The 67,198-nt window shown below is 48.8% G+C and overlaps 20 protein-coding genes across 20 annotated transcripts; 12 read left to right on the plus strand and 8 right to left on the minus strand.

Annotated features, from left to right (window-relative positions):
* Positions 1-653: 653 nt before the first annotated feature.
* MYCFIDRAFT_46219 (uncharacterized protein) lies at positions 654-7,180 on the plus strand (the record flags this gene model as incomplete). The annotated part of the gene is made up of 3 exons (XM_007921798.1): positions 654-1,140; positions 1,254-1,462; positions 1,520-7,180. Coding segments are annotated over 3 exons (6,357 nt in total), but the record flags the coding sequence as incomplete, so codon positions are not given.
* Positions 7,181-9,636: 2,456 nt separating this feature from the next.
* Positions 9,637-11,053, minus strand: MYCFIDRAFT_85024 (uncharacterized protein; the record flags this gene model as incomplete). The annotated part of the gene is made up of 3 exons (XM_007922402.1): positions 9,637-10,276; positions 10,333-10,800; positions 10,851-11,053. The coding sequence occupies 3 exons, from the start codon at positions 11,051-11,053 to the stop codon at positions 9,637-9,639; spliced, it is 1,311 nt and encodes a 436-aa protein (XP_007920593.1).
* Positions 11,054-11,738: 685 nt separating this feature from the next.
* Positions 11,739-12,576, plus strand: MYCFIDRAFT_54228 (uncharacterized protein). The gene is made up of 2 exons (XM_007921895.1): positions 11,739-12,120; positions 12,192-12,576. Exons 1-2 carry the CDS (start codon positions 11,822-11,824, stop codon positions 12,418-12,420), a joined length of 528 nt encoding a protein of 175 aa, XP_007920086.1. The 5' UTR covers positions 11,739-11,821; the 3' UTR covers positions 12,421-12,576.
* A 232-nt stretch (positions 12,577-12,808) lies between these two features.
* Positions 12,809-13,645, minus strand: MYCFIDRAFT_159791 (uncharacterized protein). Its single transcript, XM_007923368.1, has one exon. The coding sequence runs from the start codon at positions 13,595-13,597 to the stop codon at positions 12,938-12,940; it is 660 nt and encodes a 219-aa protein (XP_007921559.1). The 5' UTR covers positions 13,598-13,645; the 3' UTR covers positions 12,809-12,937.
* Positions 13,646-16,051: 2,406 nt separating this feature from the next.
* MYCFIDRAFT_94638 (uncharacterized protein) lies at positions 16,052-18,963 on the plus strand (the record flags this gene model as incomplete). The annotated part of the gene is made up of 4 exons (XM_007923369.2): positions 16,052-16,088; positions 16,145-17,494; positions 17,540-18,742; positions 18,794-18,963. Coding segments are annotated over 4 exons (2,760 nt in total), but the record flags the coding sequence as incomplete, so codon positions are not given.
* A 372-nt stretch (positions 18,964-19,335) lies between these two features.
* MYCFIDRAFT_85030 (uncharacterized protein) lies at positions 19,336-20,075 on the plus strand (the record flags this gene model as incomplete). Its single annotated transcript, XM_007922403.1, has 3 exons — positions 19,336-19,517; positions 19,677-19,738; positions 19,837-20,075. The coding sequence occupies 3 exons, from the start codon at positions 19,336-19,338 to the stop codon at positions 20,073-20,075; spliced, it is 483 nt and encodes a 160-aa protein (XP_007920594.1).
* A 168-nt stretch (positions 20,076-20,243) lies between these two features.
* On the minus strand, positions 20,244-22,763 carry MYCFIDRAFT_85031 (uncharacterized protein; the record flags this gene model as incomplete). The annotated part of the gene is made up of 7 exons (XM_007922404.1): positions 20,244-20,479; positions 20,636-21,684; positions 21,791-21,875; positions 22,070-22,089; positions 22,213-22,264; positions 22,504-22,546; positions 22,677-22,763. The coding sequence occupies 7 exons, from the start codon at positions 22,761-22,763 to the stop codon at positions 20,244-20,246; spliced, it is 1,572 nt and encodes a 523-aa protein (XP_007920595.1).
* Positions 22,764-23,472: 709 nt separating this feature from the next.
* Positions 23,473-24,730, plus strand: MYCFIDRAFT_90682 (uncharacterized protein; the record flags this gene model as incomplete). The annotated part of the gene is made up of 4 exons (XM_007923370.1): positions 23,473-23,524; positions 23,634-23,701; positions 23,860-24,117; positions 24,172-24,730. Coding segments are annotated over 4 exons (937 nt in total), but the record flags the coding sequence as incomplete, so codon positions are not given.
* A 764-nt stretch (positions 24,731-25,494) lies between these two features.
* On the plus strand, positions 25,495-26,110 carry MYCFIDRAFT_209849 (uncharacterized protein; the record flags this gene model as incomplete). The annotated part of the gene is made up of 1 exon (XM_007923371.1): positions 25,495-26,110. Exon 1 carries the CDS (start codon positions 25,938-25,940, stop codon positions 26,106-26,108), a length of 171 nt encoding a protein of 56 aa, XP_007921562.1. The 5' UTR covers positions 25,495-25,937.
* A 510-nt stretch (positions 26,111-26,620) lies between these two features.
* MYCFIDRAFT_123664 (uncharacterized protein) lies at positions 26,621-26,916 on the plus strand (the record flags this gene model as incomplete). Its single annotated transcript, XM_007923372.1, has 2 exons — positions 26,621-26,688; positions 26,748-26,916. Coding segments are annotated over 2 exons (237 nt in total), but the record flags the coding sequence as incomplete, so codon positions are not given.
* A 612-nt stretch (positions 26,917-27,528) lies between these two features.
* On the minus strand, positions 27,529-28,092 carry MYCFIDRAFT_192721 (uncharacterized protein; the record flags this gene model as incomplete). Its single annotated transcript, XM_007923373.1, has 1 exon — positions 27,529-28,092. One exon carries the CDS (start codon positions 28,090-28,092, stop codon positions 27,529-27,531), a length of 564 nt encoding a protein of 187 aa, XP_007921564.1.
* A 1,580-nt stretch (positions 28,093-29,672) lies between these two features.
* MYCFIDRAFT_61078 (uncharacterized protein) lies at positions 29,673-31,435 on the minus strand. The gene is made up of 3 exons (XM_007922037.1): positions 31,108-31,435; positions 30,473-30,947; positions 29,673-30,413 (listed from the first exon to the last, which is right to left on the minus strand). Exons 1-3 carry the CDS (start codon positions 31,350-31,352, stop codon positions 30,006-30,008), a joined length of 1,128 nt encoding a protein of 375 aa, XP_007920228.1. The 5' UTR covers positions 31,353-31,435; the 3' UTR covers positions 29,673-30,005.
* A 152-nt stretch (positions 31,436-31,587) lies between these two features.
* MYCFIDRAFT_181299 (uncharacterized protein) lies at positions 31,588-32,226 on the plus strand. Its single transcript, XM_007923374.1, has one exon. It carries the CDS (start codon positions 31,966-31,968, stop codon positions 32,152-32,154), a length of 189 nt encoding a protein of 62 aa, XP_007921565.1. The 5' UTR covers positions 31,588-31,965; the 3' UTR covers positions 32,155-32,226.
* Positions 32,227-33,323: 1,097 nt separating this feature from the next.
* On the plus strand, positions 33,324-35,277 carry MYCFIDRAFT_209852 (uncharacterized protein). The gene has a single exon (XM_007923375.1). The coding sequence runs from the start codon at positions 33,535-33,537 to the stop codon at positions 35,176-35,178; it is 1,644 nt and encodes a 547-aa protein (XP_007921566.1). The 5' UTR covers positions 33,324-33,534; the 3' UTR covers positions 35,179-35,277.
* Positions 35,278-35,327: 50 nt separating this feature from the next.
* MYCFIDRAFT_85039 (uncharacterized protein) lies at positions 35,328-35,843 on the minus strand (the record flags this gene model as incomplete). The annotated part of the gene is made up of 1 exon (XM_007922405.1): positions 35,328-35,843. One exon carries the CDS (start codon positions 35,841-35,843, stop codon positions 35,328-35,330), a length of 516 nt encoding a protein of 171 aa, XP_007920596.1.
* A 685-nt stretch (positions 35,844-36,528) lies between these two features.
* MYCFIDRAFT_213345 (uncharacterized protein) lies at positions 36,529-37,608 on the minus strand (the record flags this gene model as incomplete). Its single annotated transcript, XM_007923376.1, has 1 exon — positions 36,529-37,608. The coding sequence occupies exon 1, from the start codon at positions 37,249-37,251 to the stop codon at positions 36,529-36,531; it is 723 nt and encodes a 240-aa protein (XP_007921567.1). The 5' UTR covers positions 37,252-37,608.
* A 1,165-nt stretch (positions 37,609-38,773) lies between these two features.
* On the minus strand, positions 38,774-40,989 carry MYCFIDRAFT_192725 (uncharacterized protein; the record flags this gene model as incomplete). Its single annotated transcript, XM_007923377.1, has 3 exons — positions 38,774-39,828; positions 40,486-40,818; positions 40,875-40,989. The coding sequence occupies 3 exons, from the start codon at positions 40,987-40,989 to the stop codon at positions 38,774-38,776; spliced, it is 1,503 nt and encodes a 500-aa protein (XP_007921568.1).
* A 3,001-nt stretch (positions 40,990-43,990) lies between these two features.
* On the plus strand, positions 43,991-46,039 carry MYCFIDRAFT_213346 (uncharacterized protein). Its single transcript, XM_007923378.1, has one exon. The coding sequence runs from the start codon at positions 44,360-44,362 to the stop codon at positions 45,674-45,676; it is 1,317 nt and encodes a 438-aa protein (XP_007921569.1). The 5' UTR covers positions 43,991-44,359; the 3' UTR covers positions 45,677-46,039.
* Positions 46,040-46,124: 85 nt separating this feature from the next.
* On the plus strand, positions 46,125-49,698 carry MYCFIDRAFT_170181 (uncharacterized protein; the record flags this gene model as incomplete). The annotated part of the gene is made up of 3 exons (XM_007923379.1): positions 46,125-46,228; positions 49,269-49,294; positions 49,322-49,698. 3 exons carry the CDS (start codon positions 46,125-46,127, stop codon positions 49,696-49,698), a joined length of 507 nt encoding a protein of 168 aa, XP_007921570.1.
* A 24-nt stretch (positions 49,699-49,722) lies between these two features.
* On the plus strand, positions 49,723-50,323 carry MYCFIDRAFT_170182 (uncharacterized protein; the record flags this gene model as incomplete). The annotated part of the gene is made up of 3 exons (XM_007923380.1): positions 49,723-49,844; positions 49,875-49,892; positions 49,921-50,323. 3 exons carry the CDS (start codon positions 49,723-49,725, stop codon positions 50,321-50,323), a joined length of 543 nt encoding a protein of 180 aa, XP_007921571.1.
* Positions 50,324-67,198: the final 16,875 nt, after the last annotated feature.

Raw genomic sequence — 67,198 nt, forward strand, 5'->3', positions numbered from 1 at the left:
TTGGATGCACGCCTGACAACGCTTCTCACGACTCGCCCATCTCCAGCACACATTCATCTCTATCGCGCAATCACATTCCCAATGCCTCTGTGGTATCGATGAGCGACCGGCCTTCCAACCTCCCGAAGCAGCAGCAGATTTCCCCTCTAGACGTGCGGCAGTCGAGGTCGAAGTCGAGGTCGAGGTCCAGGGCCAGAAATCAGACAGCCAGGAACAGCTCAGAGCGACATCAGCAGCCAGGGTCAGGGTTTGTGTCTGCATCTGGCACTGGTCGCAAGCCGACGCCCATCCTCACAAGCCCCAGCGCCTGTGCGACGTCGAGTACAGCAAATCCACCATCGCTGGTCCACAGCCAGAGCCCTTCGCGGACGGCATTTGCCTTCTCACCGACCACCACCACCACCGCCGCCAGCGTCAACACATCCTCCTCAAACACCTCATACGTATCGTCCTCACGCGCGACCGCGACCGCGACCCCAGCTTTCCAACAAGCCCACCGCCAACGCAACGTCGCGAGCTCGAGCTCGAGCTTGGGCAGTCCGCGCCTCGCATCGTCCATTGCCAGCTTGAACACGCTGAGCGGTGCGAGTGTCGCGGGAGGCATATCTCGTCTCGCGCGCCATTCGTCCTCCCGATCGCTGTCAACCACTGCGGGCTCACCCGTCTCGTCCACTGCACCGCACACCGCGAGCTCGTCGGGCCAGCTCAGCAGTCTGGTGCTCACGCAGTTGAATATTTTGCTGAGCACCATCAATCACGACACTGACCAGGCCAAGTGGGAAGCACAGGCGGAGAAGATCAGAAAACTGATCGATGAGAGCGGCATGGAGCTATTCACCACATATTTCCGCAGACTGCTCCAGAGCAATGTCGGCACCATCTTCACGCCCACAGCACGTGCGCCGACGGGCGCTGAGGCCGCTGGAAACTATCAATTGCTGCTGGAGGAGATGCACAAGATTCTCAAAGATCCGCAGCAAGCAGACAAGATCGCCCAGTCGCTAGACACCACCGAGACCGAGCTCTACCGCGACTTCGACCTCAATGCATTTGTCGACCATTTTCCGCTAGACCCGCTAGCAAAAGTTGCATTGGTCCTTCCGTGTCGCGCCGTCAACAAGATGGACCTGCGAGCAAAAGGTGTGTATTGTGCTTGATCACTTGCGCACTGCGCTTTCCCGCCGCCGCCGCCGCGCACATGTCTCGCGTTTACCTGCAGCACGTTGCCAAGACATACTAACATTGAGCTTTAGCCGACGCCATCCTCTCCCAGACCTTCCAAAGCTTCCTTTCCACACTCGCGACCCCACAACCCACCGACCCCGACAACGAGCTGTCGCCATCCGTGCTTGCCGCCATCGTCGACCGACTGCTTCAGGAACCACCACGAAACTGGGGTGAAGAGCAGCGCGAAAACCTCTTCTATGCTATACGCGTGAGATATAGCAGGCTCAATACGAGAGTCCCGCCCGAGGTGGAATCTGCCATGTTGCTCGATGCACTGCTGGCATCACCGCAGGACTCGCGTCTGGCCAAGCGCATACAACAAGCGGGCCCGCGCGTGACCTCCAGCCTAGACGCCTGCAAAGACATCTTAAGCGGAGTAGAGACACGCGACATCTCATATCCTCAGATCGCGAATGTGCTACTCTTCATGGTCATCACTCAAAATGGCGACGCATACGACCCGGGCATCTTCATCGAGGCCGTGCGGCAACATAAGGCAGGCGCACGCTTGGACTGGACAGATGTGGTATCGGGCTTCGACAAGGAGCATCTGAGGGTGACGAAAAAGCAGTTCTTGGCTCTCTACAATGCATTGGTGCCCTTGGCAAATGAGTACGCCAATTTCGATATCCAGAGCCTGTGGGGACCAGGACCAGGTGGTCAGCCGTGGCAGTATCCGGAGACACAACTGAGCTTTGTGGTTGCGTTCTTGTCCACGACGCCTGAGGAGTTGGACGTGATGACCATACCGAATCTTCAGCAGGCATTTGACCTGAGACAGTTTGCGACTGCGTCAGAGAAGGTGAAGGCGTACGCGGAGCAGGCCATCAAGCATCCGCTCGTCTCCATGCAAGCCACTCGAACTCTGTTTGAGATGATCTTCAGGACGCAGGAGAGCTACAATATGGCCCAGGTGCTTGGCATTCCCGAGAACATCATCAACCGAAACATGACAGTGTTCGTCTGCGCTGCGTCCGCAGTGCCGAAACCCTGGCAACCACTGCAGGAGCAAGCCCTCAAACAGCTGTTCTACCCGTTCCTCCTCAAACAACATGACAACTACGAGTTTGTCATGCATGCATTATGGCAGCACGACAAGTCGTGGGTTGCAACGAGGATGGTCGAGTTCTACAACCAGGACCAGAATCTCCTGATACTAATCTATCAACATGCGGATGAGCATGGCTGGCTAGAGCAGCTCTTCACCCTCACGACTGTCTTTGCTGTCGATTTAGCCACCTACGCCCACGGTAAAGGAAAGTGTGACTTGGAAGAATGGGCGCAACAGCATGTCGCTCAGCTCGGACCAATCCCATTCGCCAGAGCTGTAGCCGAATTCCTGAACACGAAGATCGAGGATGAGTCTCAAATCCAGCGCGACCACGCACCGCCCAAAACGGTGCCGATGAAGGCGAAAACGGTACATGCCCTGCTCTCGCTCATCCAGGATGCAATGCCACCCGAGTACGAGCTCGGTGGCCTTTTCCGAAGATGCCTGCAAAGCTACCCGCGCTTGTTCAATTATGGCCAGGACGAAAAGCTGGATGCCATTATCGAGGCTAACGGCGAACAGAGCAATGTGCTTTCGGACTCTGCCACCAAAGACATGGAAGAAAAGTACAAGGAAATGTATGGTGGCCAGACTAACCCAGACACGCTCGTCAACGACCTCAATCGTCTCAAGGTCTCGGAAGAGCCCGCCGACCAAGAGCTGTTTGCAGCAATGCTATTCGGCCTGTTTGAAGAGTATAATTGCTTTGGTGAGTATCCAAACGAGGCACTCGCAACCACGGCCGTGCTATTCGGTGGACTGGTATCCTACCATGTTCTCTCGGGCGTAGCAGAGCAAGCTGCAATCTTCATGATCTTCGAGGCCGTCACGGAGTACGGTCCCGAAGACCCTATGTATCGTTTCGGATTGCAAGCACTCCTGCATGTTCTTCCCAGACTCAAGGAGTGGCCACACCTGGCGGACAGGATTCTGCAGACCCCAAGTCTCAGAGGAACACCAGCAGTACCAGCAGCCGAAAATGTCCTCAAAGAGTTGCACGAGTCAAATGCCGCACTTAGCGGGGAGGTCGCGAATGGGATCACCAATGGAATCGTCGAGGAAGAATTTGGCGAGGTCGCTGCACCTACGTTCAGCGCTATCCAAGTCGATCCTCCTCTGCGCGAAAACTTCTACGAAGATCCTGATGAGGACGTCTCGGACAAGATCATGTTCGTCCTGAACAACGTCTCTAAGAGAAACCTCGACGAGAAGTTCAAGGAGATTGAAGGCGCGGTGGAAGAGAAGTACCATCAATGGTTCGCCCATTATCTGGTTGAGGAGCTGGCCAAGTCGCAGCCAAATTTCCAGAGTCTCTATCTGCAGATCTTGGACAATTTCAATCAGAAGATGCTGTGGGCCGAAGTATTGCGGGAGACTTACATGAGCTGTCAGAAGATGCTCAACGCGCAGTCGACAATGGACAATCCTCAGGAGCGAACTACGATGAAGAATCTGGCTGGCTGGCTTGGCTCCATTACCCTTGCACGCAATCAGCCGATCCTTCATCGCAATCTATCTTTCAAGGATCTGCTTTTGGAAGGCCAAGACAATGGACGTCTGCTGGTCGCGATCCCGTTCACATGCAAGACCTTGGTCCAAGCAGCTCAATCCAAGGTGTTCCGACCGCCCAATCCATGGATCGCTGAGTTGCTCGGCTTGCTGAGTGAGTTATATCACTGCATGGACCTCAAGCTCAACATGAAGTTTGAGATCGAGATGCTGTGTAGAGAATTCGGTCTCGATATCAAATCGATTGATCCGCTGGATACTATTCGCTCGCGGCCTGTCATTGACCAAGGAATGCTCCAGAACTATCTCCCCGATGGTCCTGATGCGTTTGGTGACATGGCGTTGATGGGGCTCGCCAAGCGTGGTCCGAACGAGCGCTTTTCGCCAGAAGCTGTCATCTCTGCTGTGCCGGATCTCGGAAATCTGCTACAGATTCCTCAGCCAGTCGGTTCCATCACTCAGCAGCAGATGCGTAACATCTTCGTCAACGCCTCTCAGCAAGCAATCTACGAGATCATCGCCCCGGTCGTTGAGCGCTCCGTAACCATTGCAAGCATCAGCACTGCAGAGTTGATCCAGAAGGACTTCATTACAGAAGGCGATGTCGACAAGATGCGCAACTCGGCCCACACCGTCGTGAAGGCCCTCTCTGGTAGTCTGGCCTTGGTCACTTGCAAGGAGCCTCTGCGCATGAGCATTACCAACAACATTCGCATCATGGCTTCTCGAGGTCTCCCTGATCAGCTCCCCGAGGGCCAGATCTTGATGTTCGTCAACGACAACATTGACATAGTATGCAGTCTGGTTGAACAAGCGGCAGAGAACCATTCATTGAACGAGATTGATCTCCAGCTTCAGCGGGCATTAGACGAACGCCGCCAACACGCCCAGGAGAGACCAGACGAGCCCTTTGCGCAGACACCTGTCAGCCGCTGGGCAACTCTTATCCCAGATCCGTATCGCCAAGACCAGAATGGCCTCAATCGCCAACAGCTTTCGATCTACGAAGAGTTTGGTCGACAAGCACGCATTCCGGCGCAGGCCCATGGCAACCAAGGCTCGCAAGATGGTCAAGGACGCCCCGCACAGGACGTACTTTCTGACATCTACATGCCACAGCTCACTCCAGCTGAGACGCCGGCGATGCCTCGCAACACGCAGAATCATCGCTTGCAAGGACACGGAGCGCAGCAGGTCAATGGCTTTATCGATCCAGCAACTGTCATCCCACGCGTCTTTGAAGTGATTCAGGAGATCCAGCAAGCGACTCGGGAGGCCACGGAGGACCACGCTGGTGAGCTGAGCGACTCCAGCCCCGTCCGTCATCTGTACAGCCAGATTCTTGGATTCTTGGATGCGGTCCAGCAGTATGAGCTTTACGTCCCGGTCCTGGCTGATCGCGTGCTCAACATCATCTTCACCGAATCCTCAAAGAAGCTGGAAACAGAAATCCTCGCCAGACTCCTACAGACATTTCAGCGGGCTCATAATCCCGTCAGTCGCCAAGTCATCACCGCCATCATTAATACTGAGAGCGATATCATTTTTAATGCGTCTGCGATCACCGCGCTTAGCTCGCTGGAGTTGCTCGAGCCTCTACACATTGATGCCTTCATGTCCAAGGCGTTCAAGCAGCGCCGAATGGTCGCGCTCGCGTGTTTCCGCGACGTCTTGGATGAGATGCTGTTGAGAGAAAGCGCGCTGGCACTGCGCGCTGAGATGGTGTTATCATACGAAGCGCTCGGCCAGTGGCTCGTAGAAGAGCCCCACAATGATCTTGCTCGCGAAGTCGTTTCGAAGCTGCAGCGACCTGCCAACCAAGTCAATGGTATGCCCAGTCCAGAATCGGAGACGAGCAAAGGAAACTTGCAAGAATACATTTTCGAGGAGTGGGTGTCGCTGCAGCGAAGAGGCGTGCCTGTGCGATCTCACCTGGCATTTGTTCAACAATTGCACGAGAAGAACATCATCACTGGACCAGAAGACGCATTAGGATTCGTTCGACACAGCCTCGAGTACTCGATCATGCAGTTCAATGCCGAGAGCGGCATTCCATATGCATCTCAGGACAAGGCATACGTCGCTATTGATGCATTCGCCAGGCTGATAATGCTCATCGTCATGTATCAAGCGCCATCTAGCGGCGAACCAATTAACAAGCCAAAGTCTTTGGAGGCCATGATCCGCCTGATCGTTCTGGTTATGGCCGACCACCACAACAAGCAGCGCGAGCACTGGAATGGAAGAGTCTACTTCAGGCTCTTCTCAAGTCTGCTCGTCGAGTTGAATGACCATCGCGAGCAGCTCACAGCAGAGCAGAACCAAGATGCTTTCAAAGTGTTCGCGACTACCTTGCAGGTGCTTCAGCCACGATATTTCTCTGGCTTCCTCTATCACTGGCTCGCACTGTTGAGCCACCGCCTCCTGGTCCCAGCCTTCATCAGTCCAGCGGGTCGCGCTAATGGCGGCTGGAACACCTATGTGAAGCTGCTGACAGTCCTCTTCGACAACCTCGGTGAGCTTCTCTTGGTACCAGAGGTTTCGCCTGTTTCCGTCGACTTCTATCGCGGCATTTTCCGATTCATGATAAGCATTGAGCACGACTTCCCAGAGTTTCTGGTGGAGAATCACATGCAGCTCAATGCGAGCATCCCTCTACAGTGCTTGCAGCTACGCAACATCATCAACAACGCCTGTCCACGCGCTCTCGCGGTCGACCAACCAGACCCATTCACCAGTGGACTCAAGATTAATAGGCTTGAACAGGTTCGGCAGGCACCAACCGTGCACTGCGACACCAGCAAGGTACTTGATGAGGCCACTATCAAGCCTATCGTTGACAAGGTTATCGCCATGCTTGAGCTGAGCGATGAAGAATTCGAAGCTGTGCTGGCTGTCGTTGACAGAGAGGACGGACACATCAGTAGCATCCTTATCAATGCTCTTGTCCTGCACATCGGAATTCACGCTACATCCGCATCGTCGGTATTCTCCTCGGCGGCACCCCCGGCTAAGCTTCTCGAACGACTCATTAAGGAGAGCCGTGCAGAGGCGCGCTACCACATTCTTTCAGCGATGGCTAACCAAGTCCGCTTCGTCAACTCGCATACGCACTATTTCTCGACTGCTTTGCAGCACATCTTTGGTACAAGCGGCCAGGAAGTGCAGGAGCAGATCTTGCGCATTCTGTGCGAGCGCGTGCTCGTTCCAAGACCACATCCATGGGGCATTATAGTAATGCTGCTCGAGATGATGAAGAACCCCAACTATGGTCTTTGGGATCTACCATGGATTAAGGCATCGCCAAGCATCGAGAGCCTGCTCGTCAATCTCGCTCAGGGACAGGAGCAGCGAGCGCAATTCGGAGGCAGAAGTCCACTCGCTGGATTCTAAGCTTGCCAGTGACACGGAGCGGAGCGGAGGGCCGCAGGAAACGGATGAGAAAATATCATTTTGACATGACAAGAAGCATTTGGGTGTAAAGGAAAAGAACGCCCTGCGTGGGGCGTAGCTTCATCAGAGACCATTTGTCTTGGGCCCTTCATTTTGGCAAGGAGGGAATTTAATGACAGTCAATCATGAGGTTATGCGCCATGTGGCATCTATTGTGTAATCAGAGCGAGACACGGAAACCGGTTCAAAAAGCAGAGATGAGATGAAGAAGAAGACTTATGTGTACTGTGCAGAAAAACTGTAGTATTAGTCATGATGAGACAGACACTCTTTAAACGATATGCATTAGGATTGAACTCGAGGATAGAAGTCTTTCGTGCGAAACCGCCTTCTTGGTTGGTCTCGTCTTTTTCTGACTTCCAATGCCTACTCGCTAGGCTGAAGATGTTCTTGTCGTAAAGATATACGGTATCTTGCGCATTTGTGAGCCGTCAAAGGGGGAGAGATCAATCTTTGACAAACACCTGAAGAACTTAAACCCCCGTACAGAGACGAGATGGACGGGATATCCCAATGGCTTTTTCGACACGGCGCGCATTCAAGCGCTCTGGCCGCACGTCGATCGGTACTGCGAGAGTTGATTACAAAATATATTTTGGGAAGATCGCATTATCTAGCGCTGTGCTGGGAGATGGTAGGCTACGCAATACGCTTGACCTACTCACAACTACGACAGCCGCAATATGGCCTCATTCTGCCTCAAGCATCCTCAGGGCTCTGCTTATACCCTCCTCCCGATACTATCCCTCGTCCTCGGCCACTGGCCCAACTCTCTGGAACTCATCTGCCACCAAGAAAAATGCCCCATCAGGCTGCAGTAGGGCAAGTGGTCGCTTCGGAAATCCCCAGCCCCCATAAACGCGCGTAGGCACCTTCTCCTTGGTGTCCGCTCGTTGCCAACCTTTCATTTTTCGGTCGAACGAAACACTCCGCTGCGAGAGAGAACAAATTGCGTACAAGAATCTCATGTATCTTCGGAAAGACCCGGTGCAGAATCGAGCGAGATCCAGGAGCGGCGAGGTTGACAAGAGTTTGAGCGTCGATGCGATGTTACGATCTCAACGGTTTGGAGGCCAAACAAGGTCGAGCGGAACGCGGAGATAGATGGTCGAGAGAATCTCTGCAGGTATGGTGAAATGGGAGACGGACTTGAATTCGAGGACCTCTTCGTAAGGCGTCCAGAGAAAGAGTTGGGCGGTGCTCGAGTCGATTTTGATATGCGAAATGAACTGCAGCTTTGGACCGAGAATCCCCATGGCGTACTGGAGTCGAAGATCTAGACTGTCGATCAGGACGCCTCTCATGTCTAGAGTCGTTTTGGCGTAGAATAGCGGACTTGCTTCGTTGTGAAATTGGCGGTTGACGAGGAGTATAGTCAAGTCAGGTGATGAAGTCTTGATCGATCCTTGGCCACAGTGGCCAATACGGAAGCATCTGAGCGCCACGGCAGAATTGGGATCGTGATGTTGTGGTTGGGTATGAGCTCCTCATAGATGCGATTGCGCAGTTCTGCTGGGAGGTCGGGGAAAGTCGTTGCGACTCGAGTGGCTGACTGCATGATGTCGGTGATTGTTACGTTGCACCCAGCAATCTGTGTTCGGGGCCGTGAGGGTGGGGCATATTCTAACGAGCACTCTGCCCTTGACTTCCGACTCAGCCCAGGCTGTATCGAGCACACGCTGTACCCCAGCCCGTGACATTTGGAAAGAAGCTCAGATCAATCCTCATTTGATCTTTCGTTTTCCAAGCCCTGCCCAGCAAACTCTGGACCCATTGTCGAGTTCGCCAGACCAGGATCTGACCGAGGCCAGCACACGGTATCGTGTGCCAACTCGAGCGATCACGTATAGTTGATGACGCTGGCCCATCGCGTTTCCGTCGTGGCCAGCTATACATGAGAAGAGTGCAGAAGAAGAGAATGTGAGTTGTAGGTTTGGCTCGTTCTATGTTCAGCGGTGTTTGGTGTGGCCCACTGTCTTACCAGGATAGCTGCGGACTGCCGGCGGGCATGTTTCATGCCCCTATCACAAGTCAATCAAGAAAGATGAAGAAGACGAAGAAGGAAGGACTCATTCATCGGAGGATGCGAATGCTCTCTCCCAAATGCCGGGATTTGGTCTAGCCCTGAGATTGACAACAACCCAAAAATGGAATGTTTTGAGGTGGCCAATGTTCTAAGATCAGCATCGGATATCATTCATGGAGGGAACTCTGTTAGTGTTTCTCCAATGACCTTCGGCTTTGATGGGTTTCCAATTCAATTCTCGAAATTTCTCATGACTACTCCCTTCCGAGGTTCTCCTTCGTTCCGTCCGGTAGGTCCTTTCTAGATGTACACAGACCAATTGCAGCAAATTTTCCAAAAGCCCCAAACCCCGTTGCTCTTCGCGTCGACCTTAGTCCAACCCTAGCTTTCCAGCCATGCCGTTCTCGATGAGATGCTCAAAGACAGCTCTCCTGAGATCTTTGCTCTCTTCCAGGATTCTCTGCAAAGATGAGCCTTGCTCTTTCGCGATCTTGTAGAAGTAGTCCGTGATATGCTCAATAACAAAGCTGGCCAGCTCCTGTTCGGTGTCGTTCTCTGGCAGGCCCATACAGGAGATGGTACACGCGATCGTGCATATGCCAGGACTGTCAAGCGGATAGAGGGTCTTCAATTTGTCATAGATGACCTTTTGCATTTCTTCGAATTGGACTTTGCTCGCAGCAACAAAGGCACAAACGAGCTGCTCAGCCCATTTGGTCTTCTGCTCCGGCGTGCTGTCTTCTTTGGAGATTCGCGGGTTGTCGCCTCGTGCGTTGATGTACTTTGGACCAACGTCTCTGGTCTTCATGAAGCGGACGATCCGGTCGAAGTCCTTCGGAGAAAGCTTCCTCGCGATAGCACGTTCGTTGGTGGTCAGATCGATGAGTGAGCCGCCCGAAAGACCGTTCTTCTCCCGCAAATCGAGCAGGTAGTCGCAGCCCCGAAGGTGTTTCTTGTGCAGGACATAGGACATCTTGGCCTGCCCGACTAGGATGTGGCAGCTGTCTTTGCTATCTAAAGTCAGTATTTGAGTTGCGACGAAAGTTGATCTGTTCAAATAACTCACCCCGAAAAAGACTCGTCTGAAGACATATTGTCGTCAGAGTCGGTGTGATCATCGATCTCGATCACGTCTTTCGTCTTCTCGCCTTTTGCACGCTTTGCATGCTGTGCTGGAGGCGGCGAGGAATCTGGAGTCAGCCAGGTGTCATGTCCATCACGCTCGGACCCGTCAAGTTCGATGATAGACGAGGAGCTATCAGTAGTGCTGGCGTTTCTTCGCTTGCTCTTCTTCCTCGTCATTATCTTCCTCTCGAGTTTGCGAGCTGCTGCTTGCTGTCGTATGAAATTGTGCCAATACTGATCGTGTCTCATCTCAGGAGCATCACAACGGAATGCGATGTCACGAAACTTCTCCGTCTTCGTTTGATCATCGTCGTGTGGCTGCAGTTCTTCCACAGAGAATTTGGGTGCTCCATTTAGGTAGCCATAACTCGGTTCGTACTCATCTAGCAGATCATCGATGACCCAGATGCTTGGAGTCATTAGCAGAAATCGCAGCACAGATTTGCAATCGACACTCACTACTTATGTATTCCCAGCAGGATGGCAGGCCGTACGCCATTGTGTTTTGGGCGTGTCTTGATGAACGCCTCGGGGGGGCCATTTTCACTGCAGAGCACGACTGGCCATCTTTGCTGTTCGTAGCGAGCTATCCACGTGCTACCGACGGCCTTGTGGTTCTGCTGAGGCGGCTCAATGCTCGGTATTGGAGTGTCTGCGTCCATGTTGACGATGGATTCTTGCAGATGTCGTTTGGCCAGAGTGGTCGCGAGGTGAGACATCAGAGTCGCTTGAAAAGTGGAATAAAATTGTGTTCGTAAAGTGAAGTGCGTGCAGAAGTGAGCTGAGCTGCAGAAGTGAGCTAAGACGCAGCCTGCAATATCATATGCCAAGAGCGCTTTGCCTCCTGACGTCCCCAAGCAATACAAGTAGATGAGCGGAGTTGGGTATGGGAAATATGCAGAACGCGGTGCACGTAGATGGCGTCTGTTCGAGTGCGCGGAAAGGTGGATTTGCTCGCGTAGGTCTTCAGTAGGATAAGAAAAGAATATCAGCGGACTTGGAGAGAAAACAGCACTTCACTTTGGGTCTGCTTGTCCAGATAGCTCGAGATGGAAGTGAGCTGGCTCCGTCCATTCTGGCTGGCAGAGCGCTTCGAGAAAGATCCATCATCACTGAGTCGCGCATTACGCTTGCTTGGAGAACGCGTTGCAATGCGCATACCATAGAAAGGAGACGGCGTCGATGTATTCGAGAGTGGAAGATGTTGAAGAGAAGTCAAGAGTTCACAGGGGTGAGTTGAAGCCTGAATTATTCTAAGTTCAGGCAAGTCCAGCCGAGTGGACAGTGGACACCTCTCGCGTTCACAAGCGTTGGCTTCACCTGCACCTCAAGCTGTCCCCATACCACCAATCACTCTCGCGACAATCCACACTCACTTGGTCGAACCAACACCATCCCTCTCCCTCCAACGACTCATTCCTACCGCCAAAATGCTCGGCTCCCTCTCCAACATGCAACCGCGCCAACTCGCCGCCCAAGTCCTAAACTTCGCCCTCGTCCTGAGCACAGCTTTCATGCTCTGGAAAGGCCTCTCCGTCATCACAAACTCCTCCTCACCAATCGTAGTCGTATTGTCCGGAAGCATGGAACCGGCATTCCAGCGCGGAGATCTGCTATTCCTATGGAATCGAGGAGTCGAGACGCAAGTCGGGGAAGTAGTGGTGTATAGTGTGAAAGGGAAAGATATTCCGATTGTGCATCGGGTGATCAGGAGGTTTGGGGGTGGAGGGTGAGTATATGGAGACGTGGTGAGGGGGAAAAACTTGCAGTCAGTGGCTGATATGGATGGTTCTTTTTTAGGGATGCGCCGTTGCAACTTTTGACGAAAGGTGATAATAATGCTGCTGATGATACGGAACTTTACGCTCGAGGACAGTCGTATCTCGATCGCTCCAAGGATGTGATTGGGAGCGTGTTCGCGTACGTGCCGTTTGTGGGATACGTGACGATTCTGCTTAGCGAATACCCGTGGTTGAAGACTGTTATGCTGGTGTTCATGGCTGCGACTGTGGTGTTGCAGAGGGAATAGCGATACTGAGGATGGCGATGCGAATGTTCTGAGAGAACTTGGGAGTGCGACCCAGGGAATTAGAGCTTTCCTTGCGTTCAAGCGACGGCGTTTGGGGCTGCAAATCAAAACAACATGTTCTTAAATGAAAAGGAATCAGGATTTAAGTCTTCTTACATCTGTGGCACTCCGATGAGCGTATTAGCGTTTGCTCCCAGATGCGATGCGCTCCTCGTTTAGCATCTGGCTGCACCTTTGCATGCCGGCATCCTAATGACCGCCTCCTCCTTCCTCAACCGCTACCTAACATTCATCAAAGCTGTTCCCAATCTTATCTGCCGTAATATGCGAGACGGAGAGCCAGTTTAGCTCACTAGTTTTCGGTGTGAGTGACACATGGATCGGGCTTGTACCAGACTTGGCCTGTATTTGTGCTATTTGCTTCCAGCTCACTGTCGGTATCTTAAGCCCAGCCATCACAAAAAGAGCAAAAGAGCGCAATCTAAACCCAACATCAATTACACAACCCTTTCTCCGCTCAAGCATGCACATTAAAAGGCCATGCGACGTCCAAATTCTTACTGTGGAATTTACACCACTCCTCATGCGCCGTATTCCCCACCTCCTTAATCTCACGATGACTAGCAAGGCATTCCCAACAAAACTCATGTTTGCAGCTACGACAAGTCATATGGTCGCATCCATCAATTTTCTGAATTCTCCATCCACACGCCTTGCCTTTCGGACCGGGGCAGGATTTGCTCACCGTGTCCAGCATAGCTTCCGTCGCGGCGTCTTCGTCCTTGGATTTCTGCCCCGAAGTGCGATACGTGTACTGATCACACGTTTCGCCGACGTGCCAGGGACATTTATGAGTGAGACATTGTTTGTAGTGGCAGGAGACACAGTCCATGAAATTTGCGTTTTCCGCGTTCAGTTGACCGGAGGTACAGCCTGAGGCGAGACACCAGGAGAATTCTGGGAGACTGGACAGAGCGTTTCGGGTGAGGATTTTTTCATACTTCTCGAAAGTCTCCTCGCTGGCGAGACGTTGCATGTCCTCGTAGCTGACTTGTGATGGGCATTCGGGGCATTTGATGGATTCTGCTCCCTTGCTGTCGAATTCTGATGAAAGCCAGGATTGCATGCATTCTTTGCACGTGAGACTATCGTGCTCGCAACTTTCGGTGGCGGGCATGGAGCTGAAATCGTTCGGGTGCTTGGAGTCTCCGCAACAGACGCATTCGCGTGTACGGGCGAGCTCGGCTGCGATTCGCTCTTCTTCGGCTTGGAGTTCTGCGGCACGGATGCGTTCTTCTTCGGCTTGGATCTCGAGAGCTCGTCGACGATCCTCCTCTTCTTGTCGCTGTCGCTCGAGAAGGGCCTCCTTCTGTGCTTCGAGGGCAGAAAGCGCACCCGCCCACTGTTTCTGTAGTCTCTCCATCTCTGCACATAACGCAGCTTCTTTCGCAAGGACCTGATCCATGTTACCCCAGTTTTCGTGACATTTATTTTGTATTGTCTGCGTGGACGAAGGGCCTGCTTCGCCGTCAGCGTGAACAGCAACGTTTGTCAATGCCAGAGTCTCGTAGTTCGGTCGAACTCGTGTATCTATCTCTGATTCGCCCATGCCAATGCTGCTATCGACGGGAGCGAGGCTACTTGAACTGTTCTCACGTGCTCGTGCCTCATAAAGCATGTTCACATCCTTGTCTGAGAAGCGTGGCCGGGGTTTCACTGGCTGCTTTCCCTTTCCTCCGGAGCTTTTCACGAGTGTGGGATATGCTGCCCAACTGTGCCGTACACTGATTGCATCTTCATACGGGTCAGCCTCGGCCTCCGCAAGCTTCTGTGATGATCCAGGATTGTCTTCATCCGGAGCCTCGTTCGCAGTATGGTAGCTGGCGCCATCTGATGTCCCTGCTATCTTGTCTTTCGACTGATCCCACATGGTGAAGTTGTCAACCGGTCTGACCGCGTGTTTTTTCTTCAAAGCTCCAAACATGGATTGCTTCTTGGCGGGCTCTTTATTCTCTGCATTTCCAGCTGCAGCTGGTTTCACAGCCGGCTTTGTGATGCTCGACTTTCGAACTTCTCGAAACCCATACATGCCATAAGGCACCCGAACCATTTCGACCTTTGCCCGAGAATCAGCTGATGAGGAGACTGCCGAGTCTACTCGCTTGGCAGGACGAATCACGGGCGGTTCCATTGCAAAATCCAACTCTCCTTCAAAGTTCCGGTGCTTGGCAGACGACCTTTCCTTCACGACTCTGTGTAATTCTGCGACTGATATCTTCGAGGATACTAAACGATCGACGGCACGGTATTGCAAGGGTGGTTCAACATGGTCCTCGACGGCCGATTTTGGCTTGCCGCTGAACGGCGACTTCAGCTTCTTCATGGCGGTCGTGACCTCTCGGGATATCGGCGGCTGTCTGGAAGCAGCCGGCTTGGGACGAATCCGACTATGTCTTGCATGCACAGGAAATTCATGAGAGAGGAAAGAGTGGTCCATGTATGTAAGTCTCGAGTGACAAGGGCAGTGACAGGGCTGGCGAGGTTGTATAGCCCTCCCGCATAGTGGGCGGCCGTCACTGCAAGCGAAGAAGGAAGACATCTGACCTGAGGCCAATGTTGGGAGAAGAAGGTCGATAGGATTGCGGTCCAAAGCTTAGTGGCGGAGTAAGGCTGTGTGGGATAGGCCACAGACTATCATGTGGAGGCAGAAGGAGTTGCGCCCCGCGTGACGCCGGCGGAAGGCATGACTGGTACCAATGAACGGTGTCGCTGCGCCAGATAGATAGCTCGTGAAAGGTAAGCAAGCAGGTGGTCCAGATAGGAGATGTCTTGGCAGGATTTGTGCCATGGTGGCCAGCAAGACCACGTGTTTGCGAGGAAGACGACCATGCTTCGTCTCCATCTGCGTAGCGAGTGAGTCGCACACGCGGGCCAGCAACCTGCACCGCATTGCAGTAGCGTGGAAAGTTGAACATGGCTGCGCCCTCCACGATCGGAGGCTCAGCGCGCCTGAGGCCGCCAGCAGGCAGATATGCTGTATGTAGCAAGACAATACCGTATCTGAGCCTCAGGTGCAGGGCAGTGCCATTGTTACCGGGTGTAGGTGGCCATCGCCATCGCCATCGCCATCGCCTCAGGCTTGTCGGTAGCGGGAACAATCTCGTCGTATCAGGCGCAGGACTTCGTTTTCGATGGCTCTTGCTTGGACCACGCCGCTAGCGAAGGCAACCTGGCGCGCATAATTTCATCATATGGCTCCGGGGATCGTCGACGGGCATATAACGAACGCTTCTCCAGCATGTACGGTACGGACGAATCGAGCAGCAAACATTGTGGGAGGAGGTGGTGTCGTCTGGCCGTGGGGAGAGGCGGGGCATAGATTCGCGCGCCAATTCACTGGTTGCTCCTCGCAACCGGCATGTCGGCTGATGACGCCTTTGTTGCTCTGCGCCTCCGCTCTCCCCAGACCACCAGCAACAATAATCAGAGCCTCTACCACCGTAATCAGACTGTTGCATTGCCGTACAGCATCATCGCGTCCGCATCGCTTTCGTTCCCATATCATCGTACAAATCCTTCATTCCATATCGAAGCACGCCTCGTCAAGATGCCCGGCAGGGCGAACGGCTCAGGCTCAGGCTCAGATGGGCCATCCGTCTCACTTTCATGTATGCTGCAGACAATGCACGTGCAGCTGTGAGGATGTGCTAACGAACGACGACAGTCGCGAACAATTTCTGGGGCAAAGATGACGCTGGCGTCGGCCCTCTGCTGGACCGAATGCACGGCGCCAAAGTCACGGGCAACGAGCTGAAAGACTTCTACCACGCGCGCGCCGCGCTCGAAGACGACTATGCGAAGAAACTATTGGCACTGGCCCGGAAGCCCCTGGGCTCGTCAGAATCCGGAACATTGCGAATGTCTCTAGATGTCGTGAGGGGCGAAGTCGAGTCGATGGGAAAGGCACACCAGCACATTGCGCATCAGATGCGAGGAGAATTGGAGGAGCCGCTGACTGCATTTACTGGCGGAATCAATGAGCGAAGAAAGATCGTACAGAACGGCATCGAAAAGCTTTTGAAGACCAAGAATCAGCAAACCGCGCAAGTCAACAAGACGCGCGATCGATTTGAACAAGACTGCCTCAAAATCAAGGGCTACCTCGCGCAAGGGCACATGGTCATGGGTCAGGAGGAGCGGAAGAACAAGGCCAAGCTGGAGAAGACACAGATCCAAATGTCGAGCAATAGCAGCGAGTACGAAGCGGCCGTCAAGATTCTGGAAGAGACCACAGGCAGGTGGAATCGGGAATGGAAAGCCGCCTGCGACAAATTCCAGGATCTTGAAGAAGAGCGGCTAGACTACTTCAAGAGCAGTCTTTGGAGCTTTGCCAACATCGCATCTACCGTCTGCGTTAGTGATGATCAGTCGTGCGAGAAGTTAAGACTTTCACTGGAAGACTGCGAGGTCGAGAAAGACATCAGCACTTTCATCAAGGATTCCGGCACTGGACAAGAGATACCAGACCCACCCAAATACATCAACTTCTGCCGAGGAGACATTGATGATGTCGTGTCAAACCACGAGTCTGACGATGGAGCCTACTCCGTCGCGCAATTCCAAAGAACTCTAAACCCGACGTATAGGACTTCTTCACCTCAGCCAAGCACTTTCGAATCCCACCATGATCCGGACTCAAGCCTGCGTGAAGAAATGGGTATCCCAAAGAATCGCACAACTTCCATCCAAGCGGACGACTCTTTCACCTCTCAAGCTCGCAGCTCACATGGAAGTGCCGTTGCTGCCATGCCGCCGCCGCTGGCAGGAAGCGCAGTCTCATCCGCCCCGTCGAATCCGTACTCAGATGCGCCGCAAATTCCACACAATCCATACCCAGCAGATGGCATGACTCAATTCTGCAGGATTGGTCCACCATCTGAGCGCAGCTCTATACCATCACCTGTCAGACCAGGCAGTCGTGACAGTCTGGAACACAGCGACTACTCGGCGCCGACTTCATTCTCCAGCATGGAGCCAACCAGTGGTGCTGCATCCCCGATCAAGGGTTATAATGGTTCTAACATCTCCGGTGTCTCGAGCATGTCGGGTATCTCTTCAGGTCCGGATGAGAAGACGATCCAAAAGAAGAAGAGTGGCTTCTTCAACAGTCCCTTCAAGCGTCGCGCAAGTACCAAACGCAAAGAGGAGCCTCAATCTGCTACTGCTACCCCAACTGGCAGGAACACCTGGACTCCAGCAACTATGCGCAAGGCAGAGAGCGCCAGCACCAGTCCTATCAAGCCATTTGGAACAGCCGGCCGGGCGAGTACCTGGAACAAGCAGCCATCTGTGAGCCCAGATCCTGACGTAGACCCAAGAGCAGACTACCAGCTAGGCATCGGCAACAGCACATTCGAAGTCACACATCCATCCAAGAAGCAGACCTCTAGGAGTCTAGCTGACGACGAATTGGACCCAATCGCGCAAGCTCTTGCTGAGTTGAAGGGAGTGACAAAGCAGGCGTCGACTCGAGAATCTGCTGATCGCCATTACGGCATGTCAACACCGGCACCAGGAGGGTCAACAGGACGGTCCACGCCAGCTGGTGCCGTACCTACTCCGTTTGCAGGCACTGCCAATAGAGGGACTCCCCCACCTGCGTACGATCCTCCGGTGAGCAGACTCGGTGCCCCTCCGCCAGCTCATACGAAGCGTGAAATGCAGAAGACTGCCGAAAAGTATGTTTCACAAAAGCGGAATATGTTCAACAACACAGGCGGACCAGCCCGGCCTGGCAGCTCTATGGGCAGGCAAGAACCACCGCGTGCTGCCTCTCCACAACCTCCACGAGCGACGAGCCCACGACCTCTTCTCAATGGTACCCAACCTGCATACCGAGCCGCGTCACCTAACCCATACGGCAGTACCCCTTCTGCTGCAGCGAGACCTCGTGCACAATCGTCAAGTCCGATAAAGCCGCAGCCGAATTATGGCGGATATGCGCCTCGAGGAGGCTCATCAGGGTATCAAGTCCCACGGGCAACTTCTCCGAATCCAGCATACAGTCGACCTGCGACGAGTGGAGGCATGGCCAACAGTAGGCCGCCAAGCAGCCGTGGCTCAGACACTGCGGGCGGCGCGATGGTCCTGGCTCCTGCTGGTGGTGACCCATATGGCTCTCAGCGTGGTGGCAGGCCTCAAAGTCAGTACTATCCAGAGGGTAGTGGGTACGGCAGTAATGAGGTGTCTGCCAGAGTACGAAGCCAAAGCCAAGGGACACAAAGACAAGTGACCAAAGACGGCCGTCCGATATTGCATTATGGTAAGCCAATTGCATCAACATCTCTCTCGATAATTGCTGACGATTCTTTAGCCCGCGCGATGTACATGTACCAAGCTGCGATTCCAGAAGAATTGTCTTTCGCGAAAGGCGACATTCTTGCTGTAACCCGTCATCAGGACGATGGATGGTGGGAAGCTGAAGTCACAGGGAAACCTGGTGTTTTAGGTCTCGTGCCGAGCAATTATCTGAAGGCGTGTTAGGAGCTTCGAAGGAAACCTCTTGGACATGGACAGATTTGTGGTGATGACGGCAACAGAGCTGCGGGGCTGAGGCGATCTCTCACGTTGCGATGACGAACGAACTTGAGATTGGACCTTGATGAACTGGAACTGCAAGGGAAGTTGGGATAGGGATAGGGTGTGCATATTCTGATGTTGTTTCATTCATTCTTTTTTTCCACGAAGGAACATAGGCCGCACGGCGTTTACTGTACAGCGAAAGTATATCGTTCTTACAAGTTCCTCCCCGCTCCCATCCATCATCGATTCACAGCTACACAACTACAAGTTGCAGAGCATTGACACCACTCTTATCAACGTCCTTCACTTGCTTCCCTCACCCAAAGAATAAACATGCCACAACCCTCCACCTCCACCTCACAACCTCCAATCTACTTCTGGCGCGAATTCACCGAACCCCACGGCTTCATGTCCCAATGGTACCTACCCTCTCCCTTTACCGTTCAAGGAATCACATACCAGACAGCAGAAATGTGGATGATGATTGAAAAAAATCCAGACTTTTTGGAGACGAGGTGAGGTTGAAATCAAATAAAATCACACACATTCGAGTTTTTTTTAAAACACATATTCATGAAGAAGAAGAAGAAAAAGAAGAAATTTTTTTTGATTGATTGAATTTTTTGATGTAAAGGAAACCGTTCATCAAATTTCCCAAACCACGAATCCGACAGAACATCAAAGATTGGGAAGATTGGCGAAGGGGGTTTGAGAGAGAGGGGGAGGTGGGATGAGAGTAAGTATAGTAATTTTTTTTTAATTTCTTTATCATACTTTGTGAGGATGTGTGTCTTTTTTTTTTCTCAATGCTGATTTTTTTGTGTCGTGTTTTAGATAAGAGTCGGATTGTTGAAGAAGGGAATTTTTATAAATTTTCCGAAAATGAAGGGTTAAAAAAGAAATTGTTGGAGACTGGGGAGAGGGAATTGGTGGAGGCTAGTCCGAACGATAGGATTTGGGGGATTGGGTTTGGGGAGGAGGATGCTGAGGAGAATCGGGGACGGTGGGGGGAGAATCGGTTGGGGGTTGCATTGATGAATGTTAGGAGGAGGTTGAGGGAGGGTGAAGAGTGATTGTTTGGGGAGTTTCGCAAACGCCGGGTTTTTGGGTATCTATTTATGCTATCCTACTCCGAAGGTTTCCTCATCAGCTGTTGTTCTGTGTTGCACATGTATCGTTGTTCATCGCTCTCATCGAATTCACAGCTTCATTCTCGGTCGAGCTGGATCGTCGCAAGATTTTTATTTCTCCTCCAAACCTGTATCAGTCTTGGGCAGAGGAACCTCGGAAGGATTGGGCTGATTCAGAATGTCATCCATTTTCATGGTATCCGGATCGCTCTGGTCAGAATCAGAGACATCATTTTCGTCATCATCGTCTGCCTGCCCATCCATAGATGCGATGTCGGCTTCTCTTTCTTTGGCGAGGCGGGTTTCTCTGCCTCGTTTGTGACAGTACCAGAAGACGAACATCAAGACTGGTATTTAATTAGCATGGATTCCTCACAATTTTCCAGGGTATGAACACCTACTAAAGACAGCTAGACTCATCACGACATTTGTGGTGCTAGCCAAGAATGGGAATCTGGTCGTGAGAAAGTTCACGGTGTTTCGCAGCATGGTCGCAACCACACCTTGTCCACCTTGCACCAATTTCTTCATGCCAGGTACCTTCCTCTTAGATTTCTCCTTGCTACCACTCGGTGTATTCACGCCTGCGCCAGATTGTGCAGACTTCTTGCTGGCTTCTTCGAGCTTCACTTTTGCGTCAGCGCCAGGCTTTTCACTCGATGCGGCCAAGAGTTCTGGTGCAAGGCTGGCGCCCAGCTTAGCAGGCAGGCTCTTGACCAAAGTCTGCACGAACGGCGGCATGCTCTTGAACTGTTTCTCGAGCGTAGGTCCAGCTTCCCTCATCAGCTTGTCCATGTCATCGTATGCAGTCGGCACACCATTCATAGTGTCCTTCAAACATTGTGCAAACCGCTCATAGTACTTCTCAGTCTCTTTAGAGAAAGCAAAGACGCGGTTGTTGACTGTAGACATATTGAGGTTGTCAAGCAAGACCGAGACCTCCTTCTCTTGCTTCTCTTTCGTCTTCTCTTCATTGATACTGCCGTCTTCGTTCAAGACTGGCTCGGGCTTGGCGTCTGGATCCTTTGGCTTCCAATTTGCAGGATCAAGCCATGCAGGGAGAGATTCTCGCGTGGGCACGTACGAGGCCGCGAACTCGGTCCATGTGCGCTGGTCGGGTTGCTGGTCGGTGGATGATTCTTTCGAAGATGCTGGTCGCATCGCATTTGGGATGTAGGAGGCCCATGTCCGCTTCTCATGAGGTTGATCGTCGTCGAGTTTGACAGCGCTATTCCAGCTTCGCGTAACTGCTTCGGCCTCTTCTTGACTAGGCAGTGGGTTGTCTTTCGGCTTTTTGGCGTCACTTGGAGATACCGGAGACTTGGGCTGCGTCTCTGGCACGATGATATCGCCATCCTGGGCCTTGCTTTCTTCCTTTCGCGACGCTGGCCTTTCTTCGCCTTCATCCGTTACTGCTGTCACCTGGGGCCTCGCCGGGAGAGGCGGAGGTCTTTCTTGTGATAAAGTTCGCTCGAGAAACCTCTCATCTTCATCTCTCAGGACAGGGTTCTGAGGATTACTCCTTCGAAGCTCTTCTTGATTCTTCTTCGCCCTAGCAAATGATGGCAACGTGAAATATGATGACATTGTGGTGGTGTATGCGTAGGTGAGGCGAGACATAGAAGATGTAAGAATGCAAGAACAATGCCGCTACCTACCTTTGAAATAACAATTCAGCATCGCCACTGCTTCTGCCTCTGACATCCAGGAAGCTGTCAAGCTGTCGCACACCTCGAGAGCTTGCTACGTCACAGCAATCATGAAGTTGGCGTGGGTGATGCGTGTCTGCAGCAAAACGGAGCCATTCCTGTTTGGTCATCGTCTGTCTTGGCGCTGGACCTCACTCCTTTCCAACGTCTTGACTTTGCTCGCGGCTCAAAAGGCCCATACAAAGCCTTCAAATACAGTTCGGCCACCATTGCAGCCTACAGACATACACTTGTCCACGCCGCATGGCCTATGATACAAGAACAGCCATGCTGCTGCAGCGTGTCTTGCTAACTGCGAGTCTGGACCTGGTCATTGCGGCGTGCAAACCATCGGCGAGGCTTCTACGAGCTTGGCGTATACCTATCCTCACATCAGCGTCTGCAGCTGACTGCTTACGCTCTGCTGTGCGTGGCTGACCTCTACTGGACGGAGTGGTCTTCAACAACGGCCAATTCTGGATGCCGCGGCAGACCAATATGGTCGTTTGTTGTTTCAAGTGAAGTTTTTCAGACACTTTACCTTGGAGGCTTTCCTGCTGGCAGTAGCTTACACTAGGTGCAATCTGGAATGTCACGAGCATCATCTGCTTCCGGCCTCGGAGCGCCGCGGCAGACCAATATGGTCGTTTGTTGTTTCAAGTGAAGTTTTTCAGACACTTTACCTTGGAGGCTTTCCTGCTGGCAGTAGCTTACACTAGGTGCAATCTGGAATGTCACGAGCATCATCTGCTTCCGGCCTCGGAGCGCCGCGGCAGACCAATATGGTCGTTTGTTGTTTCAAGTGAAGCTTTTCAGACACTTTACCTTGGAGGCTTTCCTGCTGGCAGTAGCTTACACTAGGTGCAATCTGGAATGTCACGAGCATCATCTGCTTCCGGCCTCGGAGCGTGACAAAGTAAAGCCTCGCAGCCTCACTAGGCATATCTCGGTTCCTGTTCTTCCCTCTCCTCTCGAGTCCTTTGTGACACGCGAATTAGAACCTCACCAATCCCTCGAGACCCGAAGTCTCCGAAGATGTGAGCTTGGTCGGAATCATTCTCTTTCGCCTCTGCGCGCTAGGAATTAACGTGTGGTTCGAATTGCGACGCGGGCAGCGTTGCACCCGCCTACAACGGTGAGCTGCTCGTGTGAAATTTGGGCTTCGGTTCCCATTTATGCTTCTCCTCTCGAGTCCCTTATGACACGCGAATTGGAATCTCTCCAATCTTTGGTTTTCATATTCGTCTCGAGACCGGAAGTCTTCGAAGATGTGAATTCGGCTAGAATTATCTTCTCTTGTCTCTGCGCACTAGCAATTACCGTGTGGCTCGATTTGCGACGCGGGGAGCGTTGCTCCCACCTGCGACAGTGAGCTGCTCGTGTGGTTATTGGTTGCGCACTGACGCTCGTCCTCACATGTTTACGGCAATCGCGCTGCCAACGGCCTCACATCAACAGACTAGGCAGCCGCGAAGCACTAAATGAGATGTGAAGCGCCGTCACCGCTTCATTCCACACTTCTACTTACTTCTTTCCACTCCGCTTGCGACACGATATCCAAGCCACCGACATCCTTTTGTGCGCCACCAGGTCAACCACACTTCCAGAGCGACATCAACCGACATCTCCTCTTAGCAATCCAAAGCGCCGTCATGTCCGGCCTCGAAATGTTCTGGGGTGGTGCGCCCAAACCCCTGAATGAAGGTAAGCTTCCGTGATATCGCGGCTGCCAGGCTGGTGGTGTTTCGGCTTGGGCTTCAAAACGGGCATTGCGCGACGGAAAAGTAGCGACTGACAGCAGGTCACTATTCAGATATTGACACCCGAGGCGAGTTCGAACTCACTCGCGATGTCGATAATGAAGGAGAATCTGAGCCAGAAGTAAGTATTAACTCCGCACTGAGCATAACTTCCGCGCCCTCGAGAGCGAAGACCGTGGCAGCAAGGCCCCAAGCACTAACGGAGCGATCTAGTACCTCAACCCTCAGACCGGCGAGGGAGCGCCAGCAAAGAAGCGAACAGCACCTGATCTTGCCAAGTCGCTCCGCGTACCAGGCGGCGTCGCTGCCATCGCGAAGAAAATCACCGCCGACTACGACTCCGATGATGGCCGAATCATCGAGCTCAAACAACAAAGCTACAGTGATGAGTACGTCGCGGGGAAGCTGCAACAAGAAGGTAGGGTGCGATACGTAGGCAAGACCATAGGCAGCCGGTGGAACCGGCTGCGCAAGGTGTTGGAAGATAGGAATGACGAGCTACTCGACGATGAACTCAGCGACTGGCACGTTGGAGAGGTCAGTCAAATCAATAGCAGTCACGTTTTTGAAGAGTCACTAACGCATCTGTAGGACGAAATGGTCACCAAAATTAAAGCCGAGGTGGATAAGAAGTACGAGTCAACCTACAAGCAGCTTCAAGAAAAGAAGTGGAAGGAAGTGTCGATCTACCTCGCCGACAAAATTGGCAAGCGCAAATACACCGCAAAAGCCTGCGAAGAGCGTTTCGAGGCGATCAAAGCCGGCACCGCGCTTCTCCCAATCGAGCTCGATGACGATCAAGCTGGACGTCGCCAGATGCGAGAGCAGCGCATTGCCAAAGCCAAAGCAGATCGCGCCGCTAACGAGGAAGCCGTTCGAATGGCCGCAGAGCTGAAGAAGGCGAAGCAAGACGCTTGCAAGAGAGCCAAAGAAGAACGTCAAGCGAAGCGTGACGAAGAAACCGCGCGAAAGAACCAGGAACTCCGCGAGCGGAATCGAATCAAGCGCGAGCGCGGAATTATTCGTCAAAAGTTGAAGGACGCGCGTGTCATTCGACTTGCGGAGATGCGTGCTCAGCGTGACTGGCAGATGGAGAAGTGGCGTGGCGAGAAGACGCTTTACAAGAACTTCACGGGCAAGAATATGCCAGGTCAGAGTAGTGGTCCTCGGAAGAGAAAGGTCAACGACGGCTACGATACCGATGAGGAAGAAGAGCTCGATGATATGGAGCTGGCTGAGGAGTCTGAGGCTCAGATGACTGGTGAGGAGAACGGTGCTGATGACGAGATCGAGCCCGTAAACTCTCGCGCAGACTCTGCTCTACCCATTCGCACCAAGAAGTCAGTCGATGGTCGTCGTCGCGTCAACCCAGCTCGGAATTCGAGAGTCAAAGGCAAAGGAAAGGTTGCCGCTGTGCCCGCACTTCCAGCGACTGTCAACGCTGGGTTCAACAAGGCTCCGGTCACCAAAGAGACCCTTCTCAACCCGCGCAGCATCATGAACCTGGAGGAGCTCGACGCCTGTCTCTTGTCTCGCAAGCTTGCTCGCCGCCATCCGACCGAATCTCACGCCGAAGTCGTGTCGCGTCTTGCTCACGCTGACAACGACTCGACTGTTCCCGACCTGACCGACTTGTTGAGAGCCGCAGCCGTGCCGGTTGGTGGAAGGAAGGACGACAAGATCCAGAGATTGGCAGCCGCAGAGGCAGCTAACTCGATCAAGGGATCGGCAGGCCTCATAAGCACTGAGCTCGAGTTCATGCGGACTTATGAGGGATATCAGGGCGAGTTCGCCTATCTGCTGGATGAGGCAGAAGCAGCGGCTTCGGAAGCGTGAGAGCGTGGATACGGATACTATACGAATGAGATCAGCGTGGAGTTCACAAGACTGAATCATTGTAATGGCATTGAGGAGTTAGATTGGTTGGGCTTGATTTCGGTCTTACCAGGTAATAATCAAAGATTCAAAAGCGTGCACTGTACTATCGGCTTCACTGGCTTTGAAAATTCTTTCTACGGCGATCAATGTTCTGCTGCCTGCAGATGGACCGAAATGACTTGCCAGAAAGCTCCGAGAACCCTATTCCCGTTCGTGATCATCGTCTTCGCACAATGGGCTGTAGTATTGGCTAGGAGCGTAGGCCGTAACGGCCCCCAAATTTATCGCTATTAACGCAGTACCAGGTAAGTGAACTGCTGTCCGGGAATTGCGATCCTTCACGATGTGGCCTCGGTCGAAACACTATGCCTCATATCCTCGTATTGATCCGTGCTGCCGGCTGACTGATACTCTTCGGGAGCATCGAACTAAGACAGGCATTCATGAGTTGAGATGATCTTCGATTCTTCGTCCTCGATATGATGGTTTCGCGTACGCAGCCTGTGCGACAAGGGGACGGGATAATGACGTTCTCCTGGTGCATCGTGTTCTTGATCACCGAGGTACCTCTATTTGACAAGCCTGAGGGTTTGTGTAATGATGGCGACGAACAACAATGGTGGAATCAGGTGGATGCGGTGTTAGCCTGATGGTTTGGCAGGGAACATGGCATGGCGTCGGCTGCCCTTGCCGAGATGATGACAAAGCTTACAACCCCGTCTGTGCGTCTGAGTTTGCCTTTTCAGAACAAGCGCATGCGAGCGAGCATCGACTCTCCATCAGTCTGACATCGAGGCTAAGACGACCGACATTGCGAGTACTGTACAGTCTGCCTTAGCTCACATTTATGACATCTGCATAATGTAAGCAGTCCCACCGCTGCACGATTGAAGAGGATTGGCAGTAGTGCCGATCCGACTGGGACCAGGGTTCCACCGCCCCGGCTTCATGCACAATGTCAATGAACAGAGCTTTCGGTGGACGCGCCCTGCGTGCATCACGATTTCAGTATCTGGCGGCTAGTCGACTTGGGCAAGAGCAGCCGCGTGCTTTCTTGAGCAGCTCGGCAGTCATGGTTGATCCCAGCTCTGTCTCGATTTCGCAGGGGGAAGATGAGGCGGCTGTACTCATGCAGGCCTCTGATCTGGTAGAGAATGGCAAGTGGAAGCTCTGTAACGATGGAAAAGGGCTGGAGAGAGGGTTCAAATTCAAGACCTTCAAGACGACATGGTAAATTAGCCCCGAATTGTCCGATTTGGAATTGACTAGCTAATTTGTCATTGCCTCAGGGAGTTCATGAACGACGTGGCGGCCGAATGCAAGAAGGTGAAGCACCACCCTGAATGGAGCAATGTATACAACAAGGCCCATATACGATGGACGACCCACGATCCAGAGGGACTTTCGAGCAAAGATACTAGCATGGCCAAGTTCTGCGATGACGCGGCGAAAAGACTTAATGAATTGGATGTCTCCCCCGACGAGTGTCGACTGGGGAGCAGCGGAAAAGTAGAAGCAGGTGACTGCTGTACCCCAAAGAAGACTGCAGCGTAGCTGGAATGAATTTCATGCGCATATCGCCCGCCATCTTGAGTCGGCCCTCCGCTTTCGAGTAAGTACTGGGGGCAGGGGAGTGGGACCATTACCTATTTTGCATAAAACGATCTGGATAAGAGGGCATTTCCGCCATCCTCTCCGTGAGTGGTGTCATCCACGGTGTCTTGAGGAGAGCACATGTCGTACGCCTGGGCCATGAATACTGCAGAAAATGGCAATTGTACAGCAGAACTCTGAGGTGACTAGAGCACAAGACGTCTTCGTAGACGGCGAGAAACATCAAAATATACATGTTTCTGGAGGTCTCAAGTGTACTATGCATATTTCCATCCCGTAAGAAGTCCGTGCAACGCGCTGGTGACACACTCCACGCCCACCTTCACACAAGGCAGCTCCTTGCAAAAGTTACATTGCTCGTGAACGTCCCCCGACCAATTCTCTAATTCGCAAAAGCCCCGAGGTTGGTACTGTGCTTCACTCTTCTGTCGCTCTAGGAGATCTGCTGTGGCCGTATTAGCCGTCGTCCGTGTCTGCTTCCATCTTGACGATGACATGTTTTGCCTTTCCTTGGTCCGCCATCATCCGGCGGTGCAACGAATTTGGTGATCGAATTGGGCTTGGTGATGAAGCAGCGTCCTCGAAATCGACTTTGTGGATGTTCTTGAGTCCAGGGACAGTCTCGAGAAGACTTTCGTGGTCGTGTACTATGAGATGCTGTACCTTGGGACAGCGCTTTGGTATCTGTGAGAGGAACGACCGATAGATACCGCTCAGTAGTGACGACTTGTTGTTGCTCGGTGGAACGATAGTAAGATGTTCCAGCCCGGGCAGACAACGAAGTGCGCCGTCCAGTCGTTCGAGTTCGGTGTTGTATAGACTCCACACGCTCTGTGTCTCGCGCCTTCCGCCACTCAAGATCGGATCAAGCAGTGAAGAGAGATCGATATCGGTCAATCTTAAGGAGAGCGTCCTCACTCGAGCAAGGTCTTGCTGCTGACTTTGTTCGATCCATGTGAAAAGCTTCTTTTGTGAAAGGAAGTTCACCGGGCGGTGGGAGCGTGTCACTGGTGTCTCCATGAGATTCTTGCTAGAGGAACCGAGAGGCCAGTGCTGCTCTGAACGCTACACGCGACGGCTGAGCAGGCGATAAGATCCTGCGGATGGTATCGCTTGTGACCTCGCTCGCAGAGCCTCGCCAAGAGACCCGTCCGCCTTATGGGACGAGCCCGATGGCCTCCACAGGCTGAGGACTGGTGATGAGCCGTCCTCGCTCAGAGCCGAGGAATTATGGCCAGTGAGTGCTCTCGTCGGGCTGTGGGACCAGACTGGCACACTAAGACTGGTATGTTTCTTGCCGAGACTCAACCGTGTAGGACTTGCAGTAGACGTTGAGAGGCCTTCGCGTCTGCTTGGGACAATTGACTCCAGTGTGAAAAAGTAAGACTTCACTGCGTCTCTGTCGAGAAGATTGTGCAAAGCCCGATGGTCCTGCAGTTGATCAGGCACGCCCTTACTCATATATCTGTCCGAGGATCGTTGTCCGTTCAGTTTCAGAGCAGGCACAACCATCCACCGTCAACGTCATCAGCGACGAGGTGACAGCAATTCACATGTCAACCCTGCTTACCACGAGAGAATGCGTAAATCAAAGCGACACAATCTTGATTCGGTACACCCCGGTCATCTATGCGTCCGGACGTAGAACACCAAAGATGCATTGCAAGCCCCATGTCTCTTTGGGCGTCGAGATACCCATGGCGATGGAAGCGGCTGGACTCCGCGTACGGTCAAGGGATATGGTGAAGAATGGCATCTTCCGACAGGAGAGCGAACGAACCTGCGAACCGCCTTCAAGGAGGCGGCCACGAGGAAACCAATAAGCTACGCGAGCAAGTAGCACTCATTGGGTACGGAAACGCCTCTCCTGGTGATCGCGATCCTGGCGTGGACGTCACCACTTTGTACTCCAGATCGCTCCAGACTTCACTCCAGCCTCTTTGCAACACCATCGACTCTTTCCCGCCCAAGACATGAGGACAACGAAACCGCAGAAGCCTCGTGCAGCCAGAATTCGGTGGGTAGATTGGGCCGGGCCACGCCGCAAGCGACGAAAAAATTTGGACGTCTCTCGCCCGCCGGGAAGGCAAGCGCCATCAAGGACAGGAAAGAAGATGTAGGCGTAAATGCATAGCAGGACGAATGTAGCCCAGAGAAGAAGGAATGAGAGGTGAAGTTGAGCCAGGCCAGGCCATCAAGGTCACTGTGTGCCGACATCTGTCACTCGAACAAGGTTTCGCGAACGACTGTGACTGTGCCACAGCAGCAGCACGGCCGCAACGGCACTGTCTCACGAGCTCTTTGCGCGCTGTCGATGATGTTTCCGGCGATATATGGGCCATGCGAAGTTCTCGTTGGGTTCTGAGGGTGGCATCAGAGGCGGTGCACGCAATTTGGCGCTTCTCGTACGACCGTCGGCCTCTCAAGATTGGGCACGCCACTCGAAGATCTGCCATTTCCGGCAGCCTTCAGCAAAAACTCGCATAGACACGCGGAGCAGCATGGCAGCCACCTCCGATTGCCACTGCTAGTGGCTTTGGTGCAATTTGTCTGGCATAAGTGGGCGTGATAAGTAGAAGCGAAGAACAGACGGATGTGGTAAGCTTGGAAATGCAGCTTTGTGCTGCATATCATGCTTTGAATATAGCAATTGAATTCCGATCCATTCCCGCACCCACGCTTGATGCACTATCACACAAAAACGCAATTCTGCCCTCTAACACAGGACACATGAGAAGCCGTGGTAAAAAAGTACAGTTACAGTACCCTGTCTCGCCACTGCTGGGGTCGAAGGCTCGCTGCAGGAGCCACACTGAAGGCGCTCCAATCTCTATCTTTGCAGCTGCCACGTGTCTAGCACGCGGGCTGGCGGCCATCATGGCTTGGTGCTATTGTAACCTCATGCCGTCTCAACGCCATCTGCATGAGTATCCTCATACTCGGAGAAGCTTGGCTGCGTAGTCTGCAATAAGCTGTTCGGTTGGGAAGCTCATCTTCTCCAGCTTCTCGGCGTATGGCGTTGGAACCTCAGCACCAGTGACACGGACTGGAGGAGCCTCTAGGTAGTCAAAGGCGTATTCGGCCGTCAAAGCCATGATCTCTGCTCCAACACCAAAGCTTGGGAAGCCAGACTCAACAGCCATGAGGCGTCCAGTTTTCTTCACTGATTTGATGATTGCCTCCACATCCATGGGCTTGATACTTCGGAGGTTAATGACCTCAGCCTCGACGCCGTACTTGCTCTTCAATTGCTCGGCTGCCACAAGGGACTGACCGACGCATCGCGAAAGGGTGACGATGGTAAGGTCTTTGCCGGGGCGCTCGATCTTCGCTTTGCCGAACTGCATATCGTTAGCCTCTTGCTGCCCAAACGCCTGGGGTGGTATGTGAGTAGGCTTACAGGAATCACGAACTCGTCACTCTGCGCCTCCTCGCTCATCTGGAATGGCAGACCGTACAACAGCTCGTTCTCAAGCACACAAACTGGGTTAGGATCCCGAATGGCGGCCTTCAATAGACCCTTCGCATCCTCGGCGGAGTAAGGAGAAACGACCTTGAGACCTGGAATGGATCCATACCATGCAGTATAGTCCTGCGAATGTTGGGCAGCAACACCTGCGGCGAATCCGTTGGGCCCTCGGAAAGTAATGTTACATGGCTGGATACCACCAGACATGTAGTGGGTTTTCGCAGCGGAGTTGATGATCTGATCAATGGCTTGCATGGCGAAGTTGAAAGTCATGAATTCGCAGATGGGCACCAGTCCGGCAAGCGCAGCACCCACAGTAAGACCACAGAATCCAGACTCGGTGATTGGCGAATCAATAACTCGCTTGTCGCCGAAGCGATCTAGGAGGCCCTTTGTGACTTTGTATCTGTAAGCCAGAAATGGTCAGCACTGGTCCAGATATCATTTCCTCCCTGACCTATGTTCCCCCGCCAAGTGCGTTCCTCGCGCGGATGCTACGCCTTCTCTTTTTCAGTTGATCCTGCACACCTCCTTGTGCACATTTGTTCATCTCGCGAAAGACTTACGCGCCGTTGTATTGTGCAACCTCCTCACCCAGCACGAAGACCTTTGGGTTCTTCTCCATCTCCTCCACCATTGCCTCATTGAGAGCTTCTCTCACAGTCATCTCCTTGGAGCCAGTCGCATATGTTCTCCATCTTGATACCGCTGGCGCAGCGACTCTCTGAAAGCTCGATCTCGGGATTGTAGCAGCTGTAGGACCGGAGCGGAGGAGCTGCGCCGCTGGGCGGAGAAGTCGTGCGGCAACCATTCTCAATGCCAGTTGTCAATGGGTAGCTAGCTGAAGACGAATCCCAAGATGGACAATGGCAGGAGGAAACAAGGTCAGTGTTGGGCGGACGTTTATGGTGAGAGCTCAACCAATGCTGATGGTTTTCGCAGAGTCGGAGGAGCTCTCGGGCCGATTTAAATTTAGGTGCCAGGGTCCCGCGTGCTTGCGCGAACTTCCACGATCATGATTGAACTCTAACAGTAGCACTTGACTTCTCGACATTTCATCATGCTGGAACTCCGCATCCATGAAGATAGATCATCGCACGCAACAGAGTTCAAAGTAGCAGGTAGTCATGCTCATTCGGACGATTTGAGAAGGCCCCCTGTCGTTAGGGACCACTTGATTCGGACTCCGACCCTTGCCGGAGCCTTCATCTCATTTGCGCTGAAGAAACCGCGCTGGAGACAAGCACTGCCTCTTCGAGCGGTCTCCTTTCGTTGCCGGCGGAGCTGAGGGTGAGCACTACTTCTCTGGACCAGACCAGAAGAACGAGACTCTGTGGAATGATGTGGAAAAAAAGCCAGAGAGGTCACAGAATCTAGCTGTCGCCCGTGGGTGTCGGCAACTCTGGCTGAAGCAACATTGCAAAATGTTCCTGTCAGACACGTCAGCCACCAAGAGGTCACCATTCATCGTCGGTGCCAGCCGAGACATGATCATCCCAGATGGCGAATGCAGTTCGCCTTGCAAGATTGAAGTAGACCTCAATCGCTCCGAATTAGAGCAAACCGGAACACTCCTGGATATGGCCGTGACTCGGCATGTGTATAAAGAATAAGACGAGCAGTGATGGACATTCTTAGAGTGCATGGCGAACCAGTGGTGGCAGAAGAGAATCTTTGGGATATCTACCAGTCTTTCTACGTGTCACGAAAATTTGTACCCGTCCAGAAACGTACAGAGCATATCAGCGAACCCTGTCGAAGCAGCAACCACGAGTATGAAGCGAAGCTGTTTGGCAAGACACGCAGGATGAGCTGTTGGAGCATGACAGCAGCACAAACAAAAGCGCAAAGGCATGAAGTGCTGATGGACTGACCACTGGCCGTAGACTATAGCTTTCGTAGGCACATTCCGAAACCTAACTTAGCTGTACTAACTTACAAAGTCGCTTTGGCCGGGTCCATGTCCTATCTCGAGACCAGACTAGAGATAGGATTATTTGAGGGTGTAGTATTTTGGTATGTGTGTGTGTGTGTGGCATAGTGGCATAGTATGTGGCTAAGGTGTGGCGTATAGCCAATCAGCGTTTAGATAACAGAGATCCTATCTCTAGTCTGGGCCGTTTCTGTCGCAATTTAGCTGTTTGTATAGATTTTCCCCTCCTAAGGAAGCACTCGTCGAGGAACACAAATTAATATATAATATATAGTAGCGGGCCTAGATAATATAATTATCTAGGCCCGCCCGGCAGTACTTTTTCGAATTACGGTCTAAATAGTGCGCATTCTTATCGTCGCGGTATAGAGTAGCCTTCTATGCAGCCGAGCGTGTTCGGTTTTTAGATTACATTCGATTTTCCTAAACCGGGGCTATCGTCTAAGGAATAAAAAATAGTAATTAGTATATATAAGGTATTTATCTAGGTCGCTACCGTGGCGGATTTTCGAGTTTCGGTCTAGGTATTGCGTATTCTTTCTTCGAAAAAAAATTCGGGTCGCTTTATCTATGCACGCGTACCAAAATCCCGACAGAAGCGGATCAGACCAGTAACAAAGGGTGTTGGGTGGTCTGTGCGGGAGTTTATTTCTATAGTGGCTGAACCATATAACACCCTTTGTTACTGGTCTGAGTGGAGATAGGTCCATGTCACGGTTCATGCAGGTCAATCCTTGGCGGCTTCGGTAGTTTACGTCACCGGCTGGCTTTCGGCCAGACCAGCCACATCACATCACACACGCAAGGTACGCGACAGCAGTCGTCGTCCTCTTTCATACAATCGTGCGACACAAGTTCGCCTCAATGCCCTTACCAGGTCAAATCGCAAAGAGAACGTCTTTGCAGACATCACCAATAGATCGAGACCACCCGCCGTAGTACGAACAGGATCGCGCCTTTCTAGAACACCCATCGACAGAAAACATACCTTCTCAGCGAACGAGGACTCATCCCTCCTCTCATACATTGATTCCTGTGAGCTGAGCTCCCTGAATTTCCAATGCTACCCACGCTCGACGACTGCGATGAGTGCAAGCCGGCATATATGCGACGCAGCCTGGATTCAGCCCCAACATCGACAGTTGTGATATCTAGTATACCATTTCTCTTGACATGGATCGCAGCGGTATACATTGCTCAACGCAAGCTTTATCCGCTATTGACGGGCGAGCAACCAGAGCGAAAGAGCGGGGAACATGAACTACCAACGTTTAAGCAAGATGTTTTCAAAGGCGCAAAGTGGAGCGACCGCATCACATCTGCTTCGAGAGCGAAGCTAGCATCTTGGGTCTTCTCGGCCAGCATAGGACTCTCGGCTGTCCTAATTGAGCTCTTGCTATTCGAGATCTCGGATACGTTGAATCCAGCTGCAAGAGGGCTTGCGCTGAGAATAACGATGAGCTCTCTGCTGGTTCTCAGCCTTGTTGTGACGCCAGCTCTAGAGATTCACGGCATGGTCAAGGGTGTGCTAGGAGCTCCTTCAGAATCGACATCGACGCGCAAAACTAGACCGAATCTTCGTATCTTCCTCCAGGTTGCACTCTTCGCGTCATGGTTCACCGTGTTCTGGTATATCCCACAAGCATCAATTCTGCGAGACACACTGCATCATCCCGACTCAGGGCATTCAGAAGATCATTCTTTCACAGAAGCATGTCTTGAGCGAGTGGGAATCATTGGCGTATCACTTATGGCGTCACTTTCCGGCTTCGCAGCCGTATCGTCTTTGTGGCAGACGTTCGGCGTTCGGCACAGGACCGTGCGCGATACCGACATCAACCGCAAAGCTGCTGGACTTTCTGCAACTGAAGAGATGCTCGCCACGAAGCAGAGCAGAGCGCGAGCTTTGGAGCGGAAGATGAGCCAAGACGCTGCACCTGTCGAACAGACTGGGTTCTTCGGTCGCATGGTTGGCTCTTTTCGTGGCTCCAACGAGGCACAAGAACTAAAGGCTCTTCGCATGGAGATCTCCGGCCTCGAGACCATGCGCTTCACCTTAGCAGGCTCTCTCAGCAATCTGCGCTCGAGACACGAGGAGCAAGAACGATCGCGAACGAAGCTTGGCAGGCTTTTGAATTTTGCCAACATGGCCTTCGCAATCTATTGCGCATACAGAATCTGTGCGACCTCTCTTTCGTCTTTGCGAAGATGGTCGCAACCGGACCATTCTTTTGCTAGCAGTGATCCCATTAATAGGCTACTGGCAATTCTCACAACCCATTGGGACAGCGACCTAGATCGCGACGCATGGGCACGCCAAATCAGTTTCTTCCTATCTGGCATCATGCTCCTAGCATCTTTCAATGCCGTGCTGCAGACCTTTCGTCTCTTCACACGATTTGCGCCTGGACTGCTTCAACATGTCCAGACCAGTCTGCCCCTGATCATTTCGCAGATTGCCGGCACGTATGTGATCAGCTCTGCGCTGCTTCTGAGAAGCAACCTACCGGCTGAGGTCAGCAGCGTTATTTCGGAAGCTTTGGGCGCGCCGCTCGAAGGACGTTTTGTGGAAGGCTGGTTTGAGAGCTGGTTTCTCGTGGCTGTCGGGCTCACTGCGACTGGTATTCTGGTCGGCCGCAAAGTTGGCGGCAATGATGATGATTGGGATGATGATGGATCAATAGAGATGGGAAAGAGAAGCTAGCGACGTTTTCATTTTGCTGCAATTATGCGCCTGTCCGTATTCGTGCCCTCCGCTCAGCAGAGAAGCCAAAGCACGCCAAATGTCATTTTGTTCGGCGTCACGTTGCATCTGCCAAGGGCTCTGGCCAGCTTGTACCTCCGGGAGACCAGTCACAGCGTATCCACGTTTCTCGATCCTGCCCACGCGGAAGTCCACAGCGCACCTGGAAGGATCACTTGATGGTCTTGAAGGCTGTCACGAAGGCTATCTCTGAGCTCTGCAAGCGTCCTCCCATGGCCTAGCCCGTATGGCTTAGGAAAGGGGTAGTCGTCCGCGACAATGGTGCGCCGGGGTACCCATAGCGCCCGAGCAATCGCAAACATGGAACCATTCTGGTCTGACAATGGCAACGGCTCGTCGGCCACCTCAATGCTGCTCGTCATGAATGTGAGAGGTGGCTGGCTGATGAGCATGCGCGTGCAGGATGCGTCTTCGCTCGCGCCGCCCAAGAGGTTCCTGTGGAAGCTGCTGGTGAATTTCGGGTTGTACAAGGCGTCTTTGCTGTAGACTTCTCCAGGTGTCTCTGCTAGCTTCTTGACAAGGAGAGGGTTGAAGACGATGCCGCCTTGATGTCTTGCCAATTCCTCAATTCTCGCGTTTAGGAAGTCGCGCTGCCACCATTTCATCACGAAGCGGTGGACTTTGGTGATGTTGACGTCGTCCGCGGTTCCTGGCTCGAGGAAAAGCGCCTGAAAGGAAGAAAAGGTCGGGGTGTTAGCACGAGTTTCGCAGACATTATACGCATGTTATCCTGTGCCCTTGCTTTGCGACAGGCCGGAGACGACTGAATGACGCCTTTCCAATGGCGACAGACGCGCTGAGCTTGAAGGAGCTCTTTGATCTCCAGCTCAAGTAGGATCTTTTCGGCAAGCTCGACGATGCCGAACACCTTCCTGGCCGTCATCGAGACGAATTGGAGTGGGACGGCACTGCTATTAGAGTCGTCGGCGCTCTCTTTATCTGCCATGAACGACAGTCGGCTGCGAAAGGGGGGAGGTTGCAGAATTCGACTCGTCGCGCCGTTTGAAAAGAAAGGACGACAGGAAGTGGAAGCTATTAGAGACGTCAAGCGCCCAGTTGTTTGCTAGAGTCTTGAGTGAACCCGAGCTCTCACATGGCACGATTATCAGGAAGACACCAGCGCACTCTTGCTTACGATCCCTAGTGAGACCAGACCCAGCATTACACCGGCTCGGACCAAACAAAATCTGGCCCACTTCACATCGTGCTGAAGGCATCAACGTGTTAGGTGTGCCACCTCCAGTCCTCAGTCAACACTGGTGGTTTTCTGAACTCGCATTGTGAGACCATCTAATTCGAAGCCATTCCCGTGCCGTCCTCGATGCCCAAAGTCTTGTTCGCTGGCTCCTCTTCCGTCCAGGCGATTGTCCAATACGAGGAGCGTGGACAGATTTCCTCGGTCGGCCTGATGCTCTCTTGAAGACTGTCCATAATCTCTCCAAGCTTATGACCTCCTCCAAACACCCTGCAGTCGCCCGGCGATGCTTCTGAACCCGACACGATGCGAAGATGGGTTTTCTTCGCTGCGCAGTTCAGCGGTCTATCCTTATCCTCTCGTGCGCATTTGTCCAAGGTCGCGATAGCGCTTGTTGCGAATGGTAATGGAGGCTGGGTGATGAACATCTGTCGGCAAGATGCGTCCATCGGAACATCAAGGAGCTTCGCGTTGAGGACACGGTCGTCGAATGGAGAGCAGTTGAAAGGAGGTTGGAGATAGATTTGGTGCACGAGCATTGGATTGAGTGCAATGTCGCGATCACGTTTGTCCAATGCTCCGAATAGCGCACCGCAACTCCAGCACCTCACATCTCCACATCGCGTGCCTCCCTCAAGGTTGACGTCGCATGCTTGACCTGGCTCAAGAAACAACGCTTTCCGACAGACCGAGGATGATTGGACTGTCGTTTTCCATGGTTTGCAGACACGTTGGACAAGCAGGAGGTCGTTCGTGGGGAGTTCGAGGAATATCTGCTCTGCCAGCTCACAGATGCCGAAGACCTTTTGAGCTGCCATTTTCGACACGGACGCAGTGGAGTTGGGAGAAGACAGCGGTGTGGTGTGGACCTTTGTGAGGTTGGTCACCAACGAATGAGGTCATAGGTACGACGAACACGGTTGACAAGGTATGGGAAGTGATGGTGCTTGGCAGTGGACCGAGCTTTCACATGCTATTTCCTATCTCCGTTTCAGCCCGCAAGTAGCAGAGGCAGGCACAACACGCACCTTCCACCATCGGACCTTTAACTGATGCTAAACCATATGCAGAAGGAAGTGATGGCAGCTTTCAGTAGTAGAAGGTGCATACATACCAGGGAAGTCACTGTGAAGAGGCTGAGAAGGATGTAGGTTATTTCTATAAGCAAGGAAGTCACAGATCAACTCTCCACTTTCGAAGTTTTGCCTCCATTCGCGGATATACTCTGATCTGATAATGTTGAATGGTAAGTCGCAAGGCTGGAATACTCCGTGATCAACGCCTTGCTTTTGACGGAACCTCCAATCCCAAATTCGCTCTGCCCAACGCTCCTCGCCCATTTGCTGACCTTAAAGTCCATCAATTAGATTCATCTTGCCCGAATAACTCTCTGCGCGAAAGAAAGCCTTCCACAAGTCCGCCCGATCCTCGCTTGCGACTGCAACGGTCAATGCATCTGGGGCCTTGCGGTTTGTTGAAAACCTTGGGTCGACATTGAAGTGGAACGACGCTCGAGCGTGAAGATGATGAAAGGAACCGTTTGGTGGTGAGATGAGAGTCCCATTGACCGGTCGATTCTTCTTCGGTGAAAGCAAAGCGTCATGATTGCAAAAAAAAAAAAAAAAAAAAAATTGTATAGCATGCGTAGAATTTCCAGGGTGGCTTCGGTCTTGCAAGGAGACCATCTACATCTGCTGTTTTCTTTTTGAGCCTTTCGAATATATATAGACCCGACGAGCCTTCTACTACATCCTGAAGTTTTTATCTTGGACCTCTCGACAGAGTAGGGAACCCGGATGCTCATGAGATTCTCGATCAATACAGCAACGATGAGCTATTTCTCTGGAATGAGCCGTACGTGCTTAGGTGTCTTCCAATCTGGCGTGTTTAAAAATTCTTCGGGCGTCATATCCACACGCTCTGCCGACTAGTCGATATTCTTGAGGAGTGAGAGAACACCGAGTGTGAATGCGGCGCGGAGAGCGGCGCCGCGTAAGACTGCTGGGAGATGCCAGGCGTTTGGGTCCATTGCGGTGGTCGGCGAGTCTGATGTCTTGTGTTGCTGGTCTGGGTTGGCGGAAAGTATCAGTTGAGGTGCCGATGTGGTGACGGAGGAGGTGGTGTGTTTTCGTGTGGTGTTAAGGTTAGGAATAAGTTGTGGTTGAATATAAAAAAAGGCAGGCCAGAGCAGCAAGTGCCTGTGCGCATTCACATGCCGAGTTCACGTTCACAAGTGCGAGTCACACTTAAGACAAAGCGATTCAATAGCGTGACTGCAACCTCTATACAAGTCTGTACAACATTAATTCCATTCATCTATATGCTCTCTACATAATTTCTCTAACTATACGCTTTCGGCTTCCCAGTCGGATGAGTCGCCTTTCCACTCGGACGAGTAGCCTTCCCAGTCGGACGAGTCGTCTTTCCAGTCGGACGAGTAGCGTTCCCAGTTGGACGAGCCGCCTTCCCAGTCGGACGAGACTTTTTCGCACTTCCTCCATGCTTTGCATGTCTACCCTGACCATGCTTATGATAGCCCTTGATACCAGTAACAGAAGCCGCAGGTGCAGTCTTTGGTTTAGCAGTAGTGACGGTTGGCGCCTCAGTAGGCCATGGTGGGGACGTTCCAACAATCTGATGTTCTTTGCGAGCGTTCCGTGCCTTGATATCCGCGACATACTCCAGGTCTTCTTCGATAGGAGATTCATCATCATCATCATCTGCTTCTTCTTCTTCGTCGTCCACATCGCGGGCGTGATGCATATGAGCAGCTGAACCTCTGCCACCACCACGGTGGGCAGATTTTTGCTTGAGGTAGAAGCTAGGATCTCTCTTTTGAAGTACCTCGTCATCTCCATCGTCAGCATCTGCATAAGCATCCATAGCGTCTTCGTCCAAGGAGTCGTATCGATCGTCGTAGAACTGGTCATCTCCAGAATCCTCATCATCGGCATACCTCTTGGTGAGATCGTCAAGTTGGTCACCGGCAGTGGCATCATCGTTTTCCAGCTCAGTGTCAACGTCGTCGGGAACGCCATCTTCGAGGTCTTGCCTCTGCATGGCGGCGACGTATTCATCATCGTCACCATCGAAGGACTCTTCGTATTCCTCTTCGCTGTCATGTACGTCTCGCGGAGACTTCTTTGGGCTTTGGTGCATTCTTGTAAAAGCTTCACCTTTATGGCCCAGGCCGCCAGTGTGGTGTGCTTTACCATTTGCGGCAGCCTTGCCGGCTCTTTTATTAGTACCTGCCATAAGACTGTCCCAGTAGTTGACAGCTCTAGCCGTCATTCTCGGCCAGGCAGCCGTCTCTGTGGGCTTGAGCTTCTTTTTTGAAGGGTGGCCAGCTTTAAAGGGCGTGTTGGTGCCGAAACGATTGCGAGCACCTCCAGCGACTGTTGGATGTGAGTAGCTTCGAACTCCCGTTGATGCCGGTGCTTTATGTCCAGCACGAAGAGAAGTCGGCCACTTGCCCTCATGGTGACCTGGATGACGTCCGCCAGTAACACCAGCTGATGCCGCTGCAGTCAAGGCGAGAAGCGTGAGGAAGAACATTTCAAGACAGATTTGCAGATGCAGCTACAGCTACAGCATGCATCTAGGGACACCACGGTACTAAATGCGTAGAAGATTGTGGCTTAATTCCATTATGCTTCAGCTTGCTTAAGCAACGGCCAGTATCGTTGACAATACGATGGCAGCGATGCTCCATCTCGATGCACTGTCCGCTTGCGATGCTGTTCTTTGAGGTCAGTAGTATTGAAGCTCCAGAATGGTCTTGATGGGTCGACAAAGGAGGTCATGGACCGCGTTAACTTGCCGTACACGGGATGCAACTTATTGTGAGCAGAATGACTGTGAGATCATGGCGGCACCAGATAGAGGTCCCTCTCCCGTTGCAGAACAATTCAAGCACAGGATGCTAGCGGGGAGTGCAACTGGCTGAAGCGGGGAGGCGGGACTGTCATGTTGACATTATCAAGAACATGAGCAAACGCCAAGCAGGATTCTTTCTGCTGGATAGAGTTGAGTTGCTGAGAAAGGCGACTCACATTCCTTTGCACCAAGCATCCGGATGCGGAATGTGACTGCGAGTCGTGGATGTGGTGTGAGAAGTGCAAGAAGTGTTTCAGAAGTTCCCAGAGCGGGGAGATGGAGAGTCAGGGGAGCTGTGTCGCAGTTCTTGTCGCGTGTGACGTACTCCAAGGTTATCTTATCTTCCGACAGACGCAGGAGTGCTGGCAAGCGACATTCGCTATTCATGATCATCGACCGGGGTTGAGCAGAAGTTAGCAAGACGACGACGCCGGAATTGTAGCGGACTTCAACCTTGCCAAGCTGTGCCTGAGGAAGTCGATCATGCTGTCGTGGCGCTTTTCGACCAGCTGCAGATGCGGTAGAGCTAGCGCGCCGCGCCGTGCCGCGCCCCGCAGCTGCATACAAGCGATGCGCGGATTCGCTTCGAAGCAGAAGACCGTGTCGACCGTGGCTCCGGGGAAAGTGCATGAGAGGAGAAGGTGAAGATGTGGAAGTCGGGTGCATGTGGTTGTTGGCATGGATAGCAGCAAGGCTCACCCAATGCTTGCCGGCCGCGTGAGATTGATCGGACTGTCCGCCGGCCGTGTGGATGACGTTCGGTCTCGCGTAGCCACAACGATGGTAGCCACAGGCAAACCCTTGCATGGCGCCGGCGCCGGCGACTCGTCCATCGGATATCCGATTGGCTGTCAGATGACTCGAGAAGGCGGCGCGCACAGCCTACGACCTTCCCCGGCAGCTACAGGGTGTGGCCAAGTCCGATGACAATTCATACTTTCCGATAACAGCCTTTATAATATTGCTAGGTTATCTACGTCTATAACAACTCAATCGTCGCAATATCATCCGATTAGTAGGGTCGTATACTATTATACTAAGAGCCTGCTTAGAGAGGCCTTATTTCTAACCCCTATACTACTAGAAGCCTCCTATACTAACAATTGCCCTTTCTAGTACTATACTAGCATCGCTGCTGCGCTAACGATATATAGGCAATGTCCTGCCTCCGAATAGAGCAAAAGAGGAAGTGTTTTAGTATAGGGTAGGCGCGTAAGAGCTATATAAATAATAGGTATTATAGGGGTAGAAGGGTTGTATAAAGAGCTAGCTAGAGAGACTATTAGGCAGAGAGAGAGATATATACTCCTTAGAGCGCTTATTTAGAATATATAAGAGCTCAGTTTAAGCCTTCTACACTTATTTCTATACTATAATTATAGCTCGGAAGCTTCTATAGATTCTTCTAATACCTACCTATAAGGACACCTCCTCCTCCGAGTCCTCCCCTTCCCTAATATCCCCTCCCTTCTCGCCTATTCTTTAAGCTAGTATCCCGACGCAACTACTAGACAATCCCTTTAATCTATTACCTCTTTAGTACTTATTTAAAGAGTCCTTTAGCACTATCGCGGAGCCCGTAACACTATTACTATTTGAACACTCTAGTAACCTAGTTAAGCTATTAACTAGATGTATACCGCTTAGTAGGTCGTTCTTCTAGAAGCTTATCGATACTGCTAAGCAATAGACTACAACTAGCGACTCTTAGCTATAGGATATACTCTAACTACTAGACTGTTACTAGGAGACCTTAGATAAGAGCCTCGTTAATAAGACAGCTTATTAGTATACTTAGCGTAGGAAGAGATAGGATCTTCTTAAGCGCTATCGGCTTAGGTCCTATACTAAGGAGCTGTATAAACGCAACTAGACTATTAACGATATTGCTAGCTTCCTAGACCGTAACTATAAGGATATCTCTCGCATTATTAGTAAGGTTATTACTCTAGTTAAAGCAAGGCTAAAGCACTTACCTCCTAAGCGTAAAGTGCGCTTCTTACTAAACAGTATTAATCAGTTATAGCCGGCTCTAATAGACCGTATAGAAGCGGCTCTTAAAGGTTAGTATTTAGCTTACTTTAAGTCGATTGTTGCTAATAAATATAGGCAATGCTAACTGTAGGCGCATATCTTATAGTTAATTAAGGGACTATTTAAACCTGCCTTACTTAGTAAGGACAATGCGACGTATCTGTAGAGCCGTAGGTTATCGTCGCTGCGTTGCAATTGCTAGACTATAGCTTAGTAAGCGGACTAAGACACTAAGGCTTTAATAGGCACTAAACTATCGCTTCTAGAAAGCAGGTAACTAGAACAACGTATCCTTCTCGGACGAGTTTGCCTACTATAGAGGTAGACACTAACGGCTCTATATTACTCGCAAACTAACTAAACTATTTAACGACGATTGCCTAGCACCTAAGTTCAAAGAGATCCCTTATATACTATTTTAGGGCGCTATTTCTAGCCGCACTAGACGGTCTAATATTATTCTATAGCAGCGGAAGGAATAGGGTACTATTAATACTACTTCCTATATTGAACATATACTGCCTACTATCTAAGAATACCTACGACTAATTAACGACACCCTCTCTAACGAAGCCCTTAAGCGAGATATACTATTCCTTAACTTAGGTAACGATAAGAACCTTCTATTCGACCGTTACGAGTTCCTTTAATACGTACTCTTCTAATAAGATAATGCTCCTACCTACAATACTAAGAAGACTAAAGAGTAGCTTACTGTATACGGTATACCCTTTATAGACTAGCTACTAAATAGTCCGGACCTTAATCCTATTAAGAATATATAGGCAGCTATTAAGAAGGCACTCTATACTAGTAGAGTGCTAACTAAACGAGCTGATATAGAAGCTAGAGTTATATAGCTCTAGACTAATATTGTTACTATTAACTATATTAGAGAGCTTATTAGTAGTATACTAGCGAGGGTTAAGGCAGTAATTACTGCTAATAGTAGCTCTATTCCTTACTAACTTTATACTTAGATTAGTCTCTTTCTATTGTCTCTTTCTCCGGAGGTTTGAATAAATAGCTAGCTCTTGTAATTAGCTACTTCTATACGTAGTATTTAATCTACTTTAATTAGTCTACTTAGCGCTTCTTATATACTACAATCTTTACTATTAGGCTGCTAGCTGCCTGCCTGTTGCCTATAGCAGTTAGCAGCTAAGGTTATTTACTCTTAGCAGCGCTAAGCTGCTTTTATATGCGCCTGGATACGCCCTTGTCGATAACTCTAACCTTCACTTGGCCCGAGACAAGGGGGTCACCCTGTATGGATGATGCTCCAAGGGGCAGCCTGTCGCAGAGGCAACTTTCTGCCGAGAACGGTCGGGAGACAGGCAACAGGCCACAGCAGGCCTTGACGATGCAGCCCAGACTAGGCCCTATAGCGCATTATTAGATTCAGACCATGTGAGGAAGCTTTTTTGGAAAGCCGCCTGAAGTCTGCCTCTGCCTGTTCGTCGCAGCGCCTGTCCGGCACCGTATACGCCTCTCACCAAACGGTGCGCCGTCGGTGGTGCCTACTACTGCCCAGCAGCCCCCCCTTCACCACTCCTCCGTCTGTTTTCTGCTTGTACACTGTATACCACATGTGTCTCTCGCGCTGAAAGTTCCACCCGTCAGCGGCACTCGTGAGCATCGTCTTGACTCTTCAGGAGGCCGGCGAGGCGGGAAACTCACCATCCTACCCACTGCCTACGACACCGCCGACCACCAACATCTCTACAACACACGCGCTCTCACTCCACCCTCGCCATATCCTAGTTGTCCTTGCGGTAACGCTGCACGCTGCACGTTGCATGCATCACGCCTTGCCTGGCCTTGCCTTGCCTCGACCCCGACCAATTGTATGGTCGCAAAGAGCTCCGGAGAGCTAAACAGCGCATTCCAACTTTCTCCAACGCGAGAAGTTGACTGGCGCGAAATTGCTGTCTTCCTACACAAACAGCAAATCGCCCTCGCCCTGCCCACACGCTCTGCCGACTGCTGCCTATTGTTGGTCTCGCCATAAACACAATGCAGACCAGACGCAAGAGCCTAAATCTGGGAGATCTCGGCGTTGTTGCTCCGAAACGCTCGCGAACGCAGTCGCATCCCTCACCGCCGGAAACCGTCGTCGAAGGCGAGGAACCTCCGATCAAGAAGTCAAAGCGATCGCATGCCTCAGCATCACCGCCTCCGGGTCTGATGAGCCCGCCGCGAACCACAGTCATTCGCATCAAAGACGACAAGCCTCCGAAGCCATCCGCCCATCTCTCCCCACCACCATCACCTGTCGCAGAAGGCGCGACCAGAAATAAAGTCGATACCGAAGGAATCAGCGATGATATTGTCGTCGCGACCATACAACAAATTGAGAAGACTGGAAACAGGCCGCACCTAGTCAAGGAGCTTGCTGCAGTCCTCGCAACTCGCCTTCATTGCGTAGAGAAGTACGGCACAACTGAAGCTGTCTCGTGTCGCAACAGCGTCGCTAACCTGCTGAGCAGATCTGCTAATCCGTCTGCGCTGATCTCATCGCGCCTGACTTCTTACCTGCATCGACCATGGCCAACAGTCAGCCCATGCCCATTGGCGAAGGACCTGTCTCCCGTCCATCCTCGTCGATTGTATTTTTACCTCACAACAACACCACACCAACCTATACCGGAAATAGCAGAACCTATCCCTCACGCAAATCGCATCATTTCGCCTTCATTATCTTCCGCATCGGAAGTGAACGACGACGAGCGCTACTCTCGAGAACGACAATCACTTTCACCAGAGGTCGACCTTTCTTCTCCAGAGCTTGACGAAGATACTGGCGCTGATCCGGTGACTCCGGGCGGATCATTCTCGGCACGCGCTTCGCGTGAGCGCTCCTCGTATCTCACCTCCCGCCGAGCTGCAAGCCCTCCCTTGGAAACCGAAGAGCGCGACTTCAAGCAGACGGCAAGCGCACTGTATGAGGAAGCTCTCAAGCGACGAAACAGCCAACAAAGTCAGAAGGATGTCGACATGGATTCGAAAGATGCATCACCTGGCGCTGAAGACTCGGAGAATGTCGCAATGTCTATGGAAGTCGAAGAATCAGAAGAAAGTCTGGCCCGGAAGAACAGTGAAGCCGCACTTGGCCTGTTTGGCACCTCTGTCACCTCCACACAGCAGATGGAATTCAGCAGTCCGGTCATCCATCCCCAACACGACCGTCATGATGAGAAGTTGAGCCTGTCATTGTTGGGCGGCAAAGACCAACCAATCTCACTGCCCGAAGCCGCCCTTGCATGGGACAGTTTACAAAGCCCAGAGACTGTTGACCTGTCCGAATTAGAAGACATGTTCGACGCATATTAGAGACCGCATTGCCACAGCCATGCTTTTGCCTGATTAGTGTTATATTTGTTTTTGCCCTCCACCAGAAAGCAGATCTGTCGACAGGGATGTGAAAGTAGAGTGGACAGGAGCGAGCGCAAGCTCAGGCCTCCTTTCTGGGATCTGGAGTTTACTTGAGCGTTTCGTCGGGATGGGGATGAGACGCGACTGTGTGGTGTATTACTAGACTTGACGGCTTCTGACGCTTGGCGGCAAGGTGAACGGCCAAGGAAACGACAAAAAAGTGTGCTATGTTACGTCTGCTGGTTGGACGGATCGCTTCTGGATGAGATATAGTAGGAAGCTAGAAATCAAAGAAGAACATCAATCTCAAGTCTCAACTTGTTGATCTTAAGTTTCACTCTTCTTTCGCTGTCCGGTGCCTGAAGTATAACTGAAGCATAATTATGCTTGCTTGCTTTAATCTTGCATGGGCTCCGCCGTGGTGGAGCACAAGGTGGTCATCGGCAGTCTCACGCCGCCTGAGCTCCGGCTGCGACTGCCGCGTCTCCCGACTTCATTCTATACCAAAGTGTTTCACTTAGCAATCTAGGGGTGTCGTTAGCAACGTTATTAATGTCTTGAGCAACGTTAGTAACTAACAACCAGTTAATAACCGTTGTTAGTTATTATTATTGCCTTAGGCTCTAGGTAGACCTTAGCTTATAATAGCTAGAAGTAAGTAGATAGTTAGAATATAGCTATAGTGCCTTCGAGACACACTCGGTGCTAGTGTCCTTTATAGATCTACCTCTTACGATCTAAACGAGCTTAAATTAGTGCTAATTAAGTATAGAAGCGCTTCCGTAGGTCTACCGAGAGGTCGTTACTAGGGATACTACTACGCTTAGGGTTATCTAGCAACTATAGGGTTAGGTAGAAGGTGTTCGTACTAAAGTTATCCGATTAGACTAAAACTCGAGAATTCGATAGAGACTATTAAGAGAGTATTGTTTGCGTTTTTGCTACTAATTTAGTCTATTAGATCCTCTATTTTCCGCATTTCTAGTAATTCTACGAATCCGAGAATTTAGGGTTTAATAAAATGCCTCGACTAACCCATTTAGATGCCCTTAACTTCTACCTAGTTAAGACCGAATATAATAGCTAATTCGTACGCTATATCTAGTATAATAACGATAAAGGCATTATTGCAAAGGGTAGTCTTAAGCGTAAATAGAGGCACCTAGCAAAGTGTCTATAGTATTAGGCGTACCTAGCTGTCTATCTAGAGCCTAATCCGGAGACTCCTTCTTACCTGCTTATAAAGCAAGGTAAACTACCGTTTAATCGATAGTAATATAAGGAAGTACGAGACCTTACTATTGTAATAGTAGTCTTAAAGAGCGGCGGCGCGTTTTCGATAGTAGACCGGCGACATCATCCTAAGTAGAGTAAGGCGTTTTATACCTTTAACTAGCACTATAACCCTCCGGATCGCGAGAAAGTAGTAGAGTGTATACCGTTAGTAAAGCGAGAGATTAAGAAGGACGTATAGGCGGTATTTAATAGCTAGCGAGACCTTAATTTTAGTACGGACGAGAGTAAGAGCTATAGTAGCAGTCGCTTCTATAATCTATTAGTAAATACTTAATCCGGCTCGTTCTTCTACGACCTACTCGATATAAAGGATATAGACGCTAATACCGCTACCCTCGCGAGGTAGGTAACTAAACAGGTAATGCCCTTCGTTAATAGCAATCTTAAGAGGTAGAATTCGCTCTAAACCGATACCTGCGCGATAATAAGAGCCCTTTACGACCGACTCGCCGAGAATCTACTTACTAAGTATGTAATTTGCGTCTTCTGCGATAGCTACGGCCTATAGCTATATATTAGTAATTAGGGTAACTCTACGAAGAAGTCGCACTTACCTTACTACTACGACACTTTGCGCGCCGCCTCGTACGTAATTAGTATATTTAAGAGGTCGAAGAAAGCGTAGAATATACTAAAGGTATTCGCTAATAAGAATAACGAGGTAATCCGAGCCTTTATAGTAGCCTATCTTACTCGATAGGGTACCTACTATGCTATAGTCTATAGCCTATTCGTAGTAACGAATGCCCTCTAATAGTATACGAGAATACTATCGAAACGGCTGTTTCGAGGCAGCAATAGCTAACTCGCAAAGGGCGCGATAGTAGCGCTCTTAACTATTAACTCCGCGATATTCTAGCGTAGGCTCTATAACCTTTATATACTACTTTAGCTTATTAACGAAGCGCGCCTAATTAGTAAAAGCGATACGTCTCGAGTCGGTAATATCGTACCTCGCTAGCGCTAGCTACGCAGATCTATTAAGTAGGCGCGCCTGCCTTATACTACTTAGTTACTATCTCTCTTTAATCTCCGGCTTTAGAAACAGATATAACCTATCTACTAGGCTGCTTGTTTACTAGATATAGAACAACCGACTATCTTACGAGAATATAGCGATAGTAAGGAAGTAGCGCGGATTACCTTCTTTAAGCGCTATTTTAGATACGAAGAATACGACTTCTTAAGCTAGGCGTAGTATCTATAGTTTAACGACGAATTTATCGAATTTCGAGACTTAACTAAGCGCTTCTATACAGTTAATAATAACCTTAGCCGCTAGCGAGAGCGCTCTAATATTCGTAGCTTCTAGGACCTTATCTCTCGTAAGGCGCCTTTAATAGTAGAAGTCGCTCTACGCCTATTTCGTATACCTACTAACTCGGTGCCCTTAGAGCGTGCGTTTAGCGCTATAAACTTTATATAGAACGACTATCGCTCGAAGCTATCCGCCTCTTATACTAACGACTGCACCTATATTTATATAAATAGCCGCGCACTACGAAGACGACTATACGAAGAGGTCTCTTAAAGATAGCGCTATACTAAGCTACGAGAGATATATCGCTAATAGCTAGCAACTAAGAAGGAGGTGCGGAAGGCTAAACTAGACGCGCTTCTAGGTCTTAAAGAAGCTATAATAAACGACTACTACGTACCGCTAAACGACCCTCGCTATCTCTACGAAGACGACCTTATATAGATGTTTAGTCTATATTAAACAAGCGTACCTAAAGAAGACGATAAATACGAGGAAGAGGTAGATACTATCGACTATAAGGATATCTTTACGGCGCTTCTAATACTAACAACTTAGCAGCTATATTCGCCGTTCTTTAAGCCTATAGATAGTTAGGCCTCTAGCTTCTACGACCCTCTAGTCCTTTATATACAACTACTATTACAAGCTAGCTAGCAACCTCTAGAGACCTATAGTAACTATACTAGCGTAGAAGCGCTTCGATAGGCGCTATAGTAAGAGTAAGAATACCCTTAGAAGCGATAGCGTATTTAAATCTACTATAAAATTGAGGTTTATATATTATTCAATCTACGTCTACTTCTACGTATTTAATAATAGTCTATATGCTAGTATAGTGCCAATCTATCTACCTAATAGTAGTAGCCTTCCTTATTTAGTTAGTGTCTTATACCCCTATAGTTGCTAACTATCTACTAACTATTAACAACGTTACTAACCGTGTTATTAACGTTAGCAACAGTCACTGTTATTAACCAAGTGACATCCCTATAGCAATCATGTGAGCACGTCTTCTGATGGTCAATATAGCACACTGCACGTGAAAGACTGCTATGTAACGATTCATGAGCACGAGCTAAATGGCACTATCGAGCCTCAAACCTTGGCTCCCGAAGCTCCTCTTCCACGCTACCTCTGCCTCCTCTATCATACTATACATAGCGCCCAAGGCGACGTTGAGCATACTCACGATCCAGGCTGCGAACATTGCAAGTGTAGCTATGGCTTAATGCGCTCTCTCATGCACAGCTTGGATCAAGACGTGCTCGAAACGCGCTTGACCAGCCTCGGCGAACATCTTTGCTGTGGAATTTTTTCCCGACCAGTACATACATGTATGTGTACCTCGCAGCGAAAGAATAACATCGCGCTCATTCATGAAAATGGGCTGAGCACTCTCACCAATCTCAACGACGAGGACTAGCGCCCTTGGACAGCCACATCGTGAATGCCATGGCGCTTCATGGGCGGCACAGACTTGGCATGGCGGCCTCAAACAATCAGAGGGCTCAAAGACGATGTAGAGCATGTAGATCGCGGCACACCTCGCACGCTCAAGACGCCCAGGCAGTGAAACTCCTCTACCCACTTCGTACCTAGCATTGCTCTTCCTTTGACGTCTGATTCAACCTGCTGAATGCTCCAGCACCATGGACACTGTCATAGATCAATACGCTGTTGTCACCAGGTCTCGGGCAGAAAATATAGTGACGACTTATACCGTGACTTGGACGAACTTAGGACCACTGACCAGCACGTTCACGCCGGGAACTGGTTGCGCCACTCCTTTGCCGACCAATCTCGTGGCTCAGATCGCTACTGATCAGGGATTCGACTATAATCGTATAGAGGCCAGCGACACTCCAAGGAGCATTTGTTACCCTTCTCACGAGGCAACAAAGGTCGCTACTCAGCTTCCGGCGAACAATGTGCCAGCTGAACATGGATACTTTTACTCGCCTAGTCATGCTTGTCCATCAGGTTGGCATCTACCTCCTCTCAGGCGCTCCGAGTGTTGTAGATTCTTCCACGTGATTCTGTATCCTTAGGCATCGACACTAACTACATTAGGTATAGAGAAAGCTACAGCGGAGCGCCTGAAGTCAAACCGTTCCTCCTCTATATAAGTCCCCGAACACGAAAGTAGTTACAAATCTATATAGCCTAACAACTACGCAAAATAGTAAAAAGTTGTTAGTAGTATAGTTGTGCGTTATAAAATAATCTCTTAGATTGTCTATACAAAGTAGTCGCGAAAACGTTAATTAAGAGATTAATTTTTAGTCTTCTAAGACGACTTGCCTAAACACTCCGTTTATATCTACCTACTATGTGTTACTTACCTACAAACAGCACATATAACGCTAAGCGAAGCACGTACAGCCCGTCGTATTAACTACCTCTCTAATCTCCGCGCTTTAGAATGCCTTAAAACTACCGCCCTTGTTTTAATATTACTATCTAGGGCTAATAAGGCACTATCTACCTTTAACACTAACGCGCTATTATATCGACCTCTCTAGTACTTACGCGCATACGTATATATATCTAGCCGCCTTGCGTATATTTAAAGGTCGATCCTACTATCGCCGCCGCTACCGCCGCCGCCGCCGCTATATCTACTACTAATAACAATACTACTAAAATTAGGTAGCAGCGAGAAGCAGCGCCGCGCCTAGGCAAAGAAAGATAAGGCAGCTAAGACCGGATCTTAGAAGAAGAAGAAAGGCGACTAGCCTATCGGACCTAAACTACTAGGTCGTACTACTATTAGTCGAGAGTCGCTAGACTTTAGCTATCTACTACTAGTCGAGTAGCTAGCTAGAAAGAGTAACTATAAAGCCTAGTTCTAGCAGCGCTGCGACAAGATCTTTAATACTAATATATTACTCGAGTAAGTATAGCAGTTAGTCTACGATACGATATATACCCTAGAAGCTATTAACGTATATCGCGATATTATTACCTAAGGACTGCGAAAGATTCTCGATAAGATACATCTAGGCAAGGGCTTTATACTAAAGGAATCCTAGATCTATAGTGTCTAGGCTCTCGTATTTGCCTGCTCTAATATAATAATAGTAGCTAAGACTAGCGAAGGCAAGAGTTTGCCTTTTTAGGCCTTTAGCCTATTAACAGGCATAGTAGTTATTGAAATTACTCTATTAAATCGTCTTAGTAAGGAGTATATAGAGGATATACGCAAGACTGCCCGACAAGCCAACTATCTAATTAATATAGTTAATATTACCGTAGAGAATAAGAGTATAGATCGTAACCTATTTTAGAAGATTATAGATAGCAAGGTCTACGATATCATCCTTAGTCTAGAAACTGTAGCTAGCGAGGATTTCCGAGCTATTATTCGAGACCTAAAGGCCCGGGCTCGGATTGGTTTAGTTGTAATCGACGAGATATACCTAGTAGCGAAGTAGAAGGAGTTTCGTAAGGAATATGCCTAGATCTTCTCGCTACGGAAGCTGCTACGTACCGATACGGTATAGTTAGGCTATTCTGCTACTAGTAAGTAGATCGAGCTAAGCTAAACTAAACCGAGCTAACTATCGCTAGTGTCTAAGGAAATAGAGGACTTTGTAGCTAAGAACGGTAGCTTCCGACCTCTTAGAAATAAACCGTATAAGACTAAGGTTCTCCGTAGTAGTATTAATCGACTAGATACTATATACATCTTGCGGACTATCGATAAAGACTAGCTTAGAGGGTATAACTACCTATACTTCGCAATCGATAGAGCCTTCGATCTAGAAAGTAAGGAAGCTATACCTTAAGGCATTAAGAAGGCTCTACTATTTATTAATAGTCGGAAGTCCGTATAAGAGCTAGCTAGTGTTATTCGAACATAGCTAGTTGCTACAATATCCACCTATAGCGATCTAAAAAAGCGATATATATAGAGCAATGCTAGTATAAATGTTTATACTACCGTCTCGTTCTATACTAGTAGCGTAGCTAAGCGCGACTAGACTCGTCGATATAAGCAATATAGTCGTACTATAGAGGGCCCCGATAGCCTATCGAATATTCGTATTATAATCGCTACGACTGCGTTTAGTATCGGTCTAAACATCCTAGATATCGAGATTGTCGCCTAGATTAAGTATCCGATAACTCGAGACATTAAAGATTTAATATAGCGACTTAGTCGTATTAGTCGTGCCCTTCTATAGTAGGGCAAGCGGAGTATAGCCTTAGTCTTCTTGCTATACCTAATTAATAATAGCAAGAAGCAGCCTCGTCCTAACTACCTCTATATAGTCCCTCGAAGCTCGGTGCCTAAGGCACTAATCCTCGCTTGCGAGGGCCTAACGACAAGCTAGGCAAAACGACTACTTCCTACTACGAGTATATTGCGCACGCTAATATATATTAATACTATGCTTAGGCGGCGTAGAATAGCTATTTTAGAATTATTCTGTCTATTTAGAATATTTATGCGACGTTGTATTATAAAGATATAGTCGATGCCTAAAGCCGACTCTAGCTTCTAGCTAGGAAAACCGTATACACCTAGGATCTATTAACAACTAACAATACCGTAAAAATATAGCATTAGTATAAGCTTGTAGCGCGTCCAATTTCAAGTAGGAAATGTATAAGGTAGCAGCGTATAAAGTGTAGTACTAAAGGATAATCGCTAATTAGTAGAGGTTACTTTTAAAGCCGGCTTTAGTACTAAAACTAGCACTAAAACATCAAATCCCTAACTACTACTAATATTCCCGATATATATATAAGCTTATAGCTGTTATAAAGGCGACTAGGGAATATATAAAGTGTTTGTATATGCCGTGTCGTATTCTAAAGATATACTTAACCTATAGAGGAAGTCTTTATCTAGTCGACTATTATATAAACAGCGCTCTAATATAGGGCGCCGTATCGTATATACGTCTATCTCTTAGAGCGTATTATAGGCGTTTAAGTCGAGCTCTTTTGTTGTCGCCGTAGTAGGCAAATGTCTAAGCCTATCTTAGTTAAGTAGGTCTATTTCTATATAATACAAAACACTAACGCCGCCTCCGGCAAGCAGCGCGCTCTCTAGCTCTTTTTAAAAGACTTCCTCTTCCGCCGCCCTTCCTCTCCGAATTCGAGCGATCTATATAACTATACCTTAATTGCCGCCGCCGCTGCTATATCCTCCGGCGACGAAGAAATAGGCGAAGCCGCCTTGCCCGAGCGTCCTAAAGATAAAGAGATAGGAGATAGCGACGACCTCGAGTAATAGATTAATATTATATCGGAAGGCATATAGCTTATATCGATAGTAGACGATGCCTTTAACGATGCTAAAGGTCGAGAAGCTTTATAGAACGATATAGAAATTATAAGACGCGAACGCCTTATAGCTATTATAGTAGAGGCCGCTCGCGCTAGCCTAGTTAGTAATCTAGCTAAACTAGTAGTCGAGGAGTAGTAAGAGGAAGAGATTAATAATATCGATAAAGACGATATCGATACTAAATTAAGTAATAAAGAAGAGGAAACCGACGAGGAGGATACGAACGCTAATCCCGCCTACGAGCGCCGGTACTAAGCAAGGGTAGATAATACAGATAATGCAGATAATGCAGATAATGCAGATAAAGAAGATAAAGATATAATCGAAGACGAGAAGACTAGGGCAAAGCGCCTCGACCGCGAGAAGCGTATGCCTATAGAAGAGTTTAATAAGGCGATAGAAGAACTCGAGCGTCTTTAGATCGGTCTAATTAAGCTTATCTAGCGATAGGCAGGACAACCGGGTATATAAACCTATCGCCGCCGACTTAAGTATATTATAGATACGTTCTCGGACGAGAAGCTTACTAATAGGCGACTTATGCGTAGGCAGCTAAAGCAACTAGTCGGTACGCCGTTCTTCGACTAGTACGATTCTAAGGATAGTATAACCGAGTTCGATTTAGCTACGATCGACGCCTAGATTAAAACTACGGCGCTATTATAGTACGACATGCTGCGGAACGAGCTGCTACCTAATAAGAAGGCTAATAAGGGTATATACGTTTTCGAAGACTCGCGTAAGATAATGCGAAAGCGTATTACTATACTAATAGGTATCGTAGTTCGTTCGATCGCGTCGACTAATGCCTCTCGCCTTTATAAGGCCCTTAGTATATATCTAGTAGCTAGTAGTTGCCCTCGCTATATACTCGAGGTCCTTAACAATATAGGCATCGTATCTTCGTATAAAACTATTTAGCGTATTATAGTAGAGAATGCTAAAGCGCAGATAGAGGCAATCTAGACGCTTATATAGGATCTAGATAATAGTTAATAGTATATATACTAGGACAACTTCAATCGCTAACGTAGAATACACGAGCAGACTACTAGCGATACTAGAACCTTTAACAGCTTTACTACCTCTTACATCGCCCGCAATCTATATATCCCGAAAGGTAGCCTAAAGCAGAGTATATTGCGGTACGATATCCCTCTCGACCTAAGCGATATTATTAACAACATCGTAAACGACTAATATAGTCGACAGATCGCTACCTATTTTATAGACTAGGCGCTCGGTAAGCTCCTCGGTATAGAGATCGATTAGTATATAAAGAACTAGTCTTCGTCTACTAAATTTATTCGTCTAACATTTCTAAAGATTAAGCCTCTAAAGATAGATCCTCCGAAGGTATACTCGATGCTACTATCTATATACAATAAGGCGACGATTAAGGGTATATACGGTATTATAGACGACCTCTTCCTTAATTTTATAAGCCTTAATCGCGATAGCGACTTCTTTAAGGAGCGGCTAGTTATCTCCGTTAGGGATAATATAACTAATGTGCGTAATCGAAGTACTTAATTCGAGAGTGTTAAGAGCAAGAACGCGTACGATACTCGCAGATTCATCCTTGCCTTGCTAGTATAGTTCTATACCTTTATAAATATCCTCTATAGCCTACTAAAGACTTACTAGAATACTAATAAGGATAGAGAGCTACTTAATTATTGTTTCTAAGAAGATGCGCGCTTCCTAAATCTAAAGCATCTTAGCAACGAGAAGCCTAAGTTCTTCCTTATATAGGGACTAGTAGAAACTAGTTTCGATAGCCGCATTGTCGTAGTATTCGCCTAAATGCTAATCGACGAAGGCAAGATACTACCTATTCGAGGAGATAAGAATCGTCTTAATGCGATAAAGAGGGCTATTAAAGACCTAAGAGCGATTAAATATATCGACATTCTATTAAAGATATATAAGAAGCTATTTACGGTTAACGCCTAGCGCGGCGTAGCGACTCTAGTACTAGTACTAACTCCTACGAGTGCTAGCGGCGCTCGTGCTTCTATAGGTACTAGCGGTGCTCGTAGCAGCGCTCGTAGTAGCGCTCGTAGCAGCGCTCGTAGTAGCGCTCGTAGCGGCGCTCGTAGCGGCGCTTATACTTCGACGGATGCTAGCGCTCTAAGGCGCGATAAGTCCTTATCTAGTTCCTTAATAACACTGCCGGACTCGGCTAACCGCTTACCGCCTAACGCGCCGGATCCGGCCTTTACTACTATATATCGTATATTGTAGATATATATCCTCTTCTTTACTACTAAGAAAGTAGTACGTAAAGCGGATATTAGATATCTCCGCTATATCGTCGATCTGCTTATTTAGCTATTCTTAGGTAATCGCTAAACTAACTATAGCCGTATGCTAGTCTATCTATAGTAGTTGTTAAGTAACGCGGCGGATAAAGTATTACAAGAGGCGATCCTTGCTTCCGGTATCGTAGTTAGGGATCGTAAGGGCTATGCTCTTGCCTCTAATAAACTAGTTAAGTTCTATAACTACGATTACTCTAAGGATATAAAGAAGTACTCTAATTCTACTTATAGTATCGACGTAACCTTCCGTAAGGTCGCCTTAAACTACGAAGCGTCTCGCGTAGCTAAGCAGATCTTCCGTACCGGTCTTAGTATTAAGAATAACAACACTTATAACCGCAAAGATACATCTATTATAGTATTTAACCTAGCCGAGAAGATCTTAACCGAGGGATAGGCTAGCTAGCAGAGAAAGGCCGGTACTCTTTCGGATAATATCGAGCAGCTTAGATACGATAAGCTTGCTACTACTATCGAGGAGCTAAACACTACTAATCTCCGCCTATATAAGGGCCGTGCTAGCCCGCCACTTCGCTATAAACACGATAAGGATGCTACTAAGCGCGAAGAGGGCGGAGGAGATCGTAGTCCTCTTGCCGCTACTAGCTAGAATAATAAGGTATAGGCGATTCGTAGGAGTAATAGCTTCTATAAGCTTATAGAAGGCAATCTCGAGGAAATAGACCTAACTAGGAATTAGGGTAGTAGTCTGTTTGTCGGGGCTAGCTTAGATAGCGAGATATAAGGCCGGAGCTAGCTAGGTAGAGGCAGTTAGTCCGATATAGGCTAAGATAGAGAGTTAAGCAGTAATAGTCGAGATTTAGACGGTATTGCAAAGGCTAGTTGCTATATCTAAGACGTAATACTATACTATCCCGGGTCTATATCCTCCTAGGCCTTATAGCCTTAGGCATAGTTATATGCTAGCGGAGATAGTCGCCGCTCTTGCCTTAAAAGTGCGATAATAGATAGCCGTTATTATTGCCTTACTATTGTTGTGCTGCTATTAGTAGAGGCAAACTTTACCTACGCGGCGCATATCGACCTCCGCTTTCTAACCTTAACTTCTTCTTCTTCTTCTCCTTCTTCTATATATATATACTAATACACTAATACCCCTAGCAATATACTAGCTATCGGCTCTTAATAGTAACAGTATCGATACCTCTTTATCGCATATAGGTAGCTCTATAGCGATTAACACCATTCCTTACTAGTTCTGCGGCTTGCTACCGACAGAGCCGCTTATCTAATAGTTAAGGTTCCTCGACAGGTAGAGTTTGTTTAGTCCTTTCTCTTCGAGGTTTAGTCTCCGATAGGCTTTGTCGACGCAAGACGTTACGAAGGCGACTCTCCTAGCGAGTAGGTATACTATAGCTTAACGGGCGCTAACCGCGCACTTAACTAAATAAGCATTAGTTTCTAGTTGTTAGATCGTAGTCTTGTCTTAGTATAACAAACTGCGGGTCTCGGGTAGATTAGTAGAGGTAAAAACTCTTTAGTAAGGTATACCTATAATGCGGCTAACGGTCTAACTCGGTAAAAACTCTTTAGTAAGGTATACCTTAAGTAGCGGCTCGATAGCGACTCTCCTACTAAGTAGGTTTATAAGTTCGTAGTATTGCTATAGGCTTCCTACGTTCGGATTCTTTATAGGATAACATACGCGCATCTAGTTAAGTCGGCGTAACGCCTTCGTTAGGACTATTAGTTAGAAGGACCTTAGTCGTTGCGTAAGGGCCTCTATTATATCGTTCGAGTACTTAAGCCTAAAGGCGCTTAGTCTTAGTCTTTACTACTACACGACTGCAGTTTAAGCACGCCGCTTAGCGTATTAAGACTGTTATCCGACTGCAGTACGCAGCGAACCGAACCGAGCGCATTAAGACTATTATTCGACTATAGTACGCAGCGAACCGAACCGAGCGTATTAAGACTATTATTCGACTATAGTACGCAGCGAACCGAACCGAGCGTATTAAGACTGCTATCCGACTGCAGTGCGCCTTTAACGACAACCTTTTCTGCAGTGTCTTTAACACTAAGGGCGCGGTTATATGCTATTGTTGTCTAGGTACTAATATATATCGCTTTAGTAATCGCTATCGTGTTTCGCTTAATAAGTCCCGTTCTATATACCTTGTCTTCGGTTATGCGTACTATAGTTAGTAATAGAATGCGCTAATTGCTGCGTATTGCGCGTAGTATATAGGCTATGTATAATTCTAGTATGCTTCGGAGTGTATGCTTCTGCAGCCGCTTAGTACTGCTAGTTAAATAGATCCCTAGACGCAATTGCACTTATCCGTATTGTCTTGCATAGCAGCTAGTTCTTCTAATAGATCGTAACTACGGGATTTGTTGTAAGAGAGGGCATTAACGTAAGAGGGCTATCGTAGCTTCTCGAAGAGTGCTTTTACGAGCGCTCGATATATATTATCGCCTCGCGTATCTATCCTTGCCGTATATGTTATAGTACTAATAGCTGCGGTATAATAAGTATAGTGTTAGTTTCGCTAGTTTCGCTAGTATCGCTAGTATTAGTAGTATTAGTAGTATTAGTAGTGGTTAGTAGTTCTGGAATTTGGGAGGCAGTTATTAGTACTTAAGGCGGCGGTGGTTATTGTATTAGACCACTTTTATGAGAGCTATTTGCTAGAAATGCGCTTAATCGACGTATCTCGCTATATTAGTAATACTATTATAAAAGTCGTAAAGTCGGTGTTATAAATATGCGGAAGGAAGCAGCTATAACGTTTAATCCTACTAATTAAGCGCTCTGCTATACTAAATCCGGGGTCTTAGCGGGACTCGGCATCCTTATCGCTTCCTCGAATTTACGCTTCTCGACTAGCTCCTATATACGATTTATTAACACTATCGGCTATTAACTATCGACTATTATATAAGACAGACTACGAGGCGCGTTAACAGCTAAAGCAATATGCTCGACTACGAGGGCAAAAATGCATAGCGAGCTTATAAGGACATAATAGAAGAGCCTACCTAGTGAGCTTATAAGGACATAATAGAAGAGCCTACTTAGCGAGCTTATAAGGACATAATTAGCGAGCTTATAAGGACATAATAGAAGGGTAGTAAGGAAGGACCTTATTAAATGCCAATTCTAGCACTAATTCTAGCACTAATTCTAGCACCAATTCTAGCACTAATTCTAGTACTAATTCTAGCGCCAATTCTAGCGCCAATTCTAGCGCTAGCTCTCGCAGAAGCAGCTAAACTAGGCATTACACGCTAGCTCTCGCAGAAGCAACTTAACTAGCTCTCGTAGAAGTAACTTAACTAGCTCTCGTAGAAGCAACTTAACTAGGCATCCTATATTATACGCCGGCTCTCGTAGGAGCAGCTTACGCCGGCTCTCGTAGAAGCAACTTAACTAGGCATTATACGCCAGCTCTCGTAGAAGTAGCTTAATGCTGCTACCGACATCTAATCTAGAAGATATTATAGTATATAACCTATCCGATCTAGAAGATAGTATAGTATACAACCTACGATCGAGCGTAGTATTACGGCTTACTTTTCCGGGGATAGGACAAGGACTTAGCGAGCTTACAAGGACATAATGTTATTAAATGCCAATTCTAGTGCCAATTCTAGTGCCAATTCTAGCGCTATTCTAGTGCCAATTCTAGTGCCAATTCTAGCGCTATTCTAGTGCCAATTCTAGTACCAATTCTAGTGCTAATTCTAGCGCTAATTCTAGCGCTATTTCTAGTATAGGCTATAGCTAGTTTCTTATACGCTAGCCCTCGTAGAAGCAGCTTAACTACGATACCTACGACTATCGATACCTACGACTATCGACACCTACGACTATTTTATACGCTTCGCTCGATAGTGCTTTACCTGCTCCTCTTCCTACTCCTAAGACTGCGAATAACGACTACGGCTACCCTCTTTACTGCCTACGCGGCTACCTACACGGCTGCTACTAGTTATGCTATATAAGCCTTCGCTACGCTTAGACAGCTTCCGCTTACGACCGCCGCGAGTCGTTAAGCTAGCGGCATTAAGCAGATATTTAGACTGTTCGGCGGTACGAAGAGTCGCTTCTAAAGGGCGTAGTAGACTCTAGACTCTACGGCCTTAAGAAGAAGAGGTACGGCGCTTATCTCCGGTAGATGCAGATGCGGTAGAACGGGCAGGGCGGTTACGAGTGCTTCTTGTTACTAGAGCCTCTTCTTCTATAATAGTAGTCTCTCGCTAACGGGCTTTACGAGCTTTATTAGCAATCGCGAGCTTGCGGGTAGACTTAGCCTTAGCGGACTTCTTAATAGCTTTACGTATAGCTACCTAGTCGTCGGTCCGCTACTATAAGCGGGTGCGTTAAAGGCGTAGCTACTCTAGCTAAGACGCCTAATCTGCTGTCTACTAGTTGTCTATACTAACTCTAGCTCTAGCTTTAGTACTAACGTCCTCGCCGCGGTTAGGTTGCTTACCCTTAGCCTTTGCGCTCTTACGGCTATCGGCCTTCTTCTTCTTAGCCTCCTCCTACGCTACGTATACCTCTAGAGCGATACGGTTTAACTCGGCGATAAGATTAACAATCTGTTATAGTCGATCCTATCGGAAACTATTACCCGAAGCGTCTAGATTATTCTACTACTTAAGACTAGGAGCAACTTTATATAAGTCCTCTACTACTAGCGCTTTACCTAATACCTAATCTTCGGCGGAGTCTATATAAGTAAAGATGTCGCATATACTATAGATGAATTTGTCTAGTATAAAGAAGCTTAGTACGATCCGGAAGCGTCGGTTTGTATTAGGAAACAGCTTGTCTGCCTACTTAGCGCACTAACTATATACGAAAGGAAAGGCGTATCCTACGCGAGTACCTTTCTACGGCGGAGTAACTTTAGATAGCGCTATATTAGTAGGAGCTCTAGTATCTATATCGAGGAAATCGGATACCTCCGGATTATAGACATTGTAGTAGAGGCCTTCTAGCGTAGTTATCGATAGCTCGTATATACGCTTAGCCTTACCGAGGTAGGCGTTAATTACCTTACGAGGATAGAGATTCCCCGGTAATAGTAATAGGTACGAGTTGATAATACGACGCTACGGCTCGGGTACCTTCTCGCGACGCTCTAAATTATCCTTAGTCTAGGTCTTTAGTCGGCTAGACTATAAGAACTCGGCATCGTTATCGTCTATAATACTACCGGTATTAGGGAATTCGTTTTCTTCCTCTATACCTTCTCCTAGTATCTCGACTACTCGTAGATAGCTTAGGCGCGCAGGTATATACGGCTATCGAGAGCGAGTTTAGATAGATGTTATAGCGATAGAGACAGTACCTAGCGGTATATCCTTAAAATTATCGAATACCTAGTACGGTAATATAAAAATGCTATACGCCTGTCCGACAATATCGCGACCGCTACGACCGACACGCTATACTATATCCTCGACATCCTTCGTAATTAGAAACTTAAACTAGATCGCAATCTTAATATTAGGGACATTTAAGCCGATACTTAGTACTAGGGTGCTTACTATTACTCGGATTAGTCTACTACGCTTACTAAAGATATTATATCGCTCCTTTTAATCGGCTTCTACGATATACGAGGTATAGAAGGAGACAGTAAGACGGATATCTACGCCGCTACTATTAAGGATAGGATTATAAGAATACTTCTTATTCTAATCCGGGCTGTCCTTAGTTATATATACTAGACAGTTGCGAAGGAACTCGACTATCTCCTATACTAGTATACGCGCGTCCTAGAAGATAATAGTCTTATTAATTTCTATTAGGGTAGCTTTACCGTCCTTTACTCTATATATAATCGCGAAGAACAGACTCTTATAATTTCCGAGCTCCTTAAAGAGAAGGGGTTTAACGATATAGGTAATATCCGGACGGTCGATACTACTACGGAAAATCTTCGTTATATATAGCGCAAGGCTAACTTCGCGAAAGCCGGCGTTATCGAGGATGTATTATTATATACTAGCCTCGATAGACAGCGTTATAGACATACTAAGCTAGACAGTATCGCAGCGTACGATTAAGCGCAGCTAGCTAATAGTAGCAAAGGCAGTACGGAAGTCCTTCTATTTCTTAACTAGATGCACCTTATCGATCGTAATAAGACTAATGCGGCGGCGAACGTGCGGCTTTGCGAGGAGATCTCGAAACTCTAGCAATGTAGCCTATTCCGGACCTATAATAATATACTAGACTTTGCTATCCTTAATCTTCTTATACTAGTCTAGATCTAGCTTTTTCGTATCTATATTAATAACTATCGAGGTTACTAGCTTAATGTCTCTATTAAGCGCCTTAATAGCTGTATTCTATTCTTCTTTAAGGCGGATAAGCGGGCTAATTACGATCGTAGTTTGCCCTATTAAAACCGAGAAGGACTAGAAGATTATACTCTTGCTTTTACTAGTATATACTGCAATTAGCGCATCCGACTGTCTAAAGGTAATTGCGTTAATTCTATCGACCTAGATGTCTCGCGGCGAATAATCGCGCTCTAGGTGCATCTACTTTAGTACGCGGCGTATACTAGCCTCGATAATATCGCGCTAGACGTCGACTAATTGCGGGCACTATATTGCATCGTAGATTACCTACTATAGCTGCTATAGTAATATATTAGGGATATCGGCGCATCTCTCTATAAAATGCTATAGGTATTGCGCCTCGTTATTAGGCAAAGGTATAGCTATATTAATACCTTCTAGGCGCGCACGATAAAATACTACGGATATGCTAGCTAGAAGGCGAGCTAGGTTGCTATTAGCTGTAGTAGTAGCAGCGTCTTTCCTCGGCTAACCTCGACCTCTTCTAGATCTACTAGCGACGGCGGCGGCCCTCTAAGCCTTACTCTATTTCGGTATGCTTACTTAATGCGCGTGCGTATATATATAGATGTACGTAGGTGTCCGAGATAGTATCGTTGCGACTCGATTGCGGATGTTAGAAGCGGATATTTAGCGGGAATAAATAGGTTGCTTTGTATATAAGAGGTTGAAAACAGTTACGCGTAATACTATCTTAGAGTATGCCTAGTCGCGCTAGACAGTGCTAGAATATGCGTATTAGAAGTGTTAGGGTCTATATATTTAAAAAGGTGGATTTTCGCACGTGAGACCCGGAGGCCTATACTATAGCAACGCATTACTTTAATAACTTAGACAATACTTAGAGGAGATTTACGGTACAAAGAAGGCGTAGATTACTAATTACTAGTATTAGAAGTAGTAGTGTTAGTATCTTTTCTATAGCACTTCGATAGCGACTCGAACTGCTAATGCATTCTAATATATAGGTTAGAAAGTATATAATTTCTATAGCTATAAGTTCTCGATAATATATTAATTTAACTGCGGTATATAATTTTTTGCGCTGCGCTCGAGGTCCATTTTCGCATTGTCCTATATAAAATAAGCGTAGTTATGTCGCTATATAATATATAAGGTTAGAAATAATGTTATCTAGTAATAGAGTTGCCTAGGTTATCGTTAGGCGCTCCGCTAGAGCCTTAGCTTCGCTAACCTAAGGTATCTACGGAGCGACTAAGTAGAGGTAGCGTCCTAATTCTTATTATTTAGCGATAAGAGTCCGAAGATTATACTAGCATCGCTATACGCTAGGCCGTTCCTTAAGCCTATCGTAGTTATAAATTCCCGGAGAGGATACTAAGGGAGACTACGGCGATGCGAGTACTGCTAGCGATATAGATATAGATACAGATACAGATGCTAGCACGGATCCGAAGTATTAGACTAAGGTAGAGATAGCTGCCCGCGAGAAGATTCTAAAGATCTAGATACATTTCTAGAACGATCGATATCGAGACTATAGTATCTACCCTCGTAAGGTAATCCTCTAGTACCTTAGCGAGGATAAGGTAATATATCTATAAGACCTACTACCGAGCGAGCACTACTATAATGCCTATAACCCTACCCTCGATCTCCTTTACAATAGTAGGCCACCGGTAGAAGCTATAGGTCTAATCTTCCGTAAGCTAGGAAATAGGATACGTCCGGCTATTGCCTTCTAGAAGCTATAGGCCTAGTTGTCTTCTAAGAACAACAAGTACCTAGAATAGACTTATCGCTATATATTCAACCTGCCGTTAAAGACTATACTAGAAGACCGTAGGCTATAGAGTATCTACAATGTATTTACTGCTACGAGCTAGCTCGAGTAATAGGAGGATGTTGTCGTTAATTAGCGGCTATTTAAGCAGAAGTCGGTCGATTTTATCGACTAGTTTAAAGCTTAGGATATCGACTAGCGCCTATTTGCGTTATACGAGCTAATTAATAAGATTAAGCGAATCGGTATAAGTGTCTTTACTAAGTAGAAGGCTAGTCTTAATACGAAAGCTAAGAAGCGCGCAGATAAGCAACGCGTAGTAGAGGAAGAGAAGAAAGCTACTACTACTACTACTACTACTAGACTCGCTTCTAGTTCTTAATCTACGGCCGGCCGACCCGTATTACTAAATACTTCGACAGTGTCTCTAGTATAGCGCCTTACCGTATAGAACGCCGCGCGAAATGCCGTCTAGGCTGGTATTATAGATTCCTCCCGTAGCAAGGCAGCTAGGATAGGTCTTCGTACGAATTAGATCGAGAGAGCGACTGCCGCTACTACTACTTCTAGTCCTAGTACTAGCCCTAGGCTACCTAGTCGGATAGTTACGCTTAATGTAGTACTTCTAGGCAATCTAGCCTCTGCCTTTCTATCCGCTTCGGCTGTTGCTATAGGTACTACTATCGCTCGTAGTCCGGATAATCCGCGTAATAAGCGTTCTACCTCTATAAGCCTAGCAACAAGCTAGGTACCTCGATATAGAGCGCGCCGAATTGATTAAGTTAAATCGGAGCGAGCTAAGAGAGCCGAGTAGTTATTAAGTATAGTTACTCGTACTACTAAGGAGAGAGGTAGCCGTAAGCTACGTAGGAACCGTACGCTATTAGAAGCTAGTCTCCGTCTTATAGGCTAGTTACTAGGTAGCTCGCCGATAGGATTACTAAGCCGTCGCCGCTAACCCTGCCTAGTTTAGCTGCTTCTACGAGAGCTAGCGCTAGAATTAGCGCTAGAATTGGCGCTAGAATTAGCACTAGAAATAGCGCTAGAAATAGCGCTAGAAATGGCACTAGAATTAGCGGTAAATTGGCGCTAGAAATAGTAGTAGAATAGCGCTAGAAATAGCAGTAGAATAGCGCTAGAAATGGTAGTAGAATAGCGCTAGAAATAGCAGTAGAATAGGCAGTAGAAATGGCGCTAGAAATGGCATTAACAACATCCGTTATAGCTACCCTTCTATTATGTCCTTATAAGCTCGCTAAGTCCTTGTCCTATCCCCGGAAAAGTGAGCCGTAATACTACGCTCGATCGCGTTACTTCTACGAGTGCAGGCCTAGTTAAGCTACTTCTACGAGAGCAGGCCTAGTTTAGCTGCTTCTACGAGAGCAGGCGTATAATGCCTAGTTTAGCTGCTTCTGCGAGAGCAGGCGTATAATGCCTAGTTTAGCTGCTTCTATAAGAGCTAGCCTAGTTTAGCTGCTTCTGCGAGAGCAGGCGTATAATGCCTAGTTTAGCTGCTTCTACGAGAGCTAGCGTGTAATATAGGATGCCTAGTTGAGCTGCTTCTACGAGAGCTAGCCTAGTTTAGCTGCTTCTACGAGAGCAGGCGTATAATGCCTAGTTTAGCTGCTTCTACGAGAGCCGGCGTATAATGTAGGATGCCTAGTTAAGCTGCTTCTACGAGAGCTAGCCTAGTTTAGCTGCTTCTACGAGAGTAGGCGTATAATGCCTAGTTTAGCTGCTTCTGCGAGAGCCGGCGTATAATGTAGGATGCCTAGTTGAGTTGCTTCTACGAGTGCTAGTTAAGCTGCTTCTGCGAGTGCTAGCGTATAGTGCCTAGTTTAGCTGCTTCTACGAGAGCTAGCGCTAGAATTAGCGCTAGAATTAGTATTTAATAAGGTAGAATTAGCGCTAGAATTAGTATTTAATAAGGTCCTTCCTTACTACCCTTCTATTATGTCCTTATAAGCTCGCTAAGCAGGTTCTTCTATTATGTCCTTATAGGCTCGCTAAGCAGGCTCTTCTATTATGTCCTTATAGGCTCGCTAAGCAGGCTCTTCTATTATATCCTTATAGGCTCGCTAAGTAGGCTTTTCTATCGTAATCTTTGCGATAAGGGTTTGTAGATAGTCGTAGGTATAGATAGTCGTAGGTGTCGATAGTATATAAGAGCTAGGCGAGAAGCGTAAATTCGAGAAAGCGATAAGGATGCCGAGTCCCGCTAAGACCCCGGATTTAGGATGCCGAGTCCCGCTAAGACCCCGGATTTAGTATAGTAGAGCGCTTAATTAGTAGGATTAAACCTGCCTCTAAAGCAGGCCCTTCTCGTAGGCTTTTTATAGAAATCTAGGGTCTAGCATACTACCTTCTATCTTCTAACCTACCTTCTACTATCTATACTACCTTCCTTTCTATACTATACGTAGATATTAGCGTCGATCGGAAACCGGTAGGACAAAAGCCTTCGTAAAGGGCCTGTAGCCGGAAGTACTAAATATATTATCCGTACACTACGCCTAGATAGGACTAATACTAGTATTTGAATTATAGTTCAACAACTATATATCGGGTAAAAATACGATTGCAGAGCGGTACCTCGAGCATAGGGCGTTCTATATAGATCGTAAATATTATCCATATATATTGTATAGACAGAAAAGATAAAATCGGACAAAAGAAATAACATCTATGCGTTATAGTACTTATAACTAAATAGGTATTTAGGCGACAGCAATATAAACAACTAAGGATATTCTGAATACACAGTATCTATAATCATTATATAAGCAAGTACCTCTAAGTATTCGCGTATTGTAGAAGTGTCGCGTTGTAGTATAGTACGCTGTCTTTACAAAGCCCGCTTCTGAAGCCCATTTTCTACTAGATAGCATGCCAATTTCGTAATAGACTAGATACTAATATTCTAAGTAGGCAGATTGTCTCAATAGGTACTTACAATGAAAGTCTGTAAGTACTAAGTAGGTGCGTAGACGCCTTCCTATTGCTGTAATAAGGATCCTATCGTAGGTCGAAATTCGGAAATCGGCAGTATATAGGTGCCCGTAGAGCTTCCGACGCTAAACAAACGACGGCGGCATTGTCGGATAGGTATATCTAATCGATTGCGTGTTTGTAGTAGTATGTAGACGTCGCTTTATAGTGTTTTATGTGCCTAAATCGTCTCCTAGCTATTCGAGTCGTATCGCATCTA

Source organism: Pseudocercospora fijiensis (genome assembly GCF_000340215.1).
Source record: "Pseudocercospora fijiensis CIRAD86 unplaced genomic scaffold MYCFIscaffold_1, whole genome shotgun sequence".
Lineage (NCBI taxonomy): Eukaryota > Fungi > Ascomycota > Dothideomycetes > Mycosphaerellales > Mycosphaerellaceae > Pseudocercospora > Pseudocercospora fijiensis.

Bases quoted from the DNA above. Each gene is read 5' to 3' on its own strand.
- MYCFIDRAFT_159791 (XM_007923368.1), bottom strand. From the start codon at position 13,597: ATGCCCGCCACCGAAAGTTGCGAGCACGATAGTCTCACGTGCAAAGAA.
- MYCFIDRAFT_181299 (XM_007923374.1), top strand. From the start codon at position 31,966: ATGTTCCTGTCAGACACGTCAGCCACCAAGAGGTCACCATTCATCGTC.
- MYCFIDRAFT_54228 (XM_007921895.1), top strand. From the start codon at position 11,822: ATGCTCGGCTCCCTCTCCAACATGCAACCGCGCCAACTCGCCGCCCAA. The intron at 12,121-12,191 runs GTGAGTATATGG...GTTCTTTTTTAG, and splicing joins AGGAGGTTTGGGGGTGGAGG to GGATGCGCCGTTGCAACTTT.
- MYCFIDRAFT_61078 (XM_007922037.1), bottom strand. From the start codon at position 31,352: ATGGTTGCCGCACGACTTCTCCGCCCAGCGGCGCAGCTCCTCCGCTCC. The intron at 30,948-31,107 runs GTAAGTCTTTCG...TCTGGCTTACAG, and splicing joins GTTGCACAATACAACGGCGC to ATACAAAGTCACAAAGGGCC. The intron at 30,414-30,472 runs GTAAGCCTACTC...AACGATATGCAG, and splicing joins GTGACGAGTTCGTGATTCCT to TTCGGCAAAGCGAAGATCGA.
- MYCFIDRAFT_209852 (XM_007923375.1), top strand. From the start codon at position 33,535: ATGCTACCCACGCTCGACGACTGCGATGAGTGCAAGCCGGCATATATG.
- MYCFIDRAFT_213346 (XM_007923378.1), top strand. From the start codon at position 44,360: ATGCAGACCAGACGCAAGAGCCTAAATCTGGGAGATCTCGGCGTTGTT.